At 41.5% G+C, this 72,089-nt stretch overlaps 1 protein-coding gene, 1 non-coding gene and 1 pseudogene across 3 annotated transcripts; 1 reads left to right on the forward strand and 2 right to left on the reverse strand.

Annotated features, from left to right (window-relative positions):
* Positions 1–6,490: 6,490 nt before the first annotated feature.
* LOC110143569 (NEDD8-conjugating enzyme UBE2F pseudogene) lies at positions 6,491–7,688 on the reverse strand (annotated as a pseudogene).
* Positions 7,689–16,370: 8,682 nt separating this feature from the next.
* On the reverse strand, positions 16,371–16,479 carry LOC139039248 (U6 spliceosomal RNA). Its single transcript, XR_011492570.1, has one exon. It is a non-coding gene; the product is annotated as a U6 spliceosomal RNA (small nuclear RNA).
* Positions 16,480–27,151: 10,672 nt separating this feature from the next.
* On the forward strand, positions 27,152–51,485 carry PCTP (phosphatidylcholine transfer protein). 2 transcript variants are annotated; one of them, XM_070478481.1, is made up of 6 exons: positions 27,152–27,359; positions 42,368–42,485; positions 45,207–45,286; positions 48,034–48,205; positions 49,050–49,117; positions 50,220–51,485. In XM_070478481.1, exons 1-6 carry the CDS (start codon positions 27,219–27,221, stop codon positions 50,280–50,282), a joined length of 642 nt encoding a protein of 213 aa, XP_070334582.1. In that variant the 5' UTR covers positions 27,152–27,218; the 3' UTR covers positions 50,283–51,485. The 2 variants fall into 2 exon arrangements, with proteins under 2 accessions (XP_070334582.1, XP_020758868.1); XM_020903209.2 differs by lacking the exon at positions 27,152–27,359 and adding an exon at positions 36,554–36,736.
* The last annotated feature ends 20,604 nt before the right edge of the window (positions 51,486–72,089 follow it).

The raw sequence follows: 72,089 nt of genomic DNA on the forward strand, positions 1-72,089 counted from the left end.
TTTGAAATACCTCAGCTGGAGTTCTATCACCTCCACTAGCTTTGTTCATAGTGATGCTTCCTAAGGCCCACTTGACTTCACAATCCAGGATATCTGGCTCTTGGTGAGTGATCACACCATTGTGATTATCTGGGCCATTAAGATCTTTTTTGTATAGTTTTGTGTATTCTTGCCACCTTTCTTAATATCTTCTGCTTCTGTTAGGTCCATACTATTTCTGTCCTTTATTTTGTTCATCTTTGCATGAGATATTCCTTTGGTATCTCTGATTTTCTTCAAGAGATCTCTAGTCTTTCCCATTCTATTGTTTCCTCTATTTCTTTGCACTGATCACTGAGGAAGGCTTTCTTATTGCTCCTTGCTATTCTTTGGGACTCTGCATTCAGATGGATATATCTTTCTTTTTCTTCTTTGCCTTTCACTTCTCTTCTTTTCTTAGCTTTTTGTAAGGCCTCCTCAGACAACCATTTTTTCCTTTTGAATTTCCTTTTCTTGGGGATAGCATAGTCTTGATCACAGCATCCTGTACAATGTCACAAACCTCCATCCATAGTTCTTCAGGTACTCTGTCTATCAGATCTAATCCCTTCAATCTGTCGCTTCCACTGTATAATCATGAGATTTGATTTAGGTCATACCTGAATGGTCTAGTGGTTTTCTCTACTTTCCTCAATATAAGGAGGAAATAAGGAGTTCATGATCTGAGCCACAGTCAGCTCCCAGTCTTGTTTTAGCTGTCTGTATAGAACTTCTCAATCTTTGGCTGCAAAGACTACAATCAATCTGATTTCAATATTGATGAGCTGGTGATGTCCATGTTTAGAGTCATTTCTTGTGTTGTTGGAAGAGGGTGTTTGCTATGACCAGTGCATTCTCTTGGCAAAACTCTGTTGGCCTTTGCCGTGCTTAATTTTGTACTCCAAGGTCAAAGTTGCCTGTACTCTAAGTATCTCTTAATTTCCTACTTTTGCTTTCCAGTCCCCTATGATGAAAAGGACATCTTTTTTTTTTTTTTTTTTTGGTGTTAGGTCTATAACGTCTTGTAGGTCTTCATAGAATCATTCAAATTCAGCTTCTTTGGCATTAGCGGTTGGGGCATAGACTTGGATTACTGTGATATTGAATAGTTTGCCCAGAAAATGAACATAGATAATTCTGTTGTTTTTGAGATTGAATCCAAGCACTGCATTTCGGACTCTTTGTTGACTATGAGGGCTACTCCATTTCTTCTAAGGGATTCTTGCCCATAGTAGTAGGTAAATGGTCATCTGAATTAAATTCACCCATGCCAGTCCATTTTAGTTCACTGATTCCTAAAACGTCAATGTTCACTCTTGCCATCTCCTGTTTGACCACTTCCAATTTACCTTGATTCATGGACCTAACATTCCAGGTTCCTACGCAATATTCTTCTTTACAGCATCAGACTTTACTTCCATCCCCAGTCACATCCACAACTGGGTGTTGTTTTCACTTTGGCTCAGCCTCTTCATTCTTTCTGGAGCGATTTCTCCACTCTTCTCCTGTAGCACATTGGGCGCCTACCATCCTGGGGAGTTCAGCTTTCAGTGTCCTATCTTTTTGCCTTTTCATGGGGTTCTCGAGGCAAGAATAATGAAGTGGTTTATTATTCCCTTCTCCATATTTCATCAGAACTCTCCACCACGCTCCTTCTGTCTTGGGTGGCCCTACATGATATGGCTCATAGTTTCACTGAGTTAGACAAGGCTGTGGTCCATGTGATCAGTTTGGTTATTTATTGTAGACCATCCTGAGTTTACTGCTCAGGCTCTCACAAGGCTGCCATCGGGATATCTGTGGGGTGTATTGCTCTCTGGATCTCGGGACCCTCTTCCCAGCTCCTGGGGCTGTGGGCAGAATTCAGCTCCTTGTAGCTGTAGGGCTGCGGGCCCCTCTTTCTTCTGGTGGGCACAGGGGTCCTCTCTTGAGGCATCGCATAACATTGGCTTTTGGAAACCACCGTATCTAGATTAATTAATCCAGGAGCCAGAGGTGTGAGTTATAATGTCAAATTCTATTAAAAAAAATAGTGGAGAACACAAATCCTTTGACATATATTGGTATTAATTATTGCTAATATCATGAGGCTCTTTCATGGGGTCAAGGTGTTGTTTATGTCTTAAGGTTTCTTGGTTATTTGAGAGACAGCATGTGGAAATCAGCATACCTAAACATAAAAACCTTGCTGAGAGAATCTCTAATCTTGCCACACCTCTATAAACCTTGCCACCTTCATCTTTAAAAGAAGAGTCTGTTCTACAGAATGTTGTATGAAAATAAATAGTAAGTCTGAAAGTATTTAATAACTATAAAGTGATCTGTAGCTGTGAGATTTAGTCAGTATCTCTAAGATATGTAGTTTAATCAAAACTCCATCAAGACTGTGTTAATCTGTTTGCAATGTCTGAAGCAATATCAAAATATGTTCTATGTAGCATACTACAGTGTACTATGTACATGTTAGTGCCTGGCACAAAATAGGCACTCTATCATTTTCTGTTCTCTTTACCCACTGAAAGTACATGCTTTGACTCTAGCCAACACCAAGCATTATGCAGAATAAGTGATAGTCAACCTGCAATTATGCTTCTATGATCTTTTTGAAATTTTCTTTGATAAACAAATGGAGAGAAAATCAGAATAATCTTTATGTTATGAAAATTTTCATTCTACTCATATATCAGCTTTTTCACCTCACTTCTTTCTCTCTCTCTTTGCGCCCTCTACTGACTAAAGTTTGTATTGATTTAGCAAATTGAACTGATTTGAACAAAGTGAAAGTGACAGTTGCTCAGTCCTGTCCAACCCTTTGTGACCCCATAGACTATACAGTCCATGGAATTCTCCAGGCCAGAATACTGGAGCAGGTAGCTTTTCCCTTCTCCAGGGGATCTTCCCAAGCCAGGGATCGAACCCAGGTCGCCTGCCTTGCAGGCGGATTCTTTACCAGTTGAACCACAAGGGAGGCCCAAGAATCCCTTCTCCAGGGGATCTTCCCAAGCCAGGGATCGAACCCAGGTCGCCTGCCTTGCAGGCGGATTCTTTACCAGTTGAACCACAAGGGAGGCCCAAGAATCCCTTCTCCAGGGGATCTTCCCCAACCAGGCACTGAACCGGGGTCTCCTGAATTGCATACGGATTCTTCACCAATTGAGGTATCAGGGAAGCCCCATTTTGAACAAAAAGATTACAATTCTCTAGCCTGTGACTATGACTAATATGTATGCTACTTTGCTCACAAAAAATAGGATCAGGCTGCATATGTTTTTAAAAATTTGTTTTTAGCACTAACTGTGTACTGCAAACATCTTTCCATGTCAATAAATGTATCATCATAATGATTACATGGTGTTGCATTGCAAGGATGTCCCATCCTTATGAGAGCACATTGAGTCTGCCTCAGCTTTTCTCGTTGCTATTTTTTTAAAGTTTCCTTTTATGCCTTATATTCTCCATGAAGATATGTTAGAAACTAGAGCCATGATTGATAACAGTCCATAATTAACCCTGGAATCTAAAACAGATACATCAGTACTCAGAATCACAATACACAGTACTGCCAAGTATTTCTCCTGTCAGTTTCCATTCCTGGCACTGCCTATCTTTTCCTACTAAATTGCACCAAAGTATATCACAAGCAAAGAGCAAACATTTTAAAAGATTTAAAACCTTGTTTGCAATAGGGCACAAGAAGATAGTTCATTTCCAAAATGAGGATTGATTATCATGAATAAGGAAAAATTCGAGGTCTGAAAAGATTGAGTGAAAATTAGAAATGTCTTTGGCATGTTCACCCCTGGCTGAAGGAATGACTGCCCTAAATTATACCGGAAAAAAAAATCAATTAATGAAGCTGAAAAAAAAAAACCCTTGAGAGTTCTCTCAAGACTCATGGGAAAACAACAAATATTTGAAAATAATGAGAGAAAAGATAAGAAATAAGGTGTCCAACAGATGTAATTATGCAAAATATGAATTCCAGAGCAGGAAATGAAACCAGAAGAATGCAATTAAAAATTAAATGACAGAAAGTTTTGAGCTAAAGGAATATTTGTTTGAAGCTTTAAAAAGGTTTGCTAAGACTTCCTTGGTGACCCAGTGGGTAAGAACTCATCTGCCGGTGCAGGGGACACAGTCCCACCCCTGCTCCAGGAGGAGTCAGTGCTGGGGAATAACTAAGCCCACGCGCCACGGCTTCTGCGGCCACGTTCTGGGGCCCAGGATCCACAGCCTTGGTGCTGCACCTACTGAAACCTGCATGCCTAGAGCCTGTGCTCTGCAAAAATAGAAGCCACTGCTTGAAAAGCCCGCTCACCCCAACGAAGAGCAGCCCCCACTCACCACAGCTAGAGAAAGCCTGCATGCAGCAACGAAGACCCAGGGCAACCAAAATAATAACTAATCTTTTAAAAAGGCTCACTAAAAACAAATGAAACACATGCCTAGGTATACTCAGGCAAAATTCTTGAATATAAAAGACAAAACAAGCTTTTTGCATGAATTGAAGCTTTTATTTATTTATTTATTTATTAGTGGAGGCTAATTACAATATTGTAGTGGTTTTTGTCATACATTGACATGAATCAGCCATGGATTTACATGTGTTCCCCATCCCGATCCCCCCTCCCACCTCCCTCTCTACCCGCTCCCTCTGGGTCTTCCCAGTGCACCAGGCCCGAGCACTTGTCTCATGCATCCAACCTGGGCTGGTGATCTGTTTCATTATAGATAATATACATGTTTCGATGCTGTTCTCTCGAAACATCCCACCCTCGCCTTCTCCCAGAGTCCTATTTTTTATTTTTTTGAATTGAAGCTTTTAAAACACAGAAAATCATGCATCCTAGAGAAGATCGCAAATCAAGCTGTTCTCCCTAAAGCTAAATGCCAATCATCAATGTTTACAGAACTTTGAGGATGGGTCAAAGTTAAGAATTCAAGAATAGTAAAGACATAGCTTAAAAGAGCTAAAACTGAACAATAAAAGCATGGTTTTGAAGCATTCTGCAAATGTAAAAATATAATTCTTTAAGGAAAGGATTGACGTTGTAAACCACAACAGTAATAGGTTAATGAAAGATAGAATAAAATCACTATGTTTGTTTCTTTTCGGGGATGAGATTAATATTTTATATTGCAGTATAGTTGATGCACGATACTATGTAAGTTACAGGCATGTAAGCTACAGGTATACAGGTATACACTACACTGACTCACAATAAAGCTTATACTCCATCTTTCGTTATAAAATATTGCCTGTGTTCCACATGTTGTCCAATATATCCTTGTAGTTCATTTTATACCTAATAGTTTGTATCTTTTCGTCCCCCTCGCCACTTTTCTCCCTAAACTGGTAACCACTAGTTTGTTCTTTGTAAGTCCGCTTCTTTCTCATTATAGTCATTAGCCTGTTCTACTTTAGATTCCATATATAAGTGATAGCATTCAGTCAGTCTCTCTCTGACTTATTTAGTATAATGCCCTCCAAGTCCATCCATATTGCTGCAAATGGCAAAATTTCATTCTTTCTTATGACCAAGTAGCATTTCATTGTATATATAAACCGCTTCTTCTTCTTCCTTTTTTAAGAGACAAAAAATCTGTTCCTGTCGGGCACCATGCATCACCTGGAAGCCGCACATCGAGAGGAGGGTGAGGCTGAGGTTCAGAGGGTGAAAATCCAGCACCCAAAAATACATCAGACTAGTGAGTCCTGCCAGGTGGAGAGGAGATCTCTGGGACTCGCAGGGGTGTCAGTGGAGGGTAGCGCATCCCCTGATGTGAACTGCGGGGAAACCACAAGGCGTGCCAGGCCACCATAGCCACTGCCAGACCTCTTTGCTGGCTCCTGGGCTCCGATCACCATCGGTCCCCGCGGGCAGTGCCCAGGCCTGTCCGCAGTCTCTTCTCCAGCACCGGGAACTCTTGGGACATGGACTGCTGCGCTGTGGTCAGCCGCTCAGTCGTGTCTGACTCTTTGAGAGCCCATGGACTGTAGCCCGCCAGGCTCCTCTGTCCATGGGGATTCTCCAGGCAAGAATACTGCCATGCCCTCCTCCAGGGGATCTTCTCAACCCAAGGGTCGAACCCAGGTCTCCCGCATTGCAGGCGGACTCTTCACCCTCGGAGCCACCAGAGAAGCCCTGGGACATGGATTATTTCTTCCGAATTCAGTAAAATACACATTGCAGTTAAGAGCTCTACCGTGAATGGCTCTGTACTCTGGGAAGCTTCACAGCGTCTAAGTAGGGCTGACATTCGTGGGAGCAGCTAGGAGAATTCACCTCCACAGTCTGTAGTGGGGTTCTGAGTGCCAATCTGTGAACTGCCGCTGAGCACATCCTTAGCAACACCCGTGCAAGGACTAACTCTGAGAGGGGGAAAAGCAAGCTCAAGCCTCAATGCTTCTCGAGCATTACAACTTCTCGAGAATCTCATCAACAGCCCATGCAGTACAGTTTCAAAAAAATAAACATGTTAAAGTGAGCAGATAGCTCTTTAGAACCCCAAATATATTTTCTGGCTATATTTATGTGCAACTCTCTGTCTGCAATGGGTGGTCTGGAAGAGGCTCTTCGTCAGGACAACATGGTCACAGGACTCAGATGGCCCAGCCGGACTGAGGGGAGCTGAGGACTCGGGAGGAGGCTCCCTTCTGGTTGGAGACCAACTTCTAAGGCACCTTCCAGGGCCCTGCAGTCCTCTTCCCGTATCCTCCAGTGTAGCGCTTCGTGTAGTCTTCCCCTTTATCCTAGAAGACCTCCTTGTCCCCCAGATGATGTACTGCAGCCTCTATATCCAGTGGATCACCAAAATTCAAAGCATCAGTAAACAAAGAGTTTAGTCCCCAAACAACATCCTTCAGTGTCCTTCTGGGGGCCCAGTCAGTGCCCTGAGACGTATCCCACCTTTCCCAGTGGAGTTGGGGTGCCAGACCTGGGTCAAGCAGTTCACTTTGGGAGGTACCGTGTTGTATGCATTGAAAACCTCAGCTTCAAACTGAAATTTTCCAACCTGTTAGTAACCCTTATCACCCCTTATCTGGGGTGAGAGCTGTAAACAATGCAGCTTGCTTGGGTCAGAAAAATGCACTTTACACGTATAAGGTAAATTAGCTTCAAGTTCTGCAGCCTCTTTAACACACAGCCTGTCTGTCCACTCCCGGAGTGGAGTCAGAGGCGTGGCTGACTCCCAAGACCTTAGAGACTGTCCTCGCGCTTCAGGTTGCTTGCCAGCATCAGCATCACTGCTGTGTTTATCCTGGCCCTCTGAGACAGGCAAGGCAGGCCAGGGCCAGCCCCATGGTGGGCAGGTGACATTGAGGGTCAGCCCCTCACCTGTACCACATCTTCTTTATCCTTTCATCTGTTGACAGACTTAGGTTGTTTTCATATCTTGGCAGTTATAAATAATGCCGCTGTGAACATTGGAGTACACTTGTCTTTTTGAACTAGTGGTTTGTTTATGTTTTTGATATACACCCAGGAGTGGAATTGCTGGATCATACGGTAAATCTATTTTTATTTTTTTAGTAATCTCCTTTCTATTTTCCACAGTGGCTGCACCAAAGTACATTCCTGCCAATAGTGTAACAAGGTTCCCTTTTTCCCATGTCCTTGCCAACATCTGTTATTTGTGTTCTTTTGGATGATAGCCATTCTGACAGGTGTGAGGTGATATCTAATTGAGGTTTTGAGTTGCATTTCCTAGATGATTATTGAAGGTGAGCATCTTTTCATGTGCCTGTTAGCCACCTGCATTTCCTCTTTGAAAAATGTCTATTCAGTTCTACTGCTCATTTTTCAACTGAGGTTTTTTTTTTAATGTTGAGTTATACGAGCTGTTTATATATGATGGATATTAACCCCTTATCAGTCATACCATTTGCAAATATTTTCTCCCATTCAGTAGGTTGTCTTTTTGCTTTGTCAATGCTTTTTTGTTCTTGATACTAATATATATAATATGTATATTCAAAAACCTGAGCGTTAGCAGAATTTTTTCACCTTTTCTGGTGTATAGAATGTATGTCTTCTGTTTTAGTTATCCATTGCTGCTTAACAAACCACCCCAAGCTTAGTGGCTTGAAGCAACAACCAGTATTTGTTTTGCTTGTGTATCTGCAACTTAGGCAGGACTCAGTGAAACCAGCTCACCTCTGCTCCATGCAGTGTTTGCTGGGGCAACTCAACGGAGTATGGGAAGGGTCGGTTAGAGGATCTACTTTCAAGATGATGCACTTGTGTGACTGGCAAGCTAGTTCCATCTGCCTGCCAGCCAGGAATTCAGCCCGGGCTATGGGCTAGGGCTTTTGGATCCCCGCCAAGGCTTCCTGGGCTTCTTCACAGTCATGGTGTCTAGAAACTGAGGCAATCCTCCAGCGGAACCGGAAGCAGTATTCTCTCTGTGACCTGGTCCTGGGAGTTACAGAGCATCACTTCCGGGCGTGGGCAGAGGGCGCCCTGGCTTACAATGAGGGGACCTAGGCACTACCTCTCGGTGGTATGCTGTCACAGTCACGTCATAGGAGCCTATGTAGAATGAGAGATATTGTCGTGGCCGTTTTTTAGAAAATGCAATTTCTCAAATTACTAAAGGGGAGAAAGTATTTCAAAATCTCCCTATATAAGGCCTTATTTAACTTCGTAGTTATGAGAAATGGCTAGAATTAGAAAGATTTGAATCTGAATCCTCACTGTAGTACTTACTTTCTCTGCATCTATGGACATTTCACTTAGTCTTTTAAAAACTATTTGTTAAAGAGAAATACTGATATACAATGCATAGAGTTTGTACCTGACTCATATTAAATAGTCAATAAATGATCATTTCTAAAAAAACAAGGATGACTGGGATACCACTGTTTATATTGCTCCAGAAGTTCTAGCCCAGTGATTTTCAAGTTTAGTTTTGAGAGTGGAACCCTTTTCCCCTCATAACTCTTTTGCAAAGCAATTAGGAAACCAAAAAAAGCTTAGTTCTTATTTTTGAGGCAAGATTGGGGGTCTGGAGCTCTCCTTGCTGGTTTATTCTATTTCCCATGATGGAGCTGGAGGCATCTCCTCAGATGTTTCAGTCTATATGATAACATGGGAAAGGAAAATAATTGGTATAGTTATTGGATAAGCTATAAAGCATTTATCATCCCCACTCCTGACAATACGATTGTCTATGTAGAAAACAGAACAATTTAAAAACTAACGGAACTGATAAAATAATGTACTATACAATTCATATTCATATATATATATATACATGTGAACATATAGGAAGATCCAAAGAATTCTTATATTAATTCACTCAGCAGATATTTATGTGTAAAAGTGAGAGTTGCTCACTTGTGTCCGACTCTTTGTGACCCCATGGACTACACAGTCCATGGAATTCTCCAGGCCAGAATACTGGAGTGGGTGGCTGTTCCCTTCTTCAGGGGATCTTCCCAACCCAGGGATTGAACCCAGGTCTCCACATTGCAGGCAGATTCTTTACCAGCTGAGCGACTAGGGAAGCCCTATTTATGTGCAGGTATGTGCTTATAACTGGGGATGCAGTGGTGGAAAGGCTGGACAGGTCTCTGCTGTTGGGCTTATGCTCTGATGGAGAAGGCATGTGTTCAGCTAACTACAGGTCAATATCATTATTGGAGAGCGAATAGCACTTATTTGTTTACTTTTCATTGCTTCTCTACTCTCCTCAGTGAGGGAGTAGATTTTGTATAGGAAAAAAGGTAAATGGCTGAGATAACAAATAAAAGAGGCTGAGGAGGAGTCTCTAGAAGGAAGATTTAGGCTGAAACCCCAAAGAGGAATGAGTGAAGAGTGTCGGGAGAGCAGCTAAGGCAGAGAAAAGAGTGAGGGCCACATTTCTGAGGTGAGGAGACACTTGGTATAACCGGACACTAAAGAACAGAAGACTGTGGCCTAGTGACTTAAGGGAGGGTGGAGAAGATGGGGTTGGAGATGCAGGAAGGGCCAATCAGATGGCAGAGGACTCTACAGGCCAGGGGAAGAGATGTTAATGGTATTTACTGCACCCTGAAGCCAAGGAATGGTTATCAGGAGGCCAGAGGGTGGGGTGGGATCACAGGATGACTGGGCGTTTTAATACAGTTCTCTGTGCCTCTGTGTCAGGAGTGGACTCCAACAGGGAGACCATCAGCAGGTCACTAGGACATCAGGAGAAGTCGTGTGGCTTTGGCGAGGTGAAAAGTGCAGATAGCAAGAAGTGGAAAGATCCCAGCTCACGTGTGCGAAGTACAAATGGCAAAAACCAAAAATCATACTTTGGTTTTGAAGGAAAGAGAGTAGTATCATTGTAAGGTTTCTTAACTTCCAAAGAAATCTGATCTACCCTCATGGACATGTAATCCTAGTGAGACAGTGAGCAGAGAGGACCTGAATAAGACCTTTTCCAGGTGGAAATGGTCTAAATTAAGTTGGTGGAAGTTATGAAGAACGTGGTCTCCAATCCCAGTCAGGCTTAGATTCCAAACTTGAGTGCTCCACTCTGGGGGAAGATTCAAGGCACCAGTTTTTATGCCAATTAATATGAGAGTGCGGCTTTTCAGTCTGGGGATCACAACTGAAGTGAAACCCTAGACTTGGCCTGAAACATCCCCTGTGGTGATTAGTCAGGCCAACGGAAGGGACTTTGTAATACAATACTTCCAGCTAGTCTCTGAATTCCCTTACTGGAAGGAAGATGGCACATAACTTTATTCTCTGATCCCTTTCAGGAGTCAAACAGATCTAGTTTTTTGAACTATCACTTACATTTAATAAAGTTCACATAAGGTATTTATTTTAACAAGCAAAACTATAAACTCCTTTTCCTAGCAGCTGATTTGTGTGCATTATATTTATATTAGCAGGTGGAATACACTAGGGACCCTTGGTCTTCATTGGGTCGGTGACAATGTGATTTGACTAACTGGATAATTGAGTTGTTATTCAAGGTATTACCTCTTTATACTTCAATTTTCTCATCTATAGCAGTGGTGGACTAGATAATATGTAACATACACAAACTACTTTCTGTAATAAGTTGTGTTCTTGTGAACAGCAAGCTAAAGATAAGAATTTGCATCTCATGCATCTTTGTACCCTATAATAGCTGGTATAGCCATGAAAGCATAAAATCTCATGTTGCTGTTCTTGTTCAGTCACTCAGTTATGTCTGACCCTTTGCAACCCCATGGACTGTAGCCCACTAGCCTCCTCTGTTCATGGGATTCTCCAGGCAAGAATACTGGAGTGGATAGCCATTCCCTCCAGGGGATCAGTACTTAAGGAGAATTCTTATTTATTTATTATTGATTTTTTTTCTTTTATCATTTAATGTAGCCACTTTGATAAATATTGATCAATAAAATCTATAAAAAATGAGTATGCAAATAAGTAAAAGAATAAACTAAATTCTTCTTCAGTATTTAATTTTATAGTTTTACAGCTATGATTCATTACAGTCTTTTAGGCATAAAAATGCTTGCAGATCTACATGTAAATCCATAGCTAATTTATTTCAATGTATGACAAAAACTACTGCAATGATGTAAAGTAATTAGCCTCCAACTAATAAAAATAAATGGAAAAAAAAAAGCAAAAAAAAAAAAGAACCACACACACACAAAAAAAATTGCTTGCAGATCTAATTGGACTAGAAGTTATGTTCTCTGCTTCACATCTATAGATCCCATATCAGTAATGAGTGACCTAGAGATGAGAAATAGGTTCTAGAATTGAACAGAACGGGCTCCAAACCTCAGCTCTGCCTCTGACCTACTCATGTGAACTTGGACAAGTTTCTTTACTTTTCTAAACTTCAGTTTCTTCATGTAAAATCTGGAGAGTGTAATAGAACTGATTTTAAAACTGGTATTGTAAAGATTAAACAAAAACCCTTAACACAGTTTCTGTTACAACAGGTATTCAGCAGACTTAATCTACTCTTAACCAATGAACAGATTACTACGTTAGGAGCTCTGGATCCTGACAACAGGCTCATCACCCTACTTGGCTACTTCTTTGCCCTAGCAAGATAAAACTCTTGAGTATTTTAGTAGGAGCAGACATTCAACATTACAAGTTGAATAGAATAAAACAAATTTGATTTGGATGGCCTTTGAAACAGATTAACATCAGCTCAGCTATAGAAGTTAGAATTAACTGCTGAGAAACCTGTATGCAGGTCAAGAAGCAACAGTAAGAACCTTATATGAAACAACTGACTGGTTAAAAATTGTGAAAGGAGTATGACAAGCCTGTTCATCGTCACCCTGTTTATTTAACTTATATGCAGAGCACATCTTGTGAAATGCCAGACTGGATGAGTTACAAGCTGGAATCAAAATCGCTAGAGAAATATCAGCAGCCTCAGATACGCAGATGATACCACTGTAATGGCAGAAAGAGAAGAACTAAAGAGCCTCTTGATGAGGGTGAAAGAGGAGAATGAAAAATCCAGCTTAAAACTCAGTATTAAAAAAAATAAGATCTTGGCATCAGATCCCCTTACTTCATGGCAGATAGAAGGGAAAAAGTGGAAGAAGTGACAGATTTCCTCTTCTTGGGCTCTAAAATCACTGCAGATGCTGACTGCAGCCATGAAATTAGAAGCCCATTGCTTTTTGGCAGGAAAACTATGAAAAACCTAGACACTGTATTAAAAAGCAAAGACATCACTTTGCCAACAAAGGTCCACATAGTCAAGGCTATGATTTTTTCCAGTAGTCATGTACAGATGTGAGTTGGACCATATAGAAGGCAGAGTGCCTTCAAAGGAATTCAAAAGAATTGGTGCTTTTGAACTCTGGCACTTGAGAAGAACCTTGAGAGTCCCTTGGACAGCAAGGAAATCAAACCAGTCAATCCTAAAGGAAATCAGCCTTGACTACTCATTGGAAGGAGTGATGCTGAAGCTGAAGTTCCAATACTTTGGCCATCTGATGCAACCAGCTGACTCACTGGAAGAGACCCTGGTGGTGGGAAAGATTGAAAGGAGGAGAAGAGGGCAATATAGGATGAGCTGGTTGGATGGCATCACTGATTCAATGGGCGTGACCTTGGTCAAACTCTGGAAGATGGTGAGGGACCAGGAGGCCTGGCTTGCCACAGTCCATAGGGTTGCAAAGAGTTGGACATGACTTGGTGACTGAACACACTCTGAGGTAACATGCTTCATAAGTGTTTACTTTCACTTTACAGAATGCTTTCATTTGTATTATTATATTTATACTACTGTTATGTAATCAAGTTTAAAAAATTGAAGTGACTTGCCTGATTCTTTATTTATTTATTTATTCATTTATTTTTTTTATTAGTTGGAGGCTAATTACTTTACATCATTACAGTAGTTTTTGTTATACACTGAAATGAATTAGCCATGGATTTACATGTATTCCCCATCCCAGTCCCCCCTCCCACCTCCCTCTCCACCCAATCCCTCTGGGTCTTCCCAGTGCACCAGGCCCGAGCACTTGTCTCATGCACCCAACCTGGGCTGGTGATCTGTTTCACCCTAGATAATATACATGTTTCAATGCTGTTCTCTTGAAACATCCCACCCTCGCCTTCTCCCAGAGTCCACAAGTCTGTTCTATACATCTGAGTCTCTTTTTCTGTTTTGCATATAGGGTTATCGTTACCATCTTTCTAAAGTCCATATACATGTGCTAGTATACTGTAATGGTCTTTATCTTTCTGGCTTACTTCGCTCTGTATAATGGGCTCCAGTTTCATCCATCTCATCAGAACTGATTCAAATGAATTCTTTTTAATGGCTGAGTAATATTCCATGATGTATATGTACCACAGCTTCCTCATCCATTCGTCTGCTGATGGGCATCTGGGTTGCTTCCATGTCCTGGCTATTATAAACAGTGCTGCGATGAACATTGGGGTGCACGTGTCTCTTTCAGATCTGGTTTCCTTGGTGTGTATGCCCAGAAGTGGGATTGCTGGGTCATATGGCAGTTCTATTTCCAGCTTTTTGAGAAATCTCCACACTGTTTTCCATAGTGGCTGTACTAATTTGCATTCCCACCAACAGTGTAAGAGGGTCCCCTTTTCTCCACACCCTCTCCAGCATTTATTGCTTGCAGACTTTTGGATGGCAGCCATCCTAACTGGCGTATAATGGTACCTCATTGTGGTTTTGATTTGCATTTCTCTGATAATGAGTGATGTTGAGCATCTTTTCATGTGTTTGTTAGCCATCTGTATGTCTTCCTTGGAGAAATGTCTGTTGAGTTCTTTGGCCCATTTTTGGATTGGGTCATTTATTTTTCTGGAGTTGAGCTGGAGGAGTTGCTTGTATATTTTTGAGATTAATCCTTTGCCTGTTGCTTCGTTTGCTATTATTTTCTCCAAATCTGAGGGCTGTCTTTTCACCTTGCTTATAGTTTCCTTTGTTGTGCAAAAGCTTTTAAGTTTCATTAGGTCCCATTTGTTTATTTTTGCTTTTATTTCTGAAATTCTGGGATGTGGGTCATAGAGGATCCTGCTGTGATTTATGTCAGAGAGTGTTTTGCCTATGTTCTCCTCTAGGAGTTTGATAGTTTCTGGTCTTACATTTAGATCTTTAATCCATTTTGAGTTTATTTTTGTGTATGGTGTTAGAAAGTGTTCTAGTTTCATTCTTTTACAGGTGGTTGACCAGTTTTCCCAGCACCACTTGTTAAAGAGGTTATCTTTTTTCCATTGTATATCCTTGCCTCCTTTGTCGAAGATAAGGTGACCATAGGTTCGTGGATTTATCTCTGGGCTTTCTATTCTGTTCCATTGATCTATATTTCTGTCTTTGTGCCAGTACCATACTGTCTTGATGACTGTGGCTTTGTAGTAGAGTCTGAAGTCAGGCAGGTTGATTCCTCCAGTTCCATTCTTCTTTCTCAGGATTACTTTGGCTATTCGAGGTTTTTTGTATTTCCATACAAATTGTGAAATTATTTGTTCTAGTTCTGTGAAAAATACCGTTGGTAGTTTGATAGGGATTGCATTGAATCTATAGATTGCTTTGGGTAGTATAGCCATTTTGACAATCTTGATTCTTCCAATCCATGAACACGGTATATTTCTCCATCTGTTTGTGTCCTCTTTGATTTCTTTCATCAGTGTTTTATAGTTTTCTATGTATAGGTCTTTTGTTTCTTTAGGTAGATATACTCCTAAGTATTTTATTCTTTTTGTTGCAGTGGTGAATGGTATTGTTTCCTTAATTTCTCTTTCTGTTTTCTCATTGTTAGTGTATAGGAATGCAAGAGATTTCTGTGTGTTAATTTTATATCCTGCAACTTTACTGTATTCATTGATTAGCTCTAGTAATTTTCTGGTAGAGTCTTTAGGGTTTTCTATGTAGAGGATCATGTCATCTGCAAACAGAGAGTTTCACTTCTTCTTTTCCTATCTGGATTCCTTTTATTTCTTTTTCTGCCCTGATTGCTGTGACCAACACTTCCAAAACTATGTTGAATAGTAGTGGTGAGAGTGGGCACCCTTGTCTTGTTCCTGATTTCAGGGGAAATACTTTCAATTTTTCACCATTGAGGGTGATGCTTGCTGTGGGTTTGTCATATATAGCTTTTATTATGTTGAGGTATGTTCCTTCTATTCCTGCTTTCTGGAGAGTTTTAATCATAAATGGATGTTGAATTTTGTCAAAGGCTTTTTCTGCATCTATTGAGATAATCATATGGTTTTTATCTTTCAATTTGTTAATGTGGTGTATTACATTGATTGACTTGCGGATATTAAAGAATCCTTGCATTCCTGGGATAAAGCCCACTTGGTCATGATGAATGATTTTTTTAATATGTCGTTGGATTCTGTTTGCTAGAATTTTGTTAAGGATTTTTGCATCTATGTTCATCAGGGATATTGGCCTGTAGTTTTCTTTTTTTGTGGCATCTTTGTCTGGTTTTGGAATTAGGGTGATGGTGGCCTCATAGAATGAGTTTGGAAGTTTACCTTCTTCTGCAATTTTCTGGAAGAGTTTGAGTAAGATAGGTGTTAGCTCTTCTCTAAATTTTTGGTAGAATTCAGCTGTGAAGCCATCTGGTCCTGGGCTTTTGTTTGCTGGAAGATTTCTGATTACAGTTTCGATTTCCTTGCTTGTGATCGTTTTGTTAAGATCTTCTATTTCTTCCTGGTTCAGTTTTGGAAAGTTATACTTCTCTAAGAACTTGTCCATTTCTTCCAAGTTGTCCATTTTATTGGCATAGAGCTGCTGGTAGTAGTCTCTTATGATCCTTTGTATTTCAGTGTTGTCTGTGGTGATCTCTCCATTTTCGTTTCTAATTTTGTTAATTTGGTTCTTCTCCCTTTGTTTCTTAATGAGTCTTGCTAATGGTTTGAAAAAATATGGAACGCTTCACGAATTTGCGTGTCACCCTTGCACAGGGGCCATGCTAATCTTCTCTGTAACATTCCAATTTTTTAGTATATGTGCTGCCGAAGTGAGCACTTGCCTGATTCTTAAAGACTAGAATCCAAATTTTTTTTATTGCAAAGCTAGTTTTCATGACCATGACTCTGTCTTGGAAATCCACAAACCAAATTAGTGCTGTGAAAAATGTCCCAAGGAAAGTAGGTCTATCTTTACACAGATGTTTTTGTCTATGATATAACACATTTCATTAACTTTTCAGTTGCTTGGTGCCTAATACCTTTTATTAGCGAATAAGAACACATATTCCTTTAGTCCCCCACCTAAAAATAAAACCAAAAACACTGATAAATCACAATAGGTAAAGGCTAACTTTGTCCCCTGTGCATGGTTAGGCATTGGTGAACATTCATTATTCATTCATTTTTCATAGTATCTCAAAATGGTGTTTTTCTTTTTCTTCTGCTATTATTAATGACAATTATAGTATCATACCTTTATTGGAATTATTTCTTTTATTTGTTTAAATTGCACAAATTTCAAATATACAGAAGTGTTCAGTTCAGTTCAATTGCTCAGTCATGTCCAACTCTTTGAAACTGCATGGACTGCAGCACACCAGGCTTCTCTGTCCATCACCAACTCCTGGAGCTTGCTCAAACTCATGTCTATCGAGTCAGTGATGGCATCCAACCATCTTATCCTCTGTTATCCCCTTGTCCTCCTGCCTTCAATCTTTCCCAACATCAGGGTCTTTTCTAAGGAGTCAGCTTTTCACATCAGGTGGCCAATGTATTGGAACTTCAGCTTCAGCATCAGTCCTTCCAATGATTTTTCAGGACTGATTTCCTTTAGGATTGACTGGTTTGATCTCCTTGCAGTCCAAGGGAATCTCAAGTTCTCCAACACCACAATTCAAAATCATCAATTCTTCTCCTTTCATTATTGTCTTCATATGGTCTTCATCAGCTTTCTTTTTGGTCCAACTCTCACATCCATGCATGATTACTGGAAAAACCAATAATGGAAAAACCATAGCTTTGACCAGATGGACATTTGTTGGCAAAGTAATGTCTCTGCTTTTAATATGCTGTCTAGGTTTGTCATAGCTTTTTTCCAAGGAGCAAGTGTCTTTTAATTTTGTGGCTCCAGTCACCATCTGCAGTGATTTTGGAGCCCAAGAGAAGAAAGTCTGTCACTGTTTCCATTGTTTCCTCATCTATTTGCCATGAAGTGATGGGATCGGATGTCATGATCTTCATTTTTTGAATGTTGAGTTTTAAGCCAACTTTTCCACTCTCCTCTTTTACTTTTATCAAGAGGCTGTTCAGTTCCTCTTCACTTTCTGCCACAAGGGTGGTATCATCTGATATCTGAGGTTATTGATATTTCAGTAGACAGTCTTGATTCCAGTTTGTGCTTCATTCATCCCAGCATTTCACAAGATGTATTCTGCATATAAGTTAAGTAATCAGGATGGCAATATAAAGTCTTGAAGTATTCTTTTCCCAATTTGGAACCAGTCTGTTGTTTCATGTTTGGTTCTAACTGTTGCTTCTTGACCTGCATACAGACTTCTCAGGAGGCAGGTAAGGTGGTCTGGTATTCCCATCTCTTTCAGAATTTTCCACAGTTTGTTGTGATTCACACAGTCAAAGGCTTTAGCATAGTCAATGAAGCAGAAGTAGATATTTTTCTGGAACTCTCTTGCTTTTTCTATGATCCAGTTGATGTTGGCAATTTGATCTCTGGTTCCTCTGCCTTTTCTAAATCATGCTTGAACATTTGGAAGTTCTCAATTCATGTATTGTTGATTCTTCACATAGGTGAAGTTCTCAATTCACGCATATGGCTTAGAGAATTTTGAGCATTACTGTTAAGTGTAGAGGATAACATTCTTGAACCCACCATCCAGCATATACATTAATATTGTTCCTTATTTGCCTCATAATTTTTTAAAGAAATACAATGCTACAGTTATTGTTGAAGTTAACAGTATCTTCTCATTCACATTCACAGTTTTCAGGGCAAATTTATGGTCTGTAAACACTATTAAGTATCTTACTGTTTACATCCTTCTATAACTTGTTATTTATTCATCAGTATTTTCATGATTTGTCCATTATTTACAGATTTTTTTCCTTTAATTTTAAAAGATGTATAATGAATAAACCACAATTTACTTATTGATTTTCTGGTTGGTAGATCGTCATTATGTTTTGTTTTTCTTTTCATCATTATGTTTATCAACATTTTTTTTTCTTTTTGCCATTAAAACAATGTGAATTTTTCATGCAATTTTTTATGCAATGTGAATTTTTATGCAAAATTATGCAATTTTTATGCAATCTCAAGTATACTACCACTCCAGTACTCTTGCCTGGAAAATCCCATAGACGGAGGAGCCTGGAAGGCTGCAGTCCATGGGGTCACTGAGGGTTGGACACGACTGAGCGACTTCACTTTCACTTTTCACTTTCATGCATTGGAGAAGGAAATGGCAACCCACTCCAGTGTTCTTGCCTGGAGAATCCCAGGGACGGGGGAGCCTGGTGGGCTGCCGTCTATGGGGTCGCACAGAGTTGGACACGACTGAAGTAACTTAGCGCTAGCAGTAGCAGCAAGTATACTAATAGGAATGCAACTGCTGGACATACAGTATGTGTAATCCTCATATTTAATTGACCTTTTCAATTTGTGTTTCATGCTATCAGTTACATTTTAACCAGAACACTGTGTCAGGGCTATCGTTTTCTTCTATATTCACCAACACTTAACTTTTTAGTTTTTGACAATTTAATGTAAACAATTAATGATGCACTTTATTTTGCATTTCTCCAGTTGCTATGGAAACGTAGCCGCTTTAATGTGTCCTTATGCTGTGTGGGTTTTCTCCCTGTTCACATTTCCAATTTTGTTATTTTGGTTTTTTTCACTGATTCCTAGTTCTGCATATATTATCAATATTGATCCTTGGTTGGCTTTGTGAGTAACAAATGTCTTCTACCAATTTATATGTTGGGTTTTGATCTATGTATAGTATACAACTGAACAGGAGTTCCTGTGTTTTAATGTAAAGTCAGTCAAGAGTAAGTGCAGGAAAGAAGAAGTTTCTATTTGTTTTAAGCAGGAAGGAATTTGATGCAGGGGATTAACTGCTGGTTAAGTCCCTAGAATAAGTGTGTGTTTGTTTTGTTTTGTTTTCAAATATATGGTGGGGGTGGGGGGGAAGAGATGGGCTACTTTTGTTTCCTTTTTCTTCCCTTCTTTTGTCTTTTACATTGTCACCAGAGAATGATATAGAGTGTTTCCATTCGGTTGAAAATATCCTTTGTGACTTAGGGAATCATCAACTTTAATGAATATTTTATGAGAGTTTGTAAGTAATGTGTGTTCTATTTATTGGCTGTGAGGTTCTATAAATACCCTTTATATCAAGTATATAAACTGTATGCTCAAGCCTTTCATGTCTTTACACATTGTTTGTCTGTTTGATCAGTCTGTTTCCTAGAAAAGAGCCTTTAGAATGTCCCACTGTGATTGTGAGCTTGCAGATTTCTCCTCATACAGTGAGCCCTTCATATCTATGAGTTTCCTTGATTGTAATCAACCTCACATTGAAAACATTAAAAAATTCCAGAAAGTATCAAAAAGAAAAAATTGAAAATGCTAAACACAGGCAGCTCTTTCTGTAGCATTTACATCGTATTAGGCATTACAAGTAAACTAAAGATAACTTAAGGTATATGTGTGGATGTGCATAGGTTATATGCAAATAGTACACCATTTCATGTAAGGGATGTGGGTATCTGCGGGTTTTGGTATCTTCAAGGGTCCTAGAATGAATCCGCCAGATACTGAGGGAAGACTGTACTGGTGACACATTCCCCTTATGTATTTGAGATTATACTGTGAAATGAAAATAAATTTAGGCATTCAGAACTTCTGAAAAGTTCTGTCCTTTAACTTTTAACTCATGAACTTCTTTTTTTTTTGCCTTAAAGCCTGTTTTGTCTGATATTTTTATAGCCACATCAGTTTTCTTTAGTTTGAGACTAACATGTATTTTTCTCATAACATTACCTCTACATCTTCTGTGTAATTTATTTTAGTTATATGTCACATAAACACATACAGCTGAGTTTTCTCAAAATTTGTATTTTGAATAATTTCATGTACATAAAATATTTGAAGGAATAGAATAAGAAATATCACTACCTTTACCTAAATTTATCAGTTGTTTTTATCACCTTTACATTTTATTTATAGGTTATACAATTTTAACAAAAGTTGAAATTACATGCTACTTTACTCTGAATTGAATGATTTATACAATATGTCACATATTGCATTATATTTATAATATGATATATATATTACACATACATCTGCACATAAACTCATCACATCAGTTCAGTTCAGTCGCTCAGTTGTGTCTGACTCTTTGCGACCCCATGGACTGCAGCACACCAGGCTTCCCTGTCCATCACCAACTCTTTACTCAAATTCATGTACATTGAGTTGGTGACGCCATCCAACCATCTTATCCTCTGTCATTCCCTTCTCTTCTCGCCTTCAATCTTTCCCAGCATCAGTGTCTTTTCAAATGAGTCAGTTCTTCCAATCAGGTGGCCAAAGTATTGGAGTTTCAGTTTCAACATCAGTCCTTCCAGTGAACATTCAGTACTGATTTCCTTTAGGATGGACTGGTTGGATCTCCATGCAGTCCAGGGGACACTCAAGAGTCTTCTCCAACATCACAGCTCAAAAGCATCAATTCTTTGGCACTTAGCATTCTTTATAGTCCAACTCTCACATCCATACATGACTACTGGAAAAACCATAGCCTTGACTAGATGGACTTTCATCAGCAAAGCAATGTCTCTGCTTTTTAATGTGCTGTCTAGTTTGGTCATAACTTTTCTTCCAAGGAGCAAGCATCTTTTAATTTCATGGCTGCAGTCACCATCTGCAGTGATTTTGGAGCCCAAAAAGATAAAGTCTGCCACCGTTTCTACTGTTTCCTCATCTATTTGCCATGAAGTGATGGGACTGGATGCCATGCTCTTTGTTTTCTGAATGCTAAGCTTTAAGTCAACTTTTTCACTCTCCTCTTTCACTTTCACCAAGAGGCTCTTTAGTTCTTCTTCACTTTCTGCCATAAGGGTGATGTCATCTGCATATCTGAGGTTATTGATACTTCTCCCAGCAATCGATTCCAGTTTGTGCTTCCTCCAGCCCAGCATTTCTCATGATGTACTCTGCATATAAGTTAAATAAGCAGGATGACAGTGTATAGCCTTGATGTATTCCTTTCCCAATTTGGAAACAGTCTGTTGTTCCATGTCCAGTTCTAACTGTTGCTTCCTGACCTGCATACAGATTTCTCAAGAGGCAGGTCAGATGTTCTGGTATTCCCATTTCTTTCAGAATTTTCCACAGTTTATTATGATCCACACAGTCAAAGGTTTTGGCATAGTCAGTAAAGCAGAAGCAAATGTTTTTCTGGAACTCTCTTGCTTTTTCGATGATCCAGCGGATGTTGGCAATTTGATCTCTGGTTCCTCTGCCTTTTCTAAAACCAGCTTGAACATCTGGAAGTTCACGGTTCACGTATTGTTGAAGCCTGGCTTGGAGAATTTTGAGCATTACTTTGCTAGCATGTGAGATGAGTGCAATTGTGCAGTTTGAGCATTCTTTGGCATTGCCTTTCTTAGGGATTGTAATGAACTCATCCATATATATTAATCATTTAAAAGTGTATTGCATGTATACCCATGGCTGATTCATGTCAATATATGGCAAAAACCACTACAATATTGTAAACTAATTAGCTTCCAATTAAAATGCATTAATTAATTAAGAAAAGTGTATTGCTGAGTAGTAATTCATCAGTGGATATATCACAATTTGTTTTTATCAGTTCATCCATTGAAGGACATCATAATTGCTTCCAGTCTTTGGCTATTACAACTTAAGATGCTATGAACATTTATGTCAATATGAGCAATGGTAGTTTTTTCTCTTGGAGAAATATCTGGGGATGGAATGGTTAGATAATATGGTAGGTTGTATGTTTAACTATTTTTTAAAATTTATTTTAATTGGAGGCTAATTACAATATTATAATGGTTTTTTGCCATACATTGACATGGATCAGCCACGGGTGTACATGTGTCCCCCATCGTGAACCCCCCTCCCACCTCCCTCCCCATCCTATCCCTCAGGGTCACCCCAGTGCACCAGCCCCGGTCACCCTGTCTCATGCATCAAACCTGGACTGGCGATCTGTTTCACATATGGTAATATACAAGTTTCAATGCTATTCTCTCAGATCATCCCACCCTTGCCTTCTCCCACAGAGTCCAAAAGACTGTTCTTTATATCTGTGTCTCTTTTGCTGTCTCACATATAAGGTCATCATTACCATCTTTCTAAATTCCATATGTATGTGTTAATACACGGTACTGGTGTTTTTCTTTCTGACTTACTTCACTCGGTATAGTAGTCTCCAGTTTCATCCACCTCATTAGAGCTGATTCAAATGTGTTCTTTTTAATAGTGGAGTAATATTCCATTGTGTATATGTACCACAGCTTTCTTATCGATTTGTCTGCCAGTGGACATCTAGGTTGCTTTCATGTCCTAGCTATTGTAAACAGTGCTGCAAAGAACATTGGGGAACATGTGACTCTTTCAATTCTGGTTTCCTCAGTGTGTATGCCCAGCAGTGGGATTGCTGGGTCGTATGGCAGTTCTATTTCCAGCTTTTAGATGAATCTCCACACTGTTCTCCATAGTGGCTGTACTAGTTTGCATTCCCACCAACAGTGTAAGAGGGCTCCCTTTTCTCCGCACACTCTCCAGCATTTATTGTTTCTAGACTTTTTGATACTAGCCATTCTGACCGGCATGAGATGGTACCTCATTGTGATTTTGATTTGCATTTCTCTAATAATGACTGATGGAGAAGGAAATGGCAACCCACTCCAGTGTTCTTGCCTGGAAAATCCCATGGACAGAGGGGCCTGGTGGGCTACAGTCTATGGGGTTGCAAAGTGTTGGACACGACTGAGCAACTAACACACACACACACACACACACACACACACACTAATGAGTGATGTTGAGCATCTTTTCATGTGTTTGTTAGCCATCTGTATGTCTTCTTTGGAGAAATGTCTGTTTAGTTTTTTGGTCCATTTTTTGATTGAGTCGTTTATTTTTCTGGTATTGAGTTGCATGAACTACTTGTATATTTTTGAGATTAATTATTTGTCAGTTGCTTTGTTTGCTATTGTTTTCTCCCATTCTGAAGGCTGCCTTAACTTTTAAAGAAATTATCAAACAGTTTTCCATAGTGCTTTTTCATTTCCATTCCTACCAGCAATGCTGGAGAGTTCTATTTCTTCCACATCCTTGCCAACACTTACTTTGGTCAATCTTTTTAATTTTAGCTATCTAAAAGGTGCATATTCACATTTCATATGTGATTTTAATTTATATTCTCCTGATAATGAATGATGTTTAGTATCTTTTCATGTTCTTGTTTGCCATCAGTACACATTCTTTGGTGAAATGTTTGTTTAAATCTTTTGCCCATTTTTACTGGCTTCTTGTTTTATTAATGCATTTCAAGAATTTATTCTATTAAATTTAACTTTCACAAAAGACTCAATTAGTTAATATCTCTTATTCACTTCTAAACAAAACCCTGACTTTGCACCACCCCCCCCCCCCCACACCACCACCTGCCTTATTTCTGTTTTTTTGCTGTTTGGAGTTTTAGTTTCACTTTGTTTCCATGTGTCTATTTATCTATCTCCCCACCCATCCATCCTAACATCTCCATTCTCTTTTTGTCAAACTCCAGTCAGAAATGTTTTACCTATTCAGTGTGTGCTTCATGTCTCTTAATTAATCTTTCATGTTTTCCATTTCTTTATATCTCTGTGTTATATCTCTGTGTTGCTTTCTGGGGAATTTTCTCATATAGTCACCTTCTTATTTCCCTCTTGAACTATGGCAGGACAACTATGTTACCTCCTCTTTCACACTTCTAATTGTGGAAGTTTTATTTGTAAAAAATAGTTTGGTTCTTTTTCAAATTCATTTATCTTTCCGTTAGTGTTCTATTTCTAGACCTTCTTTTACCTCTAAATGAATTTACATATATTATGAATACATATTCAATAATTACTCTCATTTCGGTCTGTTATCATGGTTTTTTGGTTCTCACAGTTCAGTTGGCTGAACATCTTTTAACTTTCTGACATGGAGAGTTGTTTTCTCAGTTCTTTGTAACTCACTTTTTGTACATGCATCTTCTGTGTGTTTTAGTTTCACTTTGTTTCCATGTATCTATGTATCTTTTGTGTGTTATCTATATGTGTTGTTTTCTCTTGGGTAATTTCATGTGTCCTAGTTGTGAAAGTGTCACTGGCTTTGATTCTGGCAGAATCCCAGGGTTTCAAAGGTCCTTTGTGTTAATTGATCTCCTGTGACTCCCATGCAGTTGCTGGTAATGTAAATTTAAATTCCATCTCTGGCATAGGCTTGGGGTGGATTTCTCCCAGTTGCCTTTTTGTTTCTTTCTACCTTGGGCTTCGAGGAAAGCATGAGTTTCCTTGAAGACTCCATGGTCTACAGGCAGGGAATTTTCTGGTTTCATAGAATGGAAATGGCAGCTCTTATAGGATCCAGGATTTGTGAAGGAGTCCCTGATCCATATGTCCACCAGCTATGGCCCAGCACCACATCTTGAGGCCACACTGAGAGGATTAGAACCTAACTCCAGCCCTTAGAACTTCTGTCCTTTTGGATTTTGAAACGTGAAAATGTTAGTCCCTCAGTTGTGTCTGACTCTGCAACCCCAGGGACGGTAGCCTGCCAGGCTCCTCTGTCCATGGGATTTCCCAGGCAAGAACACTGGAGTGGGGTGCCACGGCCTTCTCCAGGGGATCTCCCCAACCCAAGGATTGAATCTGGGTCTCCTGCAGTGAGGCAGATTCTTTACCATCTGAGCCGCGTGGCAGCCCCAAATATATTATTCTTCCCTTGCCTTGCTGATGGAAATTCCTCTAGAAAGTGTTTTTCACAAAGGAAACAGGCTGGCCTATTACAACTGACAAGTCCTATAGAAAAACAGGTCTTTGTGGAATCCCTTCCAAGTCTTTTTCAGACTTTTGCCACAAAATAGAAATTATTTTCTAATATGATTCTTTCCTTCATTATCTGTAATAAAATAAACATTGTTGTAAATCTCAATATACTCAAATATATATACATTCACCTTCTGAATTTAGTAGATAAGCACACTTTTAAACACATGTAATAAATACAATTTAAACTTCCTACCTTATATCTTTCATAATACTATTTATACCCTCATGGTTGTCTTCATTAATCAACTGGTATAAAATATAAAGGAGCCTCAACGACATCCACCTTAAAAATAGAATTCCTTGACAATATATGAAAATACTTCATAGTCAATGGTTTTTGAAGAAATTCCTTTTTCAAACAACTGAAATTTAGTCTAAATATGTTTTTTAATAAAATGACTAAACTTAAAAGGCATTATAGAAACAGTAGTCTCTGATCTTTCATGCATTTTGTGTCAGGAACTACCACATCCCTCTTTCCATCCTCATGAAACAGAACAGAACCAGCACTGAATTGAATAAAGGCATAGTTCATTTATGCTGCCAAGTCTCATTTTATTTCTCTTCTTGGAAATGGGCATAAATGTGGAGTTTGCCATCAACTTCAAGTCTTCCTTTCAAGTATAGAAAGAGAAACATTTCAATATAGTAATGTAAGGCAAGTGGAAATTTTTATAAACATTTACTTTGATAGGCACTGTGCAAACATGTTCTATGTTTATCTTATGTGGTCACCTCCTCAATTCTAACTGGTGGCACAATTTTACCCCAGTTTACAGATTAGGAAAGGGTTGCGAGTTTACTGGCATCCATGTGGTGTTATCTGATTTGACGTTTAAACTGTCCACTTTATCCAAACCAAAGTACAATGTGGCGGTTAGAAATATAGTAAACCAAAGGGACTTGAGGAAACAAAAACGTCTTTGAGTTATAAAAGATCTAAATTGTACAAGCAGCAGAAATCTTGGATTGACAACATGATACCTTTTTAGATCATCTTTCACCCTCCCGGTGGTGGCACCATACTATTATGGATTAGGTTTCTGTATCTTTTTTTGTACCATGGACCCCTAATTTAGCCTTCTGGGGAATCCCATGGACCTCTTCTCAGAACAATGTTTTAAAGTGCATAACAGAGCAAAGGGAACATTGCTCTAGCATCTGACCCCTGAGATGTTCAAGCATTTCCACTCTGTTCATCTCACCTCCCACTTCCACTAAACTGCTCTGAGACCTTCCCTAACCTTCTTCAGAGAAAGTAAAAGAGAGACATGCAAGCAGGTTTGGAAATTATGTTTCTGAGATGGCAGCAGTGTCTTCTTTTTCTCTTCCTGTTGAAAGCCTCCCATTTCCTAAGCCCTCCACGTTTCCGCAGATCAAGTCCAACCTTTCTCCGGTTCGACTTCCTTACCTTTCTCCGCAGCCCTCCGTCAGCGCAAACCTCCAGGCCGGCCCCTCGAGGCCCCGCCCCTCGAGGCCCCGCCCCCGAGGCTCCTCACGGTCCCGCCCTCTCGAGGCCCCGCCCCCAGCCGCGTCCCGGTCCTTCCCCGGTCTCGCCCAATAGAGCTGGGCCACTCTCTCGTCCCCGCCTCCGAGCAAGAGCGTTGCCTGTCCCCGCTCCCCTCCGGGCCCCGGGGCTGCCGCTGCGGAAGGATGGAGTCTGGGGCCGGCGCCTTCTCCGAGGAACAGTTCCGGGAGGCCTGCGCCGAGCTCCAGCGGCCCGTACTCTCCGGGGCCGCCTGGGAGCTGCTGGTGGAGACCCAGGGCATGAGCGTCTACCGGCTGCTGGACCAGGTAGCTGCCGCCCCTGGAGGACCGACGGGCGGCCGTCCGCGGGGGTGGGGTGGGGGGTGCTCCTGGGGGTGGGAGTGGGAGGTGCTCCCGGGGGGCGGCGATGTGGGGTGCTCCCAGGGGGTTGGAGGTGGGGGGGGTGGGGGTGGAGGTGGGGGGGTGATGTCGGGGGATGGGGGTGGGGGGTGGGGGGCTGCAACCGGAAGTCCGGAACCTGCGGGTCTTCTGGAGCTCAGAGAGCTAGCTCTGGTCTGGGGGTGCCACCAGCTGACACTTTGACCTCTGCGGGTCGTGGGGAGTGGGCACGGTTTCAGAATTTAGTCCCAGGTCTGAGACCGGACAGGGCCAGTGGATTGTTAGAAGTTAATAACAGAGTGAAAACGAGGGTCTGCGGATTCTTACTTAGCCCCATGTACTTGCCTGCAAGGGACCTGAGCCTCGCTCCCGGTGGGTGCTAGAGGTATCTGTGTGGCGGGGAGTATGTTAAGATTGAGTCTAGGTAGGAAAGCGACTGGGATCTTCAGAGAGTGGATGCCCAGGGTGGTGTGTGTGGCGTGAGGAGTGTGGCTGAGAAGGGACCTACCGTCGTCTCTAGTCATTTCACTAACTTGCTCCTTTTGAGTGCTGCCCCATTCCTTGCAAAGTGCACGGAATAACTTTAGCCTGAAGAAAAAGTTTTAAAAAGTCTGGGGAGAAGTTAAAGGGTAGAAGGAATGGAGTTGCGGGCGTGCCTGAAGGCCTTGGGAGCCAGGTAACCGGCCGGGTGGAATGATGGCCGGTCATCGGTTGCTCTGTGTGCTAGCTGCTGCATGGTTAAAAGTCAGCTTTAGGCAAGGTAAGTGAGTGCAGGTTTCCTGGCAGAGACCAGAGTATTAAACTGTTAGAGAAGGGAGGAGCTCTGAATGTCTGTGTGTCCCAGGGTCACCGGGTACAACAGGATGAGCAGGAAGCTCCGTGTAGGGCAGGCAGAGTTAATTTCTGAGTGTCATTTAAGCATTTACCTTGCTGAAGAAATGGACATGTTTTCTGAAAAAAATCCTTTTATCTTTTGGATAAAATCGTTTCATTTTCCGCACCGGCCTCATGCAGGCATTTGCCAGGTCCTGGCCATTTGCTGCTCAGATGTATGTGTCCGGCCACTTTCCCTTCCCTTTTTCTCCTTGGCCTTTGTCACTCTTGAGTGCCGCCTCTTCCCTGGAATTGCAGTGATCTTCTGACTCGCTTCTTGGCCTTCCACCCTTTTCCTTCCATCCTGCACACCTGAAATCAAGCACCTGAAAGAGATTGTGATCTCATCGTTCCCCTTCTGCCCCTGTTGATTGCATAAAAAATAATACCTACAATAATAGCTAGCTCATTGTATGCTGTGTTATGCTCCAGGCACGGTTAAATGCTCCGCAAGCACTGACTTAGTCCTCACATTGCTGCAATATTGTCAGCCACTACATAGACTATCACCTTATTACCAGTTTGGAAATGGATATATGGAAAGGTTAAGTTGATGGCTCAAGACTCACACTGGGGTTGGAACTCAGCTTGAGTTCCAGACCTGTGCTATGATACACTCCTCCACTGACTCTGAGAGAGGGCAAGTATGCCAGCTGGGCTGTGCTCGGGGGACTAGGCTGGTCCAGGGCCCGTGACTCCTCCACACCCATCCTGTCCTCCCGTCAGTCCTGAGCACTCCCCTCATGTCACTTGAAGGGCTTGAGCTGTTTTGCTTTTGTGCCTTTTATCCCACAACAGCCCCTTCCTGAGCGGAGACAGAGTGTCTGGCTTTGTATTGTTTCCATTGTATATTGATATGGAGCGGGGCCCACCTCCTTCCTGGGCGGAGGATGGGTATTCAGAACTGTTCTGATCCCTATGAACCATAATATAAGTCTTATTTCCCCCTGTTCTGGGTCTGAGGGCAGTCATAGTACACTGATATATGTTACAAGTGTTTCCAGAGAACTCCCATAAGTTGGAGGCCATACAGTTCCCATAGGTGTGCCCATGAGCCTCAGCAGCTAGGCTGGGGGCCACTGCCCATGGCCGCTTTGATCCGCATGTGCATTCAGTGTCAAGAGACCCTGACTCTTCAGACTATTGCCCAGGCCATTGCAGGTCAGGTTTTTCTTTGCAATTGTTTTCATCTGGCTTTTTAAATTCCTCTGACTGGTGTACAGAGTGGACTTGTTTGGGGCCCGTTAATGTTAGGGGACTAGCAGGGGGTCTTATTGGTCCACCTGACTTTTGATGGTGTTGCATTAAGACCTTTACTTCAGTCCCATCAATAGACACATTATTGATCTTATTTCTTAATAACCATCTACAGATTTGCACCCTGCTGGAATGAGTCTCTTGATCTGCCTGTCTCTCCCTGTTTCTTGTTAATGTGAAACCCATAAGCAGAAGCTGAGACAGGTAATCCAATAAGGCTTCTTGATATGCTTGATTTTGTTGCAGTAAGGTTACAGTTGGTACCCATACAAAAATAACCCTTTTCATCAAAATTCTTGCTAAATCTTTGTTGAGTAAGGGACATGTTCATTGGATGAATGTCCTGATTATGATAAAAGCAGTCCACCATGGCTTGCATACATATCATTGGATACAAAACATACAAATCATGTTTCATCAGGGGTGTACCATTTGGAATTATGGAATAAGAAGGGTCAGACAGTCCTCCTTCTCAGACTTTTCAGTGACTTTTATCCAGTTGAACCAGGCTGTCTGTTCCACAGGGAATAACCTGCTATGAGTCTGAATCAGGGAGGTGTGATCATGATCTAAAAATGATGCTGTAACAAAGTTACTATCACATGATTTGAAAAGACTGACATAAGCATAGAGGTACTTGAAAGAGTTTGCAATGTAACAGATAAATGTATTTTAAAATAAAAAAGATTGTGGCTTCCTTTTAGTAGACACAAATAATTCTGAATCTTGTTCTTGAACAAATGGCTACTTTTGATATACACCTTTTGATACTTTTCCATTTTCTCTTTTCCTATTAAGTCACAGAATTTTAGACTTAGAAAGTCTCTTTGAAACCACTCTGTTCAATTACCATCACCCTTTCTTTTTTCTTTTTTCCTGCTTTCTTTTCCTGCTGTTTCTTGTTCTCACTTTCTTTTTCTTTCCCAAAGTTGTAGTGCTAACTTATCTTTATGTGGCCCCTTAATATACAAAATGCTATTACGCATAAATTTTCATTTATCCCTCTCAACAAATATAGAAGATCGGTAGAAACAGGTTTATTTTCCTATTTTATGGATGGCAGTAAGACCCAGAGCAAGCCACACAAGACCTCATAGCTAGTAACTAGACATGAACCAGGGCACTTTGATAAACTCAGTACCAAATATATAGCTTGCTTCAATTCAGAACTACATTCTTTTTCTGCAAGCTAAGCAAAGCTAAACCAGTCAATCCTGAAGGAAATCAGTCCTGAATATTCTTTGGAAGGACTGATGCTGATGCTGAAATTTCAATACTTGGGCCACCTGGTGCGGAGAACTGACTCCTTGGAAAAGACCCTGGTGCTGGGAAAGATTGAAGGCGGGAGGAGAAGGGGAAGACAGAGGATGAGATGGTTGGATGGCATCACCGAGTCGATGGACATGAGTTTGAGTAAGCTCGGGGAGTGGTGATGAACGAGGAGGCCTGGCATGCTGCAGTCCATGGGGTCACAGAAAGTAGGACACGACTGAGCGACTGCACTGAACTGAAAGCAAAGCTAGTGCAACACTGCTATGTGCTATGCTATTCTATGTGGTGCTGTGGGAAAGAGCATGGATTTTGGAGGCAGAGAGTCTTGGGTTACAATCTCTGCTCTGTTCCACTATCATTCATTTATTCGGCAGATATTCAGTGCATGCCTCCCACGAGGTCCTGCCTTGACAGACACTGGGCCGAAGCAGGGAGCAGGAAGTTGGAGCTGCTGGTTCAGTGAATGAGCTTCTTGAACAATAAACAGTATTCCCTGAGGATAATAAACATAGTACATAATGAAATGGCAGCTGAAAAATGCTACCAAGAAAGTAAAGTGTGATGAAGGGATACAGAGATGTTATGAGGAGGTGGGGCTATCCAGGGGTGATGTGATGTGCTTTAGATATAGGGAATCTGGAAAAACCCTCTTTCAGAGGTAACAATTGAATGGAGATATAAATGAAATAAGAGATTGCGTCCTGCAAATATCAGAGGAGAAATGGACCAGAGAGTGTTCCTCAGAGCTCAAGGACATTAGAATTGCCGGGGGAGCTCTAAGGACATCTCTCAGCCCTACTGGAGCCCATATTGAATGGAGTTGGAGTGGAGCTTGGACAGCTTCCCGTTTCACCTGGAAGCTGATTATTCTGTCCTGTCTACTTTGGTGTGTTTGAAATGTTTCACAATAAAATATGTTTTTGTTGCTTCTTTTTGTTTTTTAATGTGAAAGCTTCCCAAGAGATTTTAATGAGCGTGCTGTGTTATAAACCATTGCATTAGAGGGAACACTGAGTGCTAAGTTCCAGAGCCAGGCTGACCTTGCCTCGTTTTCCAGGAAGAGCCAGGAAAAGCCAGAAGGACACAGGACCACAGTGAACCTGGTGTTGGAGAGTGGCCAGGAGTCAGGCCCCACTCACTCCGTGGGGGATGTTGGCCGGCTGCTATTTCATTATAAAATCTCAGCTTCCTCAATTGCAAAGCAAGTATAATTCTTGCTTTTTAGGATCCTTGGCTTCTTACAAACATTGAATGAAATGATACATGGCGGAGTGATTCTTGACCTTGGGCACACACTAGGCTCATCTGCAAAGCCAGTTAAAATTCACAGTTAATATCCTAGTCTGTTTCAGATTCAGTGCATCTGGGTGGGACTTGAGAGTTGGCTTTACATTTCTTTACTTCTCCTCCTTCTTCTTTTTAAAATTTTATTTTTAACAAATGGCCAGGCGATACGGATGCTCCATGGATGATACTCTGAGAACCATTGGTGTTTGGGGAGCTTCTCACGTGGTTCTCAAGATTCACCATCCCACGTGGTGATGCTGAGGGGCAGGAGAGGGAAGAGTGAAAAGGAAGAATATCTTACAGTGAAAGTAATGTCCACTCTAAGACTAACTCTTCCTGATTTTTAAATTGGTGTCCACTTGGGAGTGGATGTCCCCTGGAGAGAAGGGTTGTGGTCACTTCAAAAGCTTTCCCCGAGATCTGCAGTCAGGTGTCCCTGGAGCTTTAGGCTGGATCCTATGCCAGTAGACACTGTGGTCTGCCAGTAGATGGTGTGAAACTGGCACGCAGAGGCTCATGTCATTGATTTAGACCAAGAAAATATTGGTCTGGAAAGATCTGACCAAGGGCTTGACTTACGATTTGAAACCAAGTGTCTGGCACTGCGAGAAGCAGCCGCCTTTGTCCTTCCAAAGGTCTTCTCATCAGTGAGTCTGGTGAAGAGCAGACAGTGGTGTCCCAGGGACTGTTTTACCCTGTGCTGTTGGCCTACTAAACTACTGAGAGCCTGGCGTGACCGGGAAAACTAGGTCTAGCCATGCTGCGTTGAGAGATACCGTGTCCTTTTGGACGGAAGCAGAGATTAAACTGCCATGGAAACAAATATACCTCAGTGGGTGAGAAGCTCCCACTCTGATTTCCCAGATGGGATCATAATCCGACTGGCATCATGGACCTCTTCACTTCTGGATGACAGGACTGTTCTCCCTTTTCCCATCTTTCTAGGTACCAACATGATTGATGGAGCAGTTGATGCATTCGAGACACTTATGGAGCTGTTATTTACTAGTGGGTAGGACCAGCATGGCTTAAAGCTGAGCACCATATATAGCCTCCTTCTACTTTCTGCCACTGGTGGAGGTCAACTCTCTCTCTCTCTGTCTCTCTCCTGCTCCATCGCCCCCAGTGTAACTGGACAGATAATGTTGGAGCCTCATTTCTCACTTCTCTCAGGATGAGCTTGTGGTGTGAGGCAGTATGAAGATGCTGACCGATCGCAAGGTGCTGGTCCAAGATTTGAAGGCATGCCTTAGCGGGGAGGGGTGAGTAGGATCGCCCATGCCTGTCTGTGGATGTAAGTCAGACTTTGTATTCCACAGCTGGTTTTGGGCTGTTTGAATATACCCTAGTAAGAAAAAACCTCCAAATACTCCTTCATGACCCATTCAAGCACTTTTTCAGAACTTATTGCATGCCTGCATTTTGGTGATGCCTGATGAATAAGACAAAAAGCTCATACCTTCCAGAAGCTTTAAGACAATAAAACAGGCACTTTTTATGCAGTGTACATCTGAGTTCCTGACCTGTACCATATTTTTTTCTCCCTGAAAAGCTTCTTTTAACATTTCTTCCAAGCCAAGTCTGCTGCTGATGAATTCCCTGTTTTTGTTTGTCTGAAAAAGTTTTTATTTCTTCACTTTTGAAGGACAGTTTCATTGGATATAGAATTCTAGGTCAGTGATTTATTTTATTCAAAATAGTATATATTTCACCCTACCCCCTCTTTTTTGCAGAGTGGTTTCTGATGAGATGTCTACTATAATTATCATCTATATTCCTCTATAAGTCAAGTGATCACCCATTCCTTCCTGCCAGCTTCTTTTAAGATTTTCTTTTTCTCTTTGGTTTTCTGAACTTGAATAAGTTTTATTTAAGATTGTTATGTTTATCCTGTATGGTGTGCTCAAGATCAGCAGATTTACTTTGAAGAGTGGTCTGAACTTAAATGGTAAACCCACATGTGATTCAAAATAAAATATAACATATTTGGGGTTTATAATACAAAGATTCCTCTCTTGCATGTGGAATTGCAGTACAACTCTAGTAATCCAGATCTTTTCTGGACTGTATATTTTTAGAAGTGGTGGTGGCAATGGTCTAAAGCAGGGATTGCGAATTTGTTTTCTGTAAAGAGCCAAATAGAAAATACTTTAGGCTTTTTAGACTAAGAGGCTATATATTGACTTACGTAACCACTTAGAAATCTAAAAACTATTGTTAGCTTGTGGACTGTGAAAAATACCCGGCATGACAGATTCAGTAACTCCTGGTCTAAAATACAGTTTTGGTGGTTAATTGCTCTGAGGTTTTGGGATTTATGAACCTATAGCCCTAGCTGAGTCTCAGGTTCCTCATCTGTAAGCTGGAGATAATTCCTTTTCTGCCAGATTTGTGCAGGGATCCAATGAGAGGATACATTTGGAAGCCCCTAGTAAATTAAATGGTGTTTGCTGCGTAGGGTGATCTATGTTCTACTCTACCCATCAGGACCTGCATTATGCTTGTCCTGGTAAGACATATTACATAAAGCTCTTTCACTCAGAACCGTCTGCTAGAATGGTCAGTTACACGGCCGCCTTGGCCATCGCTGTGTATACTCTCCAGCTTGTGATTCCTCTAATACTGCATTGGGAGAGGTCAGTGGTGCTTTGAGGTGGGATCGTAGGCTGTGAACTTTGCCGTCACATCGCTGGCTTCAAGTCCAGGTTCTTTTGCAACTAATGAACTTCAGGTCAAGCTTGTTAGTTGTGTGACCCTGGGTGAGTTTCATAATCTTCTAGTGTCAACAGCTGTATTTATTGAGGTATCATTTAAGTACCTCAAAATTTACTCATTTTAAGTGTATAGTTCACTAATTTTTAGTAAGTTTATGGAGTCATGCATCCTTCCCAGAGTCTAATTTTCAAGTGTTTATGTTACCCCCAAAGAAACCTGTTCCCCATTTGCAGTCATCTCCTGTTCCCATTCCCAGTCTTAGACAACCACCAAGCTACCTGCTGTCTCTGCAATTTGCGTTTTTCTGGGTCGCCTGGGGCAGGAACACTGGGTTAGGGACTGGAAGGAAAGTTTCCCACCCAGGTTTTGCCAGCAGGAGTCATTGGCTGACTTTTGATGCATCGCTGTCATTTTTTACATAAGGATCTAAGGCTCCTTCCAGCTCTAGAGCCTGTGCCGTTTTTACTGAAATTGTCAGCTTGTCGTTTGGAACAGTGGCTTGGAGCAAGTGTGCAGAGACTAGAGCCGTATTAGGAGCCATCGTGGGGAGAAGAGGGCACAGCGTCCTCCTCTCTCTGGCTGTCCCAAGAGCCGACCGTAGAACTCGAGCAAGATGTCACCTCTCTGAGCTTCGTGTCATAGGACGTGACACCGGTGTCCCTGTTGATACCACTGGGCTCTGTGAGATCACACACGATAGTGAACATGAAACTGGAAACCGCACTGTGTTTAGAGAAATAAATGTTAGCATTATTGAAAGAGTTCATAGCAGGTCAGAGTGACTGGACGGCTTCCGGTGCAGAATGCATGGCAGTTATAGTGACGCTGACAGATCACCAAGGCAAATCCATTCCACGCTGAAAAGCCAAGTGTAAACCGTGCCTGACTGTTTTCTCAGGCCCAAGGATATAGTGGGCCCATGGTGTTTTGTTTTTTTTCCCCTCTGGTACATACTAGAAGGAGGTGGAACTTTCTGTAACAGAGTGTGTGAAGTTTCAGATTTCTATGCAAAATTAAATATGCTTCAGGTTAATGTCCATTAATTGTGTCCATTATCTCTTACTTCTCTTCCTTAACTCTTCATTTTAGTAATGCTTATGCATTTTTGTACCATTTGAATGAATTTACATAGTCATATTTGCTTGGAAATGTGCAGAAGTCTGATCAGTACTATTTTGTCAGTCTACTTTAATGTCAAGTAAAAAACAAACCTGGACTTAGAGTTGGAGGTTATTGTATTGGGAAGAATACTTAGACCATGAGATCCATGAGTTTCTCAGGAGTGAGGCAGAAAAGTCTTTTTTTTTTTTTTTTCACAGAGAGGAGTCAGTAAGACTGAAACCGCGTGTGGGGAAGTGAGGTGAAGGTGGTCCACTGGAGAATAGAACAGAATATCTTACCTTGAGGCCAGTTTATTCTCAGCAGGGCTGGATGCTGCTTAGACTGAGGCTGGGCCAAAGTTTAGAGTCTGGAGGAAGGGGATGCTTAACTAGTTTGGTTAACAAACATTTTGTGCCTATTGATCCTTGGAATAAGCAGCTTAGCTGATCATTTGTGGGACCATCAAAGGGAATTTAGAGGTGTTGTGTCTGGCCTTGTGATAGGTAAACAAAGGGTGTGTGTTTGTGTGTGTGTGTAAAAGTGATTCTTTTGTGATAAGCTGTTTTTTGAAACACAAAGCATGTGAGAGTTTCTTAATCAGTTTTTCAGGATCGCAGAACTCAAATAGAATTCTCAATAAGAACCTTGTAATAAGTAGGATTGCTTTTAGCTGCAAGTAACAGACAACTGGATTAACAAAGTCTTAAACAAGTGAAAAGTGAAAGTCACTCAGTCCTGTCTGACTCTTTGGACCCCCTGGCCTATACAGTCCATGGAATTCTCCAGGCCAGAATACTGGAGTGAGTAGCCGTTCCCTTCTCCAGGGGATCTTCCCAATCCAGGGATCGAACCCAGGTCTCCCGCTTTGCAGGCGGATTCTTTACCAGCTGAATCACCAGGGAAGTCCCCAAAGAGAGGTTTATATTTCTCACCTAGCAAGCAGTCCAGAGGTCAGCAGTTGCTGGCATTGGATCAGTTGATCAACAATGTCAGTAAAACTCTGAATATTTTCACTCTGCTTTCTCATTTTTGTTATCTCTTAATCACAAAATAGCTCCTGCAGCTCTAGACAGCATACCCATATTCAAAAGAAGAGGGAATTGTCTTATGGCTTCCTCTACCTATAGAAGAGATCAGGAAGGTTATTAGCTGTGCAAGTGGCCATAGGGGTTCTCTTAGTAACAAAGAGCGTGTGTGCTACAACGAATCTCCTGTTTCTTCTGGGAATTATATTCTGCACATGATATTAACTGATTCTCTACCACTGAATAATTCTTTTACCACCTGTAGTGTAGGAAATTACAGTATCCTGTAACTAGTGGATCATTAGAAAAGTATGTTGTTTTTCAGTTGTTCAGTCATGTCCAACTCTTTGTGACCCCATGGACTGCAGCACACCAGGCTTTCCTGTCCTTCACTGTCTTCCAGAGTTTGCTCAAACTCATGTCCATTGAGTCGGTGATGCCATCCAGCCATCTCATCCTCTGTCTCCCCCTTCTCCTGCCCTCTATCTTCCCAACATCAGGGTCTTAAAAAGCAGTGGATATATGTATAACTAGTTCGCTTTGCCATACAGCAGAAGCTAGCCCAACAGTGTAAATCATCTACACTGCAATTAAAAGTAATTTAAAAAAGAAAAGCATGCGTTGCATTTTACTTTAGATAAAGAAACTGAGCCATTCTTAGAAGTGTTTTTCTGGAGGACCTTCAGGAAAAACCAAGCACCTCTTGAGTAAACTTGTTTAGAGTCATTTATTAAAATGTTAGAACAACAAAAAAAAATGTTAGAACATTTCAACACATATCTGCAAAAAATGTTGCACCAGAATTATATCTCTAATTTGAAAGAGAATTACACATCAGTACATTGCCCAAATAAAACTAAGATTTATGCTTCCTCCTGCTAAATTATTTGTACAAACAGTGGTACCTAGTTCTGGTGAGATGCTTCTTTGCTACTGGTGAGAGTATAATAGGTAAAATTCTTTCTTAAAGATTTATAAAAAGTAAAAGCATTAAAGTGTTAATGTCATTTACCCTAAAATTTATCTCTGAAGAAGCATTTTGCTTTCCTAATGAAGAAGTTAGAATTATGAACCAGATTTGTCCATTTGGAATAATTTTTCCAGCAGTGTTCACAATTGTGAAAATATATGGAAACAGAAATAACTTACAGAATAATAAAATTAGCTGTGATCACTCAGTTTCAAAATGATGTAGTTAAAATAGGAATGCAGTCTGTTTATACTATCTTACTCCCATTTTATAACACTTAGAAATATTTATTTACTCAAAAATATGCAAAATATTATCAGTTGGTATTTGAGGACTATGAAGTTACATGTTTTAATTTTCTTTATTATTTTTGGCATCTTGTAGTTTTTTTCAATGAATATGACTTACTTTTATAATTATGAAAATTTCATTATTAAGAGACATAACAAAAATGTGAATTTGTTTCTGTTGAAACAATTCCCTTCCTTTGAAAGAAATGAGGGGTAAAAAATTGCTTTGACCCAGAATTTGAGTGGGGCTACTCGGTGCTTGAAAAGAACATTTTACTGATGGGTTAGGAAAGGTGTCACCAAGCATTTTGCTTCTCTGGTGTTCTGGCATTTCTCAGTCCTGCCATGAGGGAATGTTTAAAGGAAGTTGTCATAGTAGTTCATTCTTCGGTATTCACATAAGCCGCATCACTCTATTTTTCTCCTCCTAGAGGCCTTTCTGTTTTCTTTTCTGTGATATTACTGGAGTGAAGTCACTAAGAGCAGAAACTACATTCAGAAGGGAAGGGGACTAATTCCAGGAAACACTTTGTCTTAATTCATCCAGATAACCAAAGCTAACTCATGTGAAGTTGAGAAGATCATTTTTTCTATACATAATTATCCCTTTTGCTCACTGTCTAGAAAGTCAGTTCAGTTCAGTCACTCAGTCGTGTCTGACTCTTTGAGACCCCATGGATTGCAGCACACCAGGCCTCCTGTCCATCACCAACCCTGGAATTGCTCAAACTCATGTCCATCAAGTCAGTGATGCCAACGAACCATCTCATCCTCCTTCGTCCCCTGCTCCTGCCTTCAGTCTTTCCCAGCATCAGGGTCTTTTCTAAGGAGTCAGTTCTTCGCATCAGGTGGCCAAATTGTTGGGGCTTCAGCGTCAGTCCTTACAGTGTACATTCAGGACTGATTTCCTTGAGGATTACCTGGTTTGATCTCCTTGCAGTCCAAGGGACTTTCAAGAGCCTTCTCCAGCACCACAGTTCAAAAGCATCAATTCTTCGGCGCTCAGCCTTCATTATGGTCCAACTCTCACATCCATACATGACCACTGGAAAAACCATGGCATTGGCCAGGTGGAGCTTTGTTGGCAAAGTAATGTCTCTGCTTTTTATTATGCTGTCTAGGTTTGCTATTGCTTTTATTCCAAGGAGCAGGTGTCTTTTAATTTCATGGCTGCAGTCACCATCTTCAGTGATTTTGGAGCCACCCCACAATAAAATCTGTCACCATTTTCATTGTTTTCCCATCTATTTGCCATGAAGTGATGGGGCCAGATGCCATGATCTTAGTTTTCTGAATGTTGAGTTTTAAACCAACTTTTTGACTCTCCTCTTTCACTTTCATCAAGAGGCTGTTTCAGTTCCTCTTTGCTTTCTGCCATAAGGGTGGTGTCATCTGCATATCTGAGGTTATTGATATTTTTCTATATAAAGAAAATGTGAAAGTGAGAGTCACTCAGGTGTGTCCAACTCTGCGAATTTTCCAGGACAGAATACTGAAGTGGATAGCCTTTCCATTCTCTAGGGGATCGTCCCAACCCAGGGATCAAACCCAGGTCTCCTGCATTGCAGGCAAATTCTTTACCAGCTGAGCAACAAGGGAAGCCCATATCAAGAAAATGGGGACCCAATATTATTAGTATTGGGCCCAATATTAGTATTAGACCCAAGATTAACAGTATAGAAAATGGGAACCCAATATTCCTGAACAGAAGCGCATTGTCTCTCTCTCTGTTGGTGCTGATTTAAGTGTGTGGGCATAGATGTGTGTTGCATATAGCACTGTCTTCCCCTGTGTGAGTTTGAGGGGAGAGGGCTGGAGGAGAAGCTATTTCTCCCTAGTCCTGCCCTTCCTGTGGGGCATCCATGGCACAGCACGTGGGTGGTGAGGCTGCCAGTTTGTCATTTGCTGGTTGGAAACCCTTGGTATAAAGCCACGTACTTTTATTTTATTTTTTATTTATTTATTTTTTCATTTATTTTATTAGTTGGAAGCTAATTACTTTACAATATTGTAGTGGTTTTTGTCATACATAGACATGAATCAGCCATGGAGTTACATGTATTCCCCATCCCGATCCCCCCTCCCACCTCCCTCTCTACCCAGTCCCTCTGGGTCTTCCCAGTGCACCAGGCCCGAGCACTTGTCTCATGCATCCAACCTGGGCTGGTGATCTGTTTCACTATAGATAATATACATGTTTTGATGCTGTTCTCTTGAAACATCCCACCCTCGCCTTCTCCCACAGAGTCCACAAGTCTGTTCTATACATCTGAGTCTCTTTTTCTGTTTTGCATATAGGGTTATCATTACCATCTTTCTAAATTCCATATATATGTGTTAGTATACTGTAATGGTCTTTATCTTTCTGGCTTACTTCACTCTGTATAATGGGCTCCAGTTTCATCCATCTCATTAGAACTGATTCAAATGAATTCTTTTTAATGGCTGAGTAATATTCCATGGTGTATATGTCCCACAGCTTCCTTATGAAACCTTATGAATTAAGTTTCAGTTTTGCCTTCCATTACCTGCCAGTTACTTTCATGTACATCTGAGATCCCAAACTGGGCTGTACTTATCTCACCTGAGTCAGGAGACCCTTGAAGCCTCAGGATCTTTAGAAAGATTCTCCATGTTTATCCCTTAATGTCACATAATTCTCTGGAACAGTGTTTAAAAAGATAAGTTCATTCATGTTTGATTAGTCAATAGGATTGCTTTCACAGCTGAAAGTATGAGTATGTCTTAAAGTTTCATTTTTGTTTGTTTGCATTTGCACCGAAATTAATATGAGCCGTTGGTTTTATCTTAATGATAGATCCTTTTAACAAGGTGGGAGCCAGGAATTGTGAGCTGCCACTGTACAGAGTGAAATGTGTAGTGTCACCAACTCCAGCCCAGAACCCTCACAGAAGAGGATACAGCTTAACATGAAGAGAAGTCTCTTGTAATTAAGAATATAGAAATGACCTTTTTCTGAATAAAAGGGACTAGTATGACTTCAAGCATTGAAAGCTAATGTTTCTCTCCCTATTCATTTCTTTTATACATAAGTCATTTATAGGAAAAAGGGAGCAGCTAGTGAAAAATCCTGTCTTGGAATTGGTAAAGCAATGTGTTGGCTTTCATTATGCTTGTGGTTATTTGATATAGTAGTCTGAATCCTGGTTGCTAACTACGTATATGATACACCCACGTGGGTGTTTAATAAGCATTTCAAACTCCACTTGCCCGAGGCAGAAAGCTCTTGGTTACCCCACAGCCCACTCTCCCATCTACCTGGTTGCTCATGGAAGGCCCCAAGAGTTATCCTCAATTCTTCGCTCTCTCTGTCCCCAGAGCCCATCTGCCAGCAGTTCTACTGATACTGCTTCCAAAACGTGTCACTAAATGTCTGGCCTCTCCCCATCGCTGCTGTGACCTCCCTGTCCAGTCACCGTCATTCTTTTTCTGGACCGCTGCCCCGGTCTTCTGGCCCGTCTCCTTGCTCCCTCGTGATCTATGTCCTACCAAGCAGCAAGAATCATCCTTTAAAGGCTGCCCACCCCCATGTAAAGTCATTTCCCTGTCTGAAGTCGTGAGCTGGTTTTCCACAGTAGTTAAGCTGAAATCCTGACCCCTGCACCCTGAGTGGCAAAGCCCTCTGGATGCAGCCTCGCTGCCCCTCTGGCCTCAGCTGCGCCAGCTCTGCCCCCACTCACTGCTCTGTTCTCTGAGTAAGCCAGCCCGTCAGCCTAAGGGCCCTCTCCCAAACCCGGAGTGGGGTTTCCTCATCTTCCCATGCTGACCTCCTTCTAGCATTTAGAACAGACTCCTTGGATAAATTCCTCATGGAGATATTTCCTGAACACCTGATAAGATAGAAGTTTCCACTAGCTCTCTCCCCCTGCAACTCAGGCACCATTTGTCACATGACGCTCTTTTATCCTGCTTAAATTGCTGGGATAACATACAGCCATCACCAGCACCAGTGCCTAAGGCCGGTTTTATAGGACCGATGAGGACAGGCTCCCGTCTGCTTTTTCACCACTGTGTCACCAGGACCAAGGGAAAGTGCTCAGTGTTACATGAACAGGTGTTTTTCAGATGCTGTATAGTCTTAACACAGCAATCAACAGGTTGTTTCTGCCTGTTCTGTTTTTGTAGCGGACTGGATTGTATGCGTATAAGGTTTTTGGTGTTCTGGAGGACTGCTCACCAGATCTGCTTGCAGATGTCTATATGGACTTAGCCTATAGGAAACAGTGGGACCAATATGTTAAAGGTGAGTGACACAGTTTTTAAAAACCAATTAGAAAGTAGAATCCCATGTTACTTATTCTAGCCATTAGTAAGCAAAAGGTATGTTTACTGTATTTTTCACTTTAAATTTGAGCAAACGCATCTTAAAGTGCTAAGTCAAATGTGACTGCTGTTCTCAGGGTTTGTTCCTTGCGTACCACTAAAGTCACTCTCCAGTTCGTTCTGAGGGATGCTTTGCTCTCATATTAAGTGGTGTTGTCATCCACAAACCTAGGAGATCGTGGAAGGCTTCTTGGAAAAGGTGGTACTGAAGCTTTGCTTTAGAGGTTGAATCCACATTTTATAAGCATCAAGATTTTATATATATTTGTACATGTGAGCAGGTGAGGGGCTGAGAGGTTTAAGGGCATTCAAGGCCGAGGGGACGGCATGAGTAAAGTAGAGAAGGCATGAAGCAACATAAAATGTTAAAAAATTGGGTGCAATTGAATAGTTGGGGAGCAGAATCTGGAACTAGGCTGGAAGGTGGGCCCAGAGCCCCAAGGACCTAAACTGACCACCAGGCTAGGGTTCCTCGATTTTTCCCTGGAGGTAATGGAGAGTTATGAGCAGTGATAGATAGAGGATCTTGCTGCCACTTAGAGCGGGGAGTAGTTTCTACCATCCCAGTCAGTCACAGTGAAATAAATACAGCTAGCCCAGGGGGCCAGAAACCTTGACAGAGCCGTTCTGTGGGCAGGAATCTTGGTTGCAAGAAGCAAAAGCTAACAAATGCCAGTGTGAGAAAAGGAAAAAGCATTTTTTGGTTTGGTTTATTACATTGAAAACGGCATGTGTGTCTCGTTCCAGGTCAGCCGCATTCAATACTCTACTTCTCCAGCTTGACTGTGTTTCCATCTATGTGGACCACGTTATCAGGCAGATTCTCGTGTCATGACAAAGATGCCACCAGAAGATGCAGGCTTACATTCTCACAAAGTTCATCACCCCAGAAGAATAGGAATTTTCCCACTCATTGCATTCAGAGTCACAGGACAGGCTGTAATTGTCTCGGCATCGACCATGTGCTTATGCACTGGGGACATTTATCATGATTTTGGGTCGCTTGGTGTTGTCAAATAGGCTTCCTATGAAGGGGGAATTGTGATGCCCACCTGCCAAGGGTGAAGTCAGGCGTTCCCTGTCCATTTCCCTGGCAGCCGTGGCTCAGTCATGTACTGTGGACCTTGGCAGTTTCTGCCACGTGGTACTTGGCATCAGACGTCCCCACTGGAATAAGGTCCAGAGGCAGCAGCAGTTTGACTTCTCTGGAGTAGTCCTGAGGTTCTTAACCTAACTCTAGTCTCCTAGATCTTCTGTGAGCTAGCTGACAGCCTTTATGAAAGCACTTTTGGGCTAAACTTAGAAGAGTGGCAAGCCGAGTCTCGTCCACACATACCTTCCCTAAACTAATCACCATGGCCATGTCTAGCTCAATTTCCCAGCCCTATAATTACCACTGAGTCACTTCTGCTTAAACTACATAGTGAAGGTGAGAAAGGCGATGCTCTGAAGGAGAATGAGATGCTGGTACAAGGACAGGGGAGTCAACGCCAAGCAGGCAAAGTGACAGATGTCCACTCATTCCCTTCCTTTCAAGGGCATCTTCAGCCTCTTGGACCAATGGACTGGCAAGCTCTTTACCCATGGTCTGCTTCTAACAGATTTTGTTATTTCAAAAGCTAAATTAATTAACACATTGACAAAGTCAGTATTTCCTAAAGGGACTCTTTTGGCTCCTCCAGTGGACTTGGCTTGGCTCCTTCTCTAAATGGTTAATTAGAAGCTTCCCACACAGCTTAGAAGCTTCGTAGCATTCTTTTACTATCTCCCTCCAATTGCTGATGCTATTTGCATGCAGTAGCATGGTGGGTTGGTCCCTGTAAGTGGGACAGAAAGCAACATGGGAGATAGTCAAGAAACTTATTAGAGTCAGTACAGTTAGGCCACTTCCTAGCTTTTCAGGAAGGACACTGAACTCTCTGGAAGCTTCATTTCTCAACTGAACACACCAGACTGGGTGGCTTAGTCCCAGGACACCTGTACTCAGTCAAGAAGTCTGAAGAAGGGAGAAGGGGCGCAGCAGTGTGACTGTTGGTAATCTGATGACATCTAGTGGTTCAGTTCGGTTCAGTCGCTCAGTCATGTCCAGCTCTTTGCGACCCCGTGGACTGCAGCTTGCCAGGCCTCCCTGTCCATCCAACTCCTGGAGCTCACTCAAACTCATGTCCATCGTGTCGGTGATGCCATCCAACCATCTCATCCTCTCTCGTCCTCTTCTCCTCCTGACTTCAATCTTTCCCAGCATCAGGGTCTTTTCAAATGAGTCAGTTCTTCGCATCAGGTGGCCAAAGTATTGCAGTTTCAGCTTCAGCATCTAGTGGTTACCCAGACTGTTAAACCTGAAATTTTATTTTAATTCCTAGTTTGGTTTCACTGAATTTTGAGACTGTCTGTGCTATATGATGAACAACTTTTGTTGGGTGCTTTTATTTTTACTGCATTTTTGTATCTATTAGACTCTGCCTCTTGGCAACAAGCTTTCAGTGGTAATGAATCTATCTGACTTTTTCTAGAATTCTGTGTTTTATGAGTTAGTGTTTTATCATCCCTAAAGGGTTGGCAGCATATCAAAGCTTTTTCTGAATTGAAACCAAATAGACTTCCAGATTCAGTAACTTCTTTGTTTTGTTTCTTTTCTTAGAACTCTATGAAAGAGAACGCAATGGAGAAACAGTGGTCTACTGGGAAGTGAAGTACCCTTTTCCCATGTCTAACAGAGATGTATCCTTTCCAAAGGTGGACCGTTACTCAGCTTTCTAAAGTGCTTCTGTACCCTGGGACCATCACCCAGTGGTGGTGTGTCCAGCAGGTGTGAACAGCATTGTCTGACTCTTGCAGAAGCATCTGCTAAAGCTCTTCCTTCTTGTGTGGCTTTCAGAGACCTCAGAGTGTGACTTCTAGGCCTGATGACATGGAGCACCTATAACCGTGGTCACAGAAAGGCAGCTCACACTTTCTTGAAACTTTTCTGGGAAGCCCTTGTGCCACAGAATTGGGGATCTGAGAACAACTTTTCATAAAGAGTATTCAGTACATTCCCTCAGTCTATGGAGGAGAAAGCCGGGACCCAGAGAAGTCAGGCGGCAGAGGCTGACTTACGTAGCAGCCGACTGGGGGCTGAACTCAGGCCCCACGTTTCCAGCTCTCTCCTCCTCCCCTCCTTCCCGATTATTGGCTCTGGACACTGTGTTATGTTTTTCCGCTTCAGTCTCCTCGATTATGATATGAAGCAGTTGAATAGATGTGGGGAGTTTTAGCTGACACTTCAGGGTTCTGTGACGTCCCCTTAGGGCCAGGCCAGGAGGTTTGATGGACATTTGCTGGGTAGACAGATTGGGTGGGGGAAGGTGTGATTTTTGACCTCACTCTTTTCTTCAATCATAGCAGCTGATTGTTTTACACATTGAATTTCCATAAAAAATCCTTTAAATAGAGGATGTTGGAGATTAAAAAAAAAAATGCTTGGAAACCACTGCTGGATGACTGCTGGAATCTTTTCCAGCTGTAGCATTCTGTAAGCCTGTATACTCCTGAATAATTGTGCTCTAGAAAGAGAGGGGGCGTGGGGGTGAGTGTAGGTATTGTTCCTGTGTGATTGGTTACCCTGGCTCAGCCACATTACAGACTCCATAAGAGATTATTTCTTGGCACAATTCCCACAGACTGCTAAGCAGTTTGTATACAGGTGGTATGTATTTCAGCCAATTGTGGTTACTTAATCTTTTAGATTTTATGTGGTTTTCTCTCATCCTGCCAAAACTGTGCCGCATAGGAGCCATCATCCCCCTCAGACAGGGAAGAAAACTGAGGCCGAGGGACATTCAGATCTCTGCTCAGCTTCTCAGCAGGGTCTCACTGTTATGGGCAACAGACGCAGGCGTGGACCCAGGTCCAGCTGTGTCCAGAGACGGTGATCTGGACCAGAGCAAACCCACCTCTCTGACCTCACAGGACCCTGTGGGCGGCGTTCTCAGGAGCAGACACTTGGGGCTCCTTACAGTTCTGCTGCATTGTCTTTCCAGTGCCACTCAATCCCATGATGAGTATCTCAGTCTCTGCATCTGCAGGGCTGTTCAGGTTTTGAGAACAGAGAACAGTGTAGGGAAAAGGGCAGTAGTTTGGAGGGAAGGCTCCCAGGTTGCGTGCATGCTCACTGATTTGCTGTGTGACCTTGGAAAAGGCCCCTCACCTCCCTGGGCTTCAGTGAACGGCTGCTTCTCCCGTCCACCCTGGACCTGCCAACTGCTGAAGGAACCCTGTGAAATCACAGTTAATCTATAGATTGTCTCCTCAGTGAGAGTCAGGGGACGTCCATCACGTGAACTGAGCAAGCTGTGGGACAGTATTTGCTGAGGAAAACGTGAAAGGCTTGGGAGGGCGGAAATCCAGAGCTAAGGCAGCATCATTCCTTCCTGAAAACATGTAAGCACTGTACTCGTCAGGGAGTAGCGTGTGGGGGCGACAGACGTCCCGCAGCATGCCTGGGGAGGAAATCTCACCAATCAAATACAGAGTCCATCACATTAGCTGGGCTATGGGATCTTCTGCAACTTTCTTTACTTCTCTGTGTCTCAATTTTGTCATTTATAGGACATATTTATATTTATATATTTATATAAGACATAAGACAATAAGATGTCATATTATGTCATTTATATTTACACTGAATTCACAGGGACTTTCTCACTTTCAAAGCTGATGCTAAATATAAAGCACATGATATATGTACGTCATCAGGGCTCAATAAGTGGTGACTCCTGCTGTTTTTTAAAATCGAATTATCTTCCCTGTAATAGTGCCATAGACAGTGGCTAGTCTGTGAGTGTTTATTGAGATGAAACGGCTTTGTGATTCTTGGTGAACCAGACCCAGTGAGGCCATCTGCCTACTAATTATTTGGTTATTCATGTGTCTTCCTATGATTGCCAGGTGTAAGCATCCTTGCCTAACCATCCTCTGTACATAGAGGTCAGTGATTAGGGCCTTTGCGGGAGGACGGAGAGCAGTGACCTCATTGTCTAGTGAGTGAGATTCTGCTTCAGTCTCTCTCCCATGCTCCCACCAAGCTTATCTGCAGGGCAGTGTTACCTTTTTTTTTCTTCTGTAGAGGGAAACCAATAGCAGAAAAGTTGAGTAGCACGCCCAGGATCACACAGCTGCTAAGTGACCAATTGTCTGAGACTTCATTGCCTTCTTGGAGAAAGGAGGACTGGGTTCCCCACTTAACTAAAGCAGCAGGGGACCAATCTCCAGTGGGTAATGCATCCTCTCAAATGACAACGCCAGGTGGGAGGAGCCAGACTTTCCTAAGGTGGGTGGGCAGATGGGGCGGGACCCGAGATAACAGAGCAAGGGGACAAACACGAAGCAGAGGAGTGGAATCATGTGCCGTTGTTTCTGCGGTGGGCTTTCCTTCTGCTTAGCATCTCAATGCAGGCCTTGCTGTTGCGCCTTGACCGGCGGTGTGGTATGTTTACGTGCGGCAGCGGCGAGAGCTGGATTTTGAAGGGCGGAAGGTCCACGTGATCGTGTCCCAGAGCACCTATGAGCCACAGATTCCAGAGAAGTCGGGTGTGATCCGGGTGAAGCAGTACACGCAGAGGCTGGCGATCCAGAGCGATGGCAAGAGGGGGAGCAAAGGTAAAAAGGGGCACGGGTTGGGGTACCTGCCAGGGCTGCAGGCGCGTAGAGTGCAGGATGCTGATTCCCGGGGGTCAGAGACTGGACACGGGTCCAAAAGAAGCAAGAGAGAAGCATTTCATCCCCAGGAGCTTGGGTAGACTAGTATGTGGATCAGTTCATTCTTTACTGACTCTTGCATTGTCTAGATGAAATTAGGACACCCAAGGGAACCAGAAGGCTTAGAAACTCACTTTGGGAAGGTCCTGTATATGCACAGGCTGGACAGGGGTGGCCAGGAAGGCTGGTGGGACCACCTGTGGGGAGGCAGCTCCTCCTCAGCAAACACCCAGGGACTCGGAACCTGTCTGCCTTGAGTTCCAGCCTCAGACGACACAGTGGGGCAGAAGTTCCGTGCAGCCACCTGCTGACCTAGAGTGGATGTGGACTTGAGGCTGAGGCAAAGTCTAAACTTAGTTGTGATGTGTGTTAATAAGATGTGCCACTTTGGGCGCATCATACACTCTTCTGAATCTTCACTTCATCATTTATAAATGGGGGTTTAATCTTAACAACTTCTTAGGATTAATATAATTAATGAGAGCCGTAATTAAATGAGAAACTGTGTCTAAGTGTATTGCTTGCCAGGTGATTAAAAAATAGCCACAGAAGGTGCCTTGGCTGTTTCCCACAATGTTTCTGTGTATGTCTCCTGTAAGGCACGGCAGAGGGGCCAGTCTCCTGGAGTTCTTGTGACTCACCTCCTTACTTTCTGGGCTGGATATGAAAGTGGAAGGTTTGCAGGGTTTGTACTGTATCTTTCTAACAGGTTCCCTCCTGAATTGTTCTCTCTCTCTCTCTCTAGTTTTCATGTATTACTTCGATAATCCTGGTGGCCAGATTCCGTCCTGGGTCATTAACTGGGCTGCTAAGGTGAGACCCCAGGAAGCGGGAGGGGAGGTGTGTTTGACAGCTGTTGACTTAGCCTGTGGGGCTGTCAGCTTGAAGAGCTGTGCTGTCTCAGGCCTCATGATGCTCTTTTATGAAACACCTTGGTTGATGGACTGTGTTAGGCCTGGGGTGGCCAATACCCAGGACAGAGGCTGGGACAAAAGACAAACTTTAGAAGGAACGCCAGCCCCACCCTGCTTTGCACCAAGACCCCTCCAGGATCACTGTCTGGAACCTCCCAAACAGTAGCCTGTTCCTTGTAGGAACAAGGGTGCCTGTGGACCCTGTATCTGCTCATGGAGGAGTTAGGCTGACCTAGCTCGGGAGACAACCAACCATATTCAAGCCTGGAGAAATCTCCAGGTTCTTTATGGTTATTTTGTTTTTCTGTAAGGAGAGGGAACCCCAGTGGTGCCCAGGTCATTCAAGACTGCCTAGAACCTAGAAACATGCTGACCATTCAGCGTGCTTTGTAAGGTCCTAGTTACTGGGGAGAGAGCTCACCAGTTCCCTGGGAGAGTGAAAAGGCTTTGAATCAAGCACAAGATGGTTTGAATCTTGGCCCTGCTTCTGACTGTGTAATCTAGAGAAACCATCAATTTCTTCCCCTTTAAAAATGGAAATGAATAGTCCCACCATGTAGAGGAGTAAATAGAACAATGTGTGGGGAATTTCTTAAACAGTGATCAACACTAACTAAAGGATGGCATACCCACTCTTGCCCCCCAATCCTTACCATTGTCTAATTTTATAAAGCAAGTCTTTCTTCTCATTTCTTTCCCCTGCAATGCCACTTCTGTTTTATCTTTCCTTTCCAAAAATGATAGCTCATAAGTATCTTAACTTTTTATTAGGAAAAGCGAAAATGTGTAACAAGGTCTTACAACAGTGGCCCCTGCCTTACCCGTGTCCTGCGTCTTCCCTTTTGTCATCATCTGTGGCAACACGCTGTGGAAATCTGCTCAGGGCCCCTGTTGTCATATTTATATTCCCAAAGCCATCTTCTTTCACCTTAGCCACATCCTGAAGAATCAGGAGTCATCGCTGTGAGGATACAGACATGATGGTCTCCTTTACTTTGCAGAATGGAGTTCCTAACTTCTTGAAAGACATGGTGAAAGCCTGTCAGAACTATAGGAGAACCTAGAGGAGGAACGTGGGAGCTCCGTGTCCGTGGGATGCTGTTCATGGAATGACGTTTTTGGAAGTGTGACAGCCACCAATGCTCAGCCTGCCTTTCTCTTTCCTGTGCTCAGAGGCCTGCACACTCTCTAGCAGTTTGTCCTCGAGCATGTTTGCTGGACATCTGGCTTCCTTTCCCAGTCTCCCCACCCCGGGACCCACTGCCTTTTCCACTGTGGAATGTGGGTCAGATTATAGAAACCTTTGTTTGTTCTTAAAAAGTGGAGTCCTCAGTAGGGAACACAGTCATTCCATTGTGCCATTCTAGGGGGATGGCGAGTGGAGGACTAATAACGCTGCCTAAGAGTGACTGATCCCAGTCAACTGGCTCCCTCCCATCTGTGAGATGTCGCAATCTGGGAGGGTGGTTTCCTACTGAAGTTTCATTGCCTTCAGAGCTGACTGTCAGGGCTCCAAGACTGGAAGACTCATGTCCGTTTGCCTTATGCTTTGCTGACTTGGATTGCCTAATTTGAGATAATCATCTACTAAGTCCCTCCCCATTCCTAGTTGGGGAGGATCATAGGCTGTTCTGATTTCAAACCATTTTGATAAACATTGCAGACCTAACTGTGTGGCGTGATAACAATTTTTTCTCATCGTCCGTGTTTGGGTTTTTCTTTTTCCCATATGCCCCTGGGGAGGGCTGTCCATATCTCACTAGCTCTGCTTTTAACTGGACACTGAGGCATCAAGGCGACTGTAGCAGTTAACAGAAGGCAGACTGCTTTGCACATAGCATTGAGCTAAAGTGTTGTTATATGGAACAAATGAATTTCCCTTCTGAAATGTTTTCAGACATTGAAAGAACAGGAGTTCACAGCCAGAGAAAATGTATTAGTGGTGTGGTTGACTCTACACCTTTTTCTCAGGAATTCTATCTAAAGTTATCTGCCTCTCCCACCAACCAGAAGACTTCTCTTTTCCTACTTTTCTCTTGAATTTTGGAAGGAAAGATATTCTGTGGACAAAGGTACAGCCTTATAATCTCAGGGAAAAATTTTAATCACTTCTGTATGATGGTAACAAACCTTAATTACAGGGCCTAAAATTTCAGGATGTAAAGCTGGATGTGGGAGATTTGTTACAACGGGATACCTCAGACTGTGTCTTTTCTCTCTGGAAATGGAGGTGCATTGAATACCAAATAAATACAGAATGACTTATACTTGTCCTGTCTGCAGTCTCCTTTCTGCCTTGTTCCCTGAGAATGAGACTGTTAGGTCTCTTTGGTTTGCAAGTGAAATCCAACAGAACTCATAGCCCTACATAAAAAGGGATTTTAGGCTCACTTATATGCAAGGCCAGGTATAGAAGGCCTCAGGTAAGATGCTCAAACTGACATTAGGAACCAACTCTGTCCTTCTTTAGGGTAATTCTTTAATGTTGGGCCGTGTTTGGTGGCAGGAATGCTGCTAACAGAAAGTGAAAGACCTGCATCTTCCCGAGTTCACACCAAGTCAATGAAAGACAGCATTTCTTTCCAGTTGACTGTGAACCATCCCATGATTCCCTTTAAACCATGTGTCAATCCCTGCCCTAGACACTGGTCATAGGGAATAGAGTTATATACATAAGGGAATGCTTCATAAATGTATCATTAAAATATCACTATCAGTAATGTAGCTGGAATTTAATTTTAGGTAAAGTAAATCTGAAATGTCTTATGTAATAGAGGTCAAGGTGATTTTTTTTTTAATGTATAAAGTCACTGAAACACAAGCACTAGGATTATAGTCTTTGAGCAAAGACTCCACATGAAGTGGTGTCATGCAGACTGTATCTTTAACAGTGTTTAGTAATCTGCTAAAAACACTGAGAATACTAAGCATCCTTAATTTCTTAGTAAGGCGATTTAAAAAAAGTCACCTAGCTTGGCTATAATTAGTAAAGGCCCTTTGGTGTTCATGCTTGCTAAGTTGGAGATGACAGTGCTAAGCAGCGCTGAAAACTGAGATTGTGTGGGGACTGAGGACCCCTGAGCCAGCAACCCCAAATGCCAGCGACCCCAAAAAACAGACAGGGTGCCGTGAGGTTTAGCTGGATTCTTCAGGTTCTGACTCTGCAGGGTTGGAGTGTATCATTTGGAATTTGAAAGTCATAAGGGTATTGTCGTTCATCTAACCCTTTGCTTCATTCCTTTTCTCATGTCTGTCTCTCTGAATAGACAATAAGATCTTCATGGGTAGAAACTCTTCTTTCACTTAGATTACTGACCCCTAACGAAGTGTATCCTAGGCACTCAAATAGTATCTAGTGAGTGACTTTAATGATTTGGAGAGATTGACCAAATGACACACCACCCAGAAGGGAAAATCTATTCAGATAAAGACATTTGATTTGATTATATTAAACTCTACTTTAATATTTAATAATTTAACTCAAGATGAATTATTTCCCCAGGTCATCATTTTAGTGGTTCTAAATGCTGTAGATCTCCTTAGGCTTTTCTTGAAAGGCCCGTGTTAAGAGGTGGCTTTCTGGCGTGGCTACAGGTTATATTTCAGTGTTATGGAAATGGCTCAGTCTGGACTGAGTTCAGTTGAGATTAGTCAGGATTTTAGGATTTTCATGATGAAAGTAGCATTACTATCACTGCTAAATTTTCTCCCACAGGTGAATTATTCACACTGCATAGCAGTTTAAAGCTAATGACGACCTTGGAACTGAGGAATTCCAGCAGAGGGTCACTTCCTAAAAATGTTCCTATATCACAGTGAAGGCCCTGCCCTGGCTCCCTGGCTGAGATCCCTCACCCAGAATCCGCACCTCTAATGCCTGCCCTTCAAAACTCCTTCCCAGCAGGGTTTGAAAGAGAGAAAGCAGGAAGAGCCCACTCAGTTCTCATGTTCCTGGTGGCACTGCCCAGTTGGCTCAGAGAATTATCTTTAAATGCTTTGAGGTCTGTATTCACTTCACAGATATTTCTCAGTGGTCTGGCACCCATCTGGCCAGGGGACAGGCATGGTAGACCATGGGATGAGTGAGACAACCTTGGAGTCACCCTCAAGGAGCTATGATCTAGTGAGGAAGACACAGTGGGGAAGATGTTGAAGGATGATGAGTTGTGAGAAAGGGCAGGTAAAGTGAGCAAGAGTCTAAACCTGGGGCACTAACCAATTCCTGGGGGTCGAGGAGAACGTGTTGGAGTTGGCTGGCTAGACGTTGGAGAAGAAAGCTATTCCACATGGAAGGAACCACTTCCATAAAATCCCTCAAGCAGGAGAGGCAGTCATGTTGCAGGACCATCCGAAGACCAGTAGGTCTGAGCAGTGAGAGTGGAGGAAGGCATCTCACATGAGGCTGAAGAAGCAGGCATTGAGGCTGTGGGAGATCCTGAGAGATACGGCAAGGACTTTTACTTTATACCCAGAATACTAGAAAGCTTTGGAGGATTTTAGGCTCAGCAGTGACCTGATAAGACATATTCAGTCCTAATGGCTGCTCATTCCCCCACGGGTCTCCACCATCTCCAGCATTCCTCCAGCACCACCATGGTGCTCTCCACGCTGCGGGAAGCCTTGTCATCCCAAAGCCTCCTTACTGTCCAGCAGTGCACTCAGTACCCGCACCCAAACCTAGTGTCTAAGGTGGAACATCAGCCTATGAAGTTTAACCAGAGAAAAAGGAAAGCAGGGAACATCCATGCCCTGATGCCCTGATGCTCCTGGCCCATGCTGCTGTCAACATGCCTTCCAGTGTGACTGCATCATGCATGCTGTCAGAGCAGATTAGTGCAGGATCCAGAAGTGCTAGAGAAACAAGGAAGTCATGCAAAAAATAAGCAGGTCTGCCTTCCCCAAAGTTTACTTATCTATACAATTCCCCAGCTACAAGGAATGATTTTTTTTTTTTTTCTTCTTGAGAATATAGAAACACTTTGTCTGTTTAGGTTCTCAGAGTTTAGAACCAACAACATGGGAAGACTTCAAAAAACTGTTAATATTGCTAATCCATTTGTATGTATGTTTCTGTGTCTATTTGGACACACATAATGCTTTCCATTCCATCAGATCTATAATGAAATAGCAACAAGGCAGCATGTTACATGAGTGTTTGCAAGTTCTCTACCTGGTATGCCAGGTTCAATGCTAGGCAATGGAATAATTCATAAAGGGAATTGGCAGACTACAGAGGACATGGAATATGCACACAGTTTATGATAATGAGAGGATATGATCACCACCAATGAGAAGGAAAACATATAATATTCTAGGATTCTGTGGCTAATTGCTTTGAAAAACAAGACAGCAGGCCTCAAATGGAGCCTTATGCAAAGCCCTGCATCCCAATCCAGGACTTCATTACAGTTTGGCTCTCCCAGATATGGAATCTCAAACCAGTCCACGAGGAATTGCCTGATCAGAACTGGCTAATCTGCCTGATAGACCCCTCCCCTAAAGGAAAACAGCCTTGCAATAACAAGCATGCTGTTTTCCTAATATAACCTCCTTATTTCTGCTCCCTTCTGCCCACAAAAGTGTCTATATTTTGTACTTCCACTTGGTGCTCCTTTCTATCTCCTAAGGGTGATGCTACCCAATTGAACTGATTTTTGCTTAAACAAGTTCCTAAAAATTTTAATATTCCTCAGTTTATCTTTTAACCTTTCTGGTATGAGAAGAGGGAACTGAAGGAGACCCGCCCCCACCCCATCCCAAAGGCCCCCAGAAGCAAAAGCAACTAGATTGGACACCTGCTGAGACCTTGAACTCTGCTTTCTTGCTGTCTCTGGAGTTGGTAAGTAAGTCCCTCTCAGATTCTACTTCAATTGGACTGGGTCAAGCTTAGAAACTGGACTGAATCTAGAGTCAGACTGGCTCTGTTAAGTTGGATTGTATCTAGTATGAGGCCTCAGGTAATAAAATTTTGTTTTAGGGCTGAACAAGCAGGCTAACTTTACCAAAGATAATCTTGAATCACAGTGGCCACAGTGGAAAACTTGTAACCTAGATAATCTTATCAAGTATGATGTGATCTAGAAAAAGAGGAGGGGGACCTCAGCCAAGAACTCATCATAAAGATAGAGGGAAAATGATTTTTCCTCCTCTAAAAGTTTAGATGACCAAGATGGGACCTACTGGATCACCCTGCTCACTCCAGAGCTTTCAGACAGGATCCTGGAAAAACTGCCAGAAGCCAGCAAAGGTAAGAATTCTTATCAAAGTCGGTTCTCTCTTCGCTATCTCCATCTGTGGTGCCTGGCTAATAGAGGAAGTAAAATTTCACTTTCTCCCTTCCTTTATGAATTTGGATTGGCAGGCAGAAAACATTCTTAAGAAATAGATCTTTGCATTGTGAATTTTAGTAGCTGGTGGCTGCAGATCCCTTGTTTCTCAAGCACAGCCATTGCATTCCTGTCTCTCTTGTCCTGGGAACTTGACTTGGCAACAGCCAGTTTAGAGACCTAAACATTTTAGCTGAGAGGAAGTGTGGGTTGCACTCTTACATGTGGTAGGGTCCTATCCCTGTTGTCAGCTTTCCTGGGAATCATCTGAGCCTTTTTCTTTTCTTTTGGTTATCTTTGGGAGTAGCTCTGGATCTTGGGAGGATAATATCTTTTGCACTCTGTGGGGATAGTTCTTGCCCCCATGGAGTTGTTGAATACTTACTGCCAGAAATATCTATGTACTGTTTGTCCAGTTGAATCCCAATGGGATATTCAAAGGAAATTTTTTTTTTTTTTGAGTAGCCCTCTGATTAAAGATTGGCCAAATGTGGAAATTGATGTTCAGAACCTGATGGGAAATTTTTAAAGGCCTTTTCCTCTAAGCTGAAGTGAAACTATGTCGCCAGAGGGAAAGAAATATTCTGAAGCCTTTGTGGAATAATTTACCTATGCACTCCATAGACACATAGCTCTAAATCTAGAACATAAGACCTTTTGATTTTTAGCTTAGTTGAAGATCTTCTGATGTAAAGAAAGGAATTGAGGACAACATTGTTGGATAGATGAGATGACCTCCATATCATTCAGATTGCCATTTGAGAAACTGAACCCACTACAGTATTCTTGCCTGGAGAATCCCATGGACAGAGGCAGTCCATGGGATCATAGAGCATCAAACACAAATAAGTGACTAAGCAGCATCAGCAGAGCTAGTAGCACTTGTCTTACAAGCCTTTTTAACAACATCCATTCTTTGTGCCTTTTAGATGTAAGCATTTAGAGTCTTCTCTAGGAAGCAAGGAATTGTTATCAGAAGGAGAGAAAAAAATAGGAAAATGTTATTTTAAAAATAAGAACTATCAAAAATCTTAAAAGTCTCCTTTACAAATAGCAGTAAAATACTATCTGAGCAAGTAAACTTAATTTATTCCATCTTCCAGAAATACACTAGGTTGGTTTTTTTTAATAAACTAGTGAGTTTTCATATTATATCTTTTTCATGTCTAAAAGTTTTAAATTAAGCTTAGAAGAGCTCTGTTTGTATGTTTTTGTATTTCTGTATATGGATGCTATAAATAGTGATGTTTTTGTGTCTCTGAATGGTATTTCCAAAATTATTTTTTGAAAGTTCTACTTACTTGGCTTAAAGATGAACAAGCATTATACAAACCAAGTGTATTCTCAGAAACATAGACTAACCCATATGTTTTTCTAAATTCAGGCAATTGTACCTAGGTTTGATAGAAGTGAAGTAAGGTTTTATTATATCTGTTGTAAAATTTTTCATTGAGAAAAATAACTTGGTGTGTGTTAGGGAAGTTAAATAGAGGAAGTCTTGTTCAGGCTTCAATAGCAGGAGAGCAGGCCTTTGACCTTGCTACTGACCTGCCTGGGCATCGCTTGGATTCCATGCCTGCCTGAAAGCAAGCAAATCAGGCAGCACTTTAGATAAGAGAGGGAGCGAGTCTTGGAATTCTTGAGCCCTGGAAGTCTGGCCAACTGCTGAGGGCTTAACAAAATCCTATGACTCACAAGCTGGAACAAATAGCATTGTAAAAAGACTAAAGTAAAACTCAGAGCTGCATTTTTGTGCCCAAAATGATAATATCAGTTTGTGGCCCTGGGATAACAGGGGGAGTCCCTGAAACTACACTTTGAAGACTGACCCGTGGAGTGGACACATTTCCCAGGACCTTTTCCCAATCTGGACTCTAGATTGCTGTTAACGAGAGACTTCCCAGCATACTGTTTAAGTCCAGGTGTTGGTCAGCCTAATTTGGTGATGTATGTGCTATTACTCTTCTCTATTCTTTCTCTTTCTCTTTACTTTTAATGATTGTATATTGAAATTAAATTAAACAACCCTCTATTAAATATTGAAATTGTTTGTGTGTAATGAGTGCTTTCTTTTGTTAACAAATCCTTTATACCTGAAACTAAACTTTCAACCAAACAGTATGATGATATTTTAATAAGTAAATGAGGTAAGAGCTTTTGGGTGAACTCCTTAGGAATAATTATATATTAGGAATATCTACTTAAAAATAATCTTTCAAATCTATAAAGACCTAGTGTATAGCAGAGAGAACTATGCTCAATTACTATTAATAATTACTATAATAATGCAAGCAAATAAATCACTTTACTCTTTCTCTGAAACCAGCACAACAATGTAAATAAATTACACTTAAGTTAGAAAAAAAAAATTAAAAAGTCTCTCTAGATTTTGGTAACTTGAAGAGTTGTGATAAATTAAATGATGAAAGTTTATTGGTTAGGTCATTCCAGATAAAACAAGATACTAAAACATTAATTACTGAACATAGACTTTGTTTTACAAAGAAACTAAAGGTATTTAGGATGATTAATAGATATGTTTCGTGTCAAACTGAGATATTTTCTATAAGAAAGCACATGTTTTTAGAAAATAGTATTGGTGTTTATGTTTGCCAATCTACAAAATGCTAATGTAATAGTTCATAATTGCTTACTTCTTCATTTTCACTAGAAATTAAGGTTTTTAAGAGTTGAATTTAAATATGTAATTAAAGCTAGAAGTATTAAGAAAAGTATTTCAATATATAGTAGCAAAGTATGATATGTGTTTTCAATAAAGGAAGGTATGACAAATGGAATTGCATTTTGTTAAAGGAAAATAAAGTAATTTTGTTTTAGACTTGATTGTTTCTTGATAGGAAAAAAAAAAATTGATGACAAACTAATGCAGATACAGAAAGTTATGGAAGGTCTGTGGAAAAGGAACCTTGAACAAAGAGTTTTGTGCATGGTGAAGACTGGCTGTTTAGAATTAATTTAATTGAGTAAATTTAAAAAGTAAGCTGGTGCAAAACCAGAATTTGCTTTTTTTTTTTTTTCTGTAAAGAGGACAGCTTTTATTAAAATATTGATCTGCTTTTCATAGCAGTTTGTAAAGTTTATTTTACTTTTAACCAGGAATCTGTTATAAGTTTCTTGTTTTGCCTTTGAAATTTTTGGTTGTCCTTTTGCTTAAGTGAGTAAACATTGATTCACAGTGACCTATGATCTTGTTTGACCAAGTACTTTGAAACTTTTTGATATTTTGATGGCAAATTTCCCAAATCAAATTCTAGTGTAGTTCCTTTGACCTCTAGCGAAGTTTTGGATGCTTCAAAGGAGCATTGCAGCATTCTAAAGAAATATAAATTAATTAGGTTTATTTGGTATGTTAAATTACATGGGAAGTATTTTCAAATAAGTAATAAATCTTCTTAGGTTATACTGTATGAGAAGATGTTATTAGTCTAGAAATTACATGGAATTCCTAAGAATCTGGTATGTCCTGACAAAATATTATCAGTCATACTTTTAGTCATTTTAAAATGTTTTATGCCACAAGAGTAAACAAATTTCTTTTTCAGTTGCATTGTAAGCAGGTCTTTGTGACTTCTTATCTTTTGTCATTCATAGACAGTTACTGTTTTATTCTGATACCTTTGCAAAAATGCTTCCTTTTCAAGAATATTTTTAGTAAAGATTTTTTGACAAGTACAGGATTCTGATAACTTTCAGATCCATACTGGTGACCTGGGTTGAAATTAAACAATTCTATTGGAAAACCTGATGGTTTCAAAAAACTGTTAACAAAAGGATTATTTATATAGGTCTATGTGAACTAGGAATATGGTTATAAATTTATGGTTTTTATTTAAAGTATTACTAACATTTTTCTTATCCAGATGAAAGACACTCTTCCCTTCAGCTAATTATGAGTTAGAGAAACTTGTTAATTATACCTTTTAAGCAGAATTGAAATATTTATCGTTTCTCTCTCCTTGATCTTTCCAGAGACTGGAAACTCTTAGGTTCCCAACAACTTTAAAAATCAAATAAATTAGGAAAGCCATCTCCTAACAGGTGCAGGAATTTCAAGGTATTTTGTCTTTCAAAGGTAGGAATTTACTCATATCTATTGTTAACTCCGGTGAAATTTGTCACCAGCCTTTGATGTGACCTTCCTGGCCATAAGAGGCCTTTTGATAATTCAGTCTGAAGTTCCTTACAGCAAAGCCTTTTCCTTTCAGCAAAGCCAGTTTCAAAAGAGCCTATATTTGGATGCATGAGACAAGTGCTCGGGCCTGGTGCACTGGGAAGACCCAGAGGAATCAGGTGGAGAGGGAGGTGGGAGAGGGGATCTGGATGGGGAACACATGTAAATCCATGGCTGATTCATGTCAATGTATGACAAAAACTACTGCAATATTGTTAAGTAATTAGCCTCCAACTAATAAAAATAAAGGGAAAAAAAATAAAAATAAAAAAATAAAATTATGATTAATTAAAAGAGCCTGTATAATTACACTTGTATGAATCATCAGGCCAAGTTTATTGAAACCAGAATTAATTTGTAAACAAATAAGTATTATTTGGCTATATTTGGTAGAAATAAGGGTAATTTCAGAGAGACAAAGATTATATTTCTGTGGAGAGTAAATTCAAGTTCTGTTAACTGAGGTCTTTATTTACTAAGAGTTGCTTCCCAGATAGCTCTTAGCTATTATATTGTTGTAAATTTTAGTTGAATTATTAAAAGGACATCAGGTCAGTTCAGTTCAGTCACTCAGTTGTGTCCGACTCTGTGACCCCATGAACTGCAGCACGCCAGGCCTCCCTGTCCATCACCAACTCCCAGAGTTTACCCAAACTCATGTCCCTTGAGTTGGTGATGCCATCCAACCATCTCATCCTCTGTTGTCCCCTTCTCCTTCTGCCCCCAATCCCTCCCAGCATCAGGGTCTTTTCGAATGAGTCAACTTTTCACGTGAGGTGGCCAAAGTATCAGAGTTTTAGCTTCAGCATCAGTCCTTCCAATGAACACCCAGGACTGATCTCCTTTAGGATGGACTGGTTGGATCTCCTTGCAGTCCAAGGGACTCTCAAGAGTCTCCTCCAACACCACAGTTCAAAAGCATCAATTCTTTGGCACTCAGCTTTTTTTATAGTCCAACTCTCACATCCACACATGACTACTGGAAAAATCATAGCTTTGACTAGACAAACCTTTGTCAGCAAAATAATGTCTCTGCTTTTTAAGTTTGTTTCTAAAGTTTTTCTCATTAATGTATCTGTGGATGAAGATCAGAGGCCCCAGCCTGCAACCAGGGGATTGTGCATTCTGGAAAAGACATAATTTAAAGAATTATCTTCAACCTAAATGGAAGGATTCTCATCAGGTACTCTTCACTGGCTCATGCACAGTGAACCTGAAGGAAATTGATGCTTGAATTACTATTTCCACTTAGAGAGGGACCCTGCAATTAACTGAGCTATACACAGGACTGCTGATTTCAAAATCACCTTAAAACAATGCTTACCCAGAGGAGAAACCAGACCAGGATGTAAGAAGAAGTAGACAGCTAATCCAAGATACCAAAGCAAGCTTGTATACCAGTTACTTTGGTAATTGCTCATACTTGCTTATGAAGCAAACATATTTTGTGATATTATGTACAAAGTTAATTGAATTGTTGCGTTTATACTCAATCACCTATTTCCAGTACTTCTGGATTACCATGGTGGATTTTTCCATTCAAGGCTCTAACTGAACGATCTTCTGGAAAGAAGAAGTTATAGTTCTGTTTGGGCCACTATTGATATTACAAGAAGGGACTCCCTCACTTGGCCAATCAATCATGGGTACTCTGACTATTGCCATGAACATAAAAGACCCCCTCCCTTATGTTGGGAAAAGTGTAAGCAAATACTAAGTGTAACCAGCCTAACAACATGAAGAACTGTGACTGACCTTATGAACAATTCCAGTATATCATTTCCTTTAAAGGAAAGGATTGGTATAGAATACACTAAGTCAGATACCCTGGGGATATACTGGGTGGCACCTAATGGAGTTCTTGTCTTGAATTCTTACTTATAACCTTAAAAACACTACTAACTATATTACTTATACTCTGCCTATTTCATAAGATTGCTGTTTCTTGTCTTACCAAATGTGTGACTGAGCCTGTCATGAATTAATGAGTAATTGACCTGAAACAGTTGACCAGACATTATATTTCTATATAAAATCGATGGTGGTAATAGTGTAAATTTAGATATGGGAAGTGGCAACAAGAAGGAATCATCTCCTGGACCACAACATAGTAGTAAGACAGATGGTCCAGGGACTTTTGGCTCTGATAGGGCCTAGTCCAGTAACAGCACACCTAGTGGCCCATCAATGAAATCTTAGCCTAACCTAAGAGCAAGCGATCCTAGCACTCTGGTACAAAATAATCATGAAACGCCTCCCAGTCCATGGTCCAACTGAAAATTGTCACTTGCAATTTGTCACTATGAGATGACCACTGCAGTCGCTGCTATTCGACATACCCAGAAAGGAATTCAGGGCAAAGATCAGAAATAAGGCACTGTCTTCTCTGGGAAGTTCTAGTAGAACAGGTGTCTCTTCAGGTAGTTAGATATTTTCAAGGGAAGATTTTATGAGACCAACTTCTTGCTTCTTCTGTCTAGAAAGTCAATAAAACCATTAAGAAGCAGAGACATCTGCCCCTCATAACTGGTAGCAAACTTCATGTGACTGGCAGCAGCCTTCTGCCAAAATGTGAGCTTGATTGCATGTGTCTGCTTCACTAAAATCACATGTACACTGCCCTCAGCCCCTGCCTCTTCAGAACAGTTCCTCAGAGTGATCTGAGAAACTTTCTCCAGGGCTCTAGTCCCTATTTTGCCCCCAAATGAGCTTAACTCACAGTTCTCATGCTGTGCATTTTTTTTTTTCAGTCTACACCTTCAGACTAAAACCTTTAAATAAAATGTCCTCATTTTTGATAGGCAGCTGTACCACCATCTCTGATATCCTACATCATTCAAGGCGGTCATTGTACCTAAGTTCTCAGGAGGGTGGGACCAAAAACAACTGCATCCCTAAGATTCTGCATCCCTGAGATTCCCCTTTCAGTGGAAGATCATTTTGAAAAATACACATAAAGGAGTATGCCTTTGTGTAAGTCATGGTGTGCTGCACTGTGCTCTATCACTAAAAGAAAAGTAAAGTAAAGTGCCCACTTATCAGAGAAGAAAAGCTAGTTTTAGTTCAGCCAGTTTAATTAAAACAGGTATATCTTTAGAATTTTCAGCATTTTATTCTACCCATGTTTGCTAAAAGTCAAATAAGTTTATGTTGTCTCTATTACAGAGTTTGTAGCAAGGAAGATGACAAGCTGGACTTCCCTGATGGTGCAGTGGTTAAGAATCCACCTACCAAGGCAGGGGACATTGGTTTAACCCCTGGCCTGGGAGGGTTCCACATGCCACAGAGCAGCTAAGCCTGTGAGTCACAACTACTGAGCCTGTGAGCCACAGCTCCTGAGGTCCCCCTGCTCTAGGGCTGGGAGCTCCGCAATGAGAGAAGCCGCCACAGTTAGAAGCCTGGGCACTGCAGCAAAGAGTAGCTCCCTCTCATCACAAATAGAGAAAGCCTGCAAGTAGCAACCAAGATACAGCCCAGCCAAGAGACAAAAAGAACACTAACAAGCTGACGGTTAGCTGTTTAGTATCCTGTGAAATTTTCATGAGTGATCTAAACATAAGTGTTAAGAAGTAGGAAATCAAGTAGATGTAAAGCAGATAAAAGTAAATAACTAAAAATTTTGCAGCACTTACATTTCATGGTATGTCTACTTATAAATAGTTTCCAAATATTTTGGGGACTTTACAGTCTTCATAATTGTGTGTATGAGCCAATCCCTTGTGATAAAATTGAATTTGGACAGAAATTTGACCAAATGTGATGGAGATTTCCATTGAAATTTGGGGAGATAAAAGGAATGGCTTGAGTCCAAAGCACAGAGGTGGGTAATAATTAATAATGGTGAATATTTACTGACCACTTTCTAAATAGCAGGTGCAGTCTGAGCACTTCACACATTTTAGATCATTTCATCCTAACACATCTATAGGTAGAAAGACTCCAAGAAGGCGGAGACCTTTGTCTTGTTCCCAGCCATGCACTCAGTATAGAGAACACACACAGTATTTAAACTATCTGCTGAAGGAGTGAATGCATCAATTATGGCACAACAACCCTAAAGCACCAGGATCTCAATCTGAACATATGGCAGAAAGAGCGATATAAAAATTTACACTTTATCTTGTGTACCATTTATTTTTTAGCAAAAGAGTGAGCTTTTATAAATGAATTTTTAACAGCTATACTTGTTTTGTGTTTTAGTTATTTTTTGCTTACTATTATTAAAAATTAAACAACTTTTTTTTTTTCTTTGCTTCTCCATTTTGTTGGAACACCTTTGGTGAATTTATGATGACTGTCTAGAAGTTCACACACTAGAAAGTCATTTTTGGTGTAACTAGGGGAGGTGAGAGAGGCAGGAGGCAAAGGAGTTCAAGAAGGAAAGAGCTTTTAATTTACAGCCAGGATGCTGGGAGTTAACCTGCTTGCCTCAGGGACAGATATGGAGGTTGGTGGGGGTGGGGGGGCAGGTACCATACACATTGTTTCCTGTTTGTTTCACTCAGTTCCTCTCTGGTGGTTCATATGTGTATGTGTGAGTGAGCGCTCAGCCATGTCTGTCTCTTTGCAACCACATGGACTGTAGCCTGCCAGGCTCCTCTGAGCGTGGGATTTTCCAGGCAAGAACACCAGAGTGGGTTGCCATTTCCTTCTCCAGGGAATCTTCATGACCAGGAATCAAACCTGCATCTCCTGCATTGGCAGGCGGGTTCTTTACTAGCTAAGCCACCAAGAAAGCCCCTAGTTGTTCATAAACTGAGAAGAAAACCAACAGAAACCAAGCAGAACAAAAACAATGCTTAGAGCTCAGTAAAGGACACACAACAGCTTTTGTTCTATGTCAAACAGCTTCAGAGGGGCTGGGTCTGTTCCCAAGGGGTCATAGATTCTGCTTGCCAATGAATGTGGAGTTTCATTTTCCAAGGACAGTGAATAGCACTCCTCATTGGGAGCCTGATTTCAGGCCAGTGTTGAATAATTGCTGGGTTGCTGAAAGCATGCAAGTGGGAGCTCTCCCTCCACCATGCTGCGTGGCTCCTCTCCCCTTCCAGCAACTTCAGGCTCCTATAAACAGCATTCCTTTTCCATCACAAGCTAGGGAACGTGCCTGTGCAGCCAAGGTGCTGGGTCTCTGGAGAGGGGGGCCCAGGGAGCCCATTTCCTCTCTTCTCAGTTTGTAAACTTGCTGGTGGGGTTGAGTAATCCCTGAAGTTCTGTGTTCCCCTCTGATTCTGGACACTAATTTATGAAACAGCAAGTGACCGGCTGGATCAACCAGATGTTTCCTGAGCAAAGAGAGCACACACAGCATCTTGTGAGAGGGGAGGGTTGGCACGTATGCCTTCTGACATCACTGGGCAAGGTAACTTGTGGGAGAATTCAAAGCAGAGAAGCTTGGCCAGGCAAGAGTTCTGCTGACAGCTCTGTGCTGGGATTAACTGACCCAGATAGCTGGGAAGAAGGAATCAGCAATTTAAATGTGCCCTCCAGGAGGAGTTAGACGCTGCACTTCCGGACTACCTCTAGGAGACCCTCCCCCATGCCTCTCAACACAGTCAGAATCAGGTTCACCATATGGCTTCTCATCCCAGCTCCTTGTTTTCCTGACTTTGCCTGTGGTTGAAGTGGGACAAGCTTAATTGATTACAAAGAAGAATAATGAAATAATCATAATCATTAAGAATAAATCAGCTAATCCTTTTTTTCCGTTTGAAACACAGGGAAGCTCAAATACTAAAATAGCCAAATACAAATTGTCTTCTTATAAACAACTAGACTGTTTTCAGATTCAGGGTTTTAAGAATCAATAAAGTAACATAATTTTTTAATATGAAGTTTTTGTAGACATGGAATTGCCAGCTTTCCCCTAGGAAGGTCATTAAGAATAAATGATAACAAACAAATAAAGAAGTAGAATGGATGTACAATTTGCTGTCCCTGTGATCTCATGAGGAAGGTTTTTTCTAATCTCCTTAACTCAAATCGCTCCAAGGAATTTTCTTCACACTCATATTCAAAACTGAACTACTAAGACCTGAAAAGTTCCATATGACCTAGGATCTGAGCCTTGCCTACCCTTTAAGCTCCACCCCCTCCTCTTCTCCTTTTCCAGCCTTTCTCTGTCCATCAAACGAGTCCTGTTCTTTGCATTTGCTCTTCTCTACATACAGACGACACCACCCTTAAGGCAGAAAGTGAAGAGAACTAAAAAGCCTCTTGATGAAAGTGAAGGAGAGTGAAAAAGTTGCCTTAAAGTTCAACATTTAGGAAACTAAGATCATGGCATCTGGTCCCATGACTTCTTGGGAAATAGAGGGGGAAACAGTGGAGACAGTGTCAAACTTTATTTTTTGGGGTCTTCAAAATCACTGCAGATGGTGATTGCAGCCATGAAATTAAAAGACACTCCTTGGAAGGAAACTTATGACCAACCTGGATAGCATATTTAAAAGCAGAGACATTACTTTGCCAACAAAGGTCCATCTAGTCAAGTCTATGGTTTTTCCAATTGTTATGTATGGATGTGAGAATTGGATGGTGAAGAAAGCTTAGTGCCAAAGAATTGATGCTTTTGAACTGTGGTGTTGGAGAAGACTCTTGAGAGTCCCTTGGACTACAAGGAGATCCAACCAGCCCATCCTAAAGGAGATCAGTCCTGGGTGTTCATTGGAAGGACTGATGTTGAAGCTGAAACTCCAATGCATTGGCCACCTCATGTGAAGAGTTGACTCACTGGCAAAGACCCTGATGCTGGGAGGGATTGGGGGCAGGAGGAGAAGGGGATGACAGAGGATGAGATGGTTGGATGGCATCACCGACTGAATGGACGTGGGTTTGGGTGGACTCCGGGAGTTGGTGATGGACAGGGAGGCCTGGTGTGCTGCGGATCATGGGGTTGCAAAGAGTTGGACTGAACTGAACTGAACATCTTCAGAACTCTTCCCACAAATCTGTGGACAGTGCCCTCCTGTGGTGGGCAGCATTTTGACTGGTTGCCAGGGACCTGCCTCCTGGGATTCATGTCTGTGACATTCTCCCCTGTGTGTGAGCTGAACATAGTGACTTGCTTCTAAAGCAGTGATCCCCAACCTTTTTGGCACCAGGGACTGGTTTTGTGGAAGATGGTTTTTCCATGGACACTGGGTTGGGGGTTGATTCCCATAAGGAGCACACAACCTAAATACCTCATATGAACAGGGTTCTACTGAGTAGGGTTCACATGAACAGATTCTCCTATGAGAATCTATTGCTCTGTGGATTTGACAGGAGGTGGAGCTCAGGCAATAATACTAGTGATGGGGAGTGGCTGTATAGGTGATGCTTTGTTCTCTCACCTGCCACTCATCTTCTGCTCTGCAGCCTGATTTCCAACAGGCCATGGCTCACTCCCAGTCTGAGGCCCAGGGCTTGCAGACCCCTGCTCTAAAAAGCAGGCCAGAATAAGCCCGCTATAAAGCAGAGCAATGGGGCTTCCTAGGTGGCTCAGACAGTAAAGAATCTCTGCAATTCAGGAGACCCAGGTTCAATCTCTGGGTTGGCAAGATCTCCTGGAGAAGGGCATGGCAACCCACTGCAATATTCTTGCCTGGAGAATTCCATGGACAGAGGAGCCTGGTTGGCTACAGTGCATGGGGTGGCAAAGAGTCGGCCACGACTGCGTAGCTAAGCACACAAACAAGAGCAGCAGTGATGGGATGTCACCCACAGGTTAGGGGATGAAAGGCTGGGACGGGCGCACAGAAGGTTGCTCACTCACTCTCTCTGGCACTGCCCACTTGCTCTCACAAAGCAACTTGCCATTTGTGAGTTGCTCTCCTCTGGGGAGGCCTATGCGACAAAGGGCTGAGGCAGGAGCTGAGACCTTCTGTCCAACAGGCTGGGAGGAACTGAGGCCTGCCAGCAACCCCCTGAGGGAGACTGAAGACAATCCTACCATCATGTCCAGCTTTGCAAGCAGACACTGAGCCAGATCCTGGGGCCAGCTCAGCCATACCCAAGCTCCAGACACACTGAAGCCTTAAGATAAGAAATGCTGTTTAGCCAATGGATTCTGGTGCACAGTGATGGCTGACTCACCACTCAGGTCTTTGCTCAAGTGTCCCCTTGTCTAAAGTAGTCCCTCACCTCCCAAACCAACCAAATGGATCACACGGTGTTCTCTATCCCCTGACTGATCTGCATCCTTCATCCTGGAAAGCATCTCTGCTTACATATGTTATATATTTACTTAATAGCTAACTTTCCTACTAGAATGAAAATCCAGTAAACACCATGTCTGTCATTTTGCTGGTAAATAAGATGAACATATATTTACCCTGATGGTGCTTACATATATTTGAGACGTACTGCAGGGCTACTATACACCAGGTCCAATGACCATAGTTTCCCTGGTATCTAGGCCTATAAATTTCAGTCAGCTAGATACATAGAGAGATGGATAGATGGATACAGGTATTATTATTGTTGTTAAACTGTTCCATTTTGGTAATGCACCATTGTATGCCTTTTACTGAGTTTTAAAAAACACGAGAAAAGTTTGTCAGTTGAAGTCCCATGTTGGTTGATCATAACTATTTGATAATCACTTACTTCACCCTGTGCTGAAGTCTAACTTCCTGCTACTTTACTTTATTAGCCCTAACTTTTTCCTCTCAGAAATAATAAAGAACATATTAATTCTGTTCCACACACCGAGTTCTATTGTTTTATTAACTCTACTCCTTTGAGCATAAGATCTGTTTATTGAATTTACTGTCTCTTTTTTATGCTGTAGACTTTTTTTGGCTTAAACATAGGAGGTTTGTTTTATTTAATCTTTAATTCTTGTTATAATATAGTTAATTTACAATGTTGTATTAGTTTTAAGCATACAGCAAAGTGAATCTGTTATACACACACATATATGCACTCTTTTTTATATTCTTTTCATAAGGGCAATTGCGGAGTATTGAGCAGAGTTCCCTGTGCTATATGGTAAGTCCTTATTAGTTATCTATTTTATATATAGTAGTGTGTGTGTCAATCCCAGTCTTCCAATTTATCATCGCCTCAGATTTAGAACATAAATTTATGGTTGCGTTGTAGATTTTTATAGGCTATTTTGTGTTCGCCTTTGCAGCTGAGATTCCAGTTTGGCATTCTGCTTCCTTAGAGGAGGTGTGGGAGCTGCTGCTGAGGCTCACTGTCCCCCTGTTTCTTCTGGGAGGGGGCGGGTTCACAGTGCCATCAGCTAGACTTCCAGACCATCTCCTGCTGCACCCAACCTAGGAACTGCTCTACGTGTCTGCTTGAAGCTCCCACAGTCACTCATTTCATCTCAAGGCTGGTTACCTTATCCCTGCTGTATGCGTGTAAGTGGTCAAAGGTGGTTAGTTAACCTGGCCGCTCTCATGAGAGACACCAGAGACAGCCTCTGAACATGTATCATCTGTGTTGTGTTCCACCTTTACAACTAGATTCTTCCACAAGAGTCCTGACCTCTGGCTTTCTCTGAAAGTTCTTATCCATGTTCTGTCTCTTTCTGGACCATGAAGCATAGCGATTCTTATGTGGAAATCCTTTGTTTTAATTCTCATGTATCTAGTTATATGAACATGGAAATATACACGTGTGCATATACATCAGCAGCTTAGCTGCCATCTTGAAAATTATCTCTACCTCCTTTTCCATCAGTCCTTCAAATGTTTGTAGATTGTTGTCACATCATCCCATATTCACTCCTCTTTTGTCTAAAAATACCAATTTCCTTTAATGATGCTAATCTCTAATAATTTTCTTATTTTTTTAAACTGAAACTCCCTCCTCTATTCCAGTAGACACATTAGAGTTCATTCAATAGCACTATATGGCTGCCAAAGTGAAAGGAATACTTACAGTGCATAGGACTATTACATCTTGTATGCTGTTTTTCTGTTAGTGCCAAGTCTTTTTAACCACATATTTATATTACTGGCTCATAATAATCAATTTCTCTTCCATTACTTTTCCATAGTTTAAATATATAAACTCTGCCAAGCAACAGCAGTTCCCTATATAACATTGCAACAATGTTCAGCAACAATTACAAAATTGGTATAAAAATCTACTGCATTTCTTAAGTGCGAGAACTCACTCCTAGATAAGATGACATCTTTCTGAATCTGAATCAGAAAGACAAACCAGCTTCTTTTAAAAATGATATTCAATTACAAAAACTTAATCAAACAACTTATATGCTATAATGAAGTCAACTACTGCAGGTATATTTAATGCAAAAGTCAAAGTTCACCTCACTCTTGTTTTTAATTATATTCCAAGACAGAGCCATCATAAACCGTATCTGTGTGTATATACATGATATAGTGGTTTTTTAGAGTTTGTTTTAAAAGTAATCAACTATAAATACTGTTCAGCTGTCTCTTTTTTCTTTAATCTCAATATTGGACAAACTTCCGTATGGTATTTTTATATTGATCTATTGCACTTTTTAAAAGTTGATATTTTAATTAATTTATTTAAATTGGTGGATAATTACAATATTGTGATGGTTTTTGCCATACACCAACATGAATCAGCCACAGGCATACATGTGTCCCCCCATTCCAAATCTCCCTCCGACTTCCTTCCATCCCATCCCTCTGGGTTGTCCCAGAGCACTGATTTTGGATGCCCTACTTCATACATCAAACTTGCACTGGTCTATTTCACATATGGTAATGTACATGTTTCAATGCTAGTCTCTCAAATCATCCCACCCTCTCCTTTCTCCACTGAGTCCAAAAGTCTGTTCTTTACATCTGTGTCTCCTTTGCTGCCCTGCTTGTAGGATAGTTGGCATCATCTTTCTAAATTCCATATATATGTGTTAATATACAGCATTTGTCTTTCTCTTTCTGACTTACTTCATTCTGTACAATAGGCTCCAGTTTCATCCACCTCACTAGAACTGACTCAAATGCATTCCTTCTTATAGCTGCATAATATTCCATTGTGTGTATGTACCACAACTTCCTTATCCATTCATCTGTTGATGAATCCAGGTTACTTCCTTGTCCTAGCTATTGTAAATAGTGCTGCAATGAACATTGGGGTACAAATGTTTCTTTCAATTCTGGTTTCCTCGGGGTGTAGTCACAGCAGTGGGATTGCTGGGTACTATGGGACTTCTATTCTCAGTTTTTTAAGGAATCTCCACACTGTTCTCCATAGTGGCTACACAAGTTTGTGTTCCCACCAACAGTGCAAGAGGGTTCCCTTTTCTCCACACCCTCTCCAGAATTTATTGTTTGGTGACTTTTTGATGATGACCATTTTGACCAGCATGAAATGATATCTCATTGTGTTTTTGATTTGCGTTTCTCTAGTGGAGTGATGTTGAGCATCTTTTCATGTGTTTATTAGCCATCTGCATGCCTTCTTTGGAGAAATGTTGTTTAGTTCTTTGTTCCACTTTTTGATTGGGTTGTTGGCTTTTCTGGTATTGAGCTGCATGAGCTGCTTGTATATTTTGGAGATTAATTCTTTGTCAGTTTTTTCATTTGCTATTATTTTCTCCCATTCTAAGGACTGTCTTCTAACCTTGCTTAGTTTTCTTCATTGTGCAAAAGCTTTTAAGTTTAATTAGGTCCAATTTGTTTATTTTTTTTAAAATTTCCATTACTCCAGGAGGTGAATCATGGAGGATCTTGCTATGATTTATGTCGGAACTTGCTCGGCCCATGTTTTCCTCTAGGACTTTAACAGTTTCTGGTCTTACATTTAGGCCTTTAATCCATTTTGAGTTTATTTTTGTGATTAGTGTTAGAAAGTGTTCTAGTTTCATTATCTTACATGTAGTTGACTTGTTTTCCCAGCACCAATTATGGAAGAGCCTGTCTTTTGTCTATTATATATTTTTGTATCTTTCTTTGTAAAAGATAAGTTGACTATAGGTGCACTGATTTATTTCTGAACTTTCTATTTCATTCCACTGATCTATCTTTCTGTCTTTGTGCTAGTACTATACTGTCTTGACAACTATAGCTTTGTAGTATAGTCCGAAGTCAGGAAGGCTGATTCCTCTGGTTCCATTCTTCTTTCTCAAGACTTTTTGGCTATCAAGGGGTTTCTGTTTCCATACAAGCTGTGAAATTACTTGTCCTATTTCTGTGAAAAATACCATTGGTAGTTTGATAGGGATGGCATTGAATCCATAGATTGCTTTGGGTAGTATACTTCTTTTCACTATATTGATTCTTCCAATCCGAGACCATGGCCTATTTCTCCATCTGCTTATGTCATCTTTGAGTTCCTTCATCAGTGTTTTATAGCTTTCTGTATACAGTCTTTTTGTTTCTTTAGGTAAATTTACACCTAAGTATTTTATTTTTTTGTTG

Source organism: Odocoileus virginianus, chromosome 17, assembly GCF_023699985.2.
Source record: "Odocoileus virginianus isolate 20LAN1187 ecotype Illinois chromosome 17, Ovbor_1.2, whole genome shotgun sequence".
NCBI classification, from domain to species: Eukaryota; Metazoa; Chordata; class Mammalia; order Artiodactyla; family Cervidae; genus Odocoileus; species Odocoileus virginianus.

Excerpts from the sequence above, each read along its gene's own strand:
- PCTP (XM_070478481.1), top strand. The coding sequence starts at position 27,219 with ATGGAGTCTGGGGCCGGCGCCTTCTCCGAGGAACAGTTCCGGGAGGCC. Across the intron at positions 48,206-49,049 it reads TGGCAAGAGGGGGAGCAAAG|TTTTCATGTATTACTTCGAT; the intron begins GTAAAAAGGGGC and ends CTCTCTCTCTAG. Across the intron at positions 49,118-50,219 it reads TCATTAACTGGGCTGCTAAG|AATGGAGTTCCTAACTTCTT; the intron begins GTGAGACCCCAG and ends TTTACTTTGCAG.